We start from the raw sequence: 61,410 nt of genomic DNA on the forward strand, positions 1-61,410 counted from the left end.
CCCTAAGGTGAACAAAATCTTTGTCAACTTTCAGTGATCTATACCACTTATCGAACATAATTTCTTGTTCCCTAGCAAATTCAACATACGTCTGGCCTGATTGTCTTTGCATGTTCCTAAATTTATGTCTGTACGCTTCTGGTACCAACTCATATGCATTGAGAATTGTTTCTTTCGCTGTAGCATAGTCACATGATTGCATTTCAGAGAGCGAAGAATAGACTTTTGCAGCCTTTCCAACAAAAACGCTTTGGAAAAGAGTCCAGTATTCATCAGGCCAATTCAGTCTCTTGGCCACTTTTTCAAATGACACAAAATATGTATCAACTCCCTCTTCATCAAATTTTGGCACAAGGCGAATGTTTTTCGCCACATCAAAGCCTTGGGGAGATTTATCTTTAGCGGAGTTAGTATTAGTATTTGCATGAGCTAACTCCATTTCTTTCAACTTTAACTGGTACTCCAATCTCATTTTCTCCATTTCTATTTCCTTTTTAAGGCTTTCTTTGATTTTCTCTTTCTCAACATTATCTTTCATTTTCATTTCCATTTCAAACTTTGCCAGTTGAATCTGAGCATCATCTGAAATGATAACAGAAGTTTCAGACTCCTCTGTAAGCTTCATGTGACTAGCTAACAAGTCAATTATCTCTGCCTTCTTTAAACTTGTGGCTAGAGATACACCCAAATGATCACAAACTGTTATCAAATCATCTTTCTTCAGTGACTTCAAATGATCATATGACAATTCTGTCATTGCAAGAAATTCTTCAACATCAAATGTAGCCATAGTGGAATATACAGAAATACAAGCAAGTAATTACACAGTACAGTATATTCTAGAACTTGAAAAACTGGTTTTAGTTTCAGATTGGCTTGTTGTACAAATTTGGTTTTCGTTTCCCGGACAAGCCCCCAAAATTATTTGTTACAATACTGCAACAAAATATCAAGTAAAATAATTTGAAATTTAGATTTGATTTCCTCTTTTTTTTATTACAGGAAATATAACACTCAAAAACTAATAAAACATAAATAAATATATATTGGTCTTACATGTACATCTATTGAAGTGCTAGAGGGAAAATTCCGGAGTGATGATACTATATCCAAGTAATAATCCAAGTTGGTTGGATAAATGAAAGTTCACAATGTTGGCGATGATGAAACTGATGTTGAAGCGCAATGAATAACAAGAGTCACTGTGAAGAGTTGAAATGTCCGTGAAGACGATGTTGATGATGATTAACAGTCAATTTCGGCAATCCATGGGTTGAAAAGCGTTCATTAAACAGGTTGATGATGTTGATGATCTCGATGAGAACTGAGAATTCCTCTCTCAAAATAACTGCAAACAGTTCATTGATGGTGTGCAAATAATTCCACAGAAGATAAATATTCCAGGTGGAAATAAACTCTGCTCTGACATTAAGTCTGGCATGAAACTCTGAGTTCTGATCTGATATGATGAAGTGGTCTGATATGATGAAGTGATCTAATATGATGATGTTCTTGAAGAAACTACAGCTTATATACAAATTACAACTATTCTAGAGACTTCTAGTATTCACTATTATAGAAGGTTCTAGTATTGTTTTCAAAAAAACATTCTCCTTTCAGGAGCAGTCAAATTCCAGAAGACTCTTGAATGACCTCATTGAAATCAACAGTGTCAACAAAATAGCTAAGCCTATTGTTCATCTCCACTACCAATACATGTCTATTGTAAAGTAATCTCTATTCAGAAATAACAAAGAGTATTCAAAGATTAGTGTCCAACAAAGCTGTAGTGGAACATTCTTGATCATTCTATGCTAAATAAATGAATGTAATTGCTCTTACAATTCTTCTTATATATAACAGTATCCCTAATTGTGATGTTCCTTTGACTCAAATTTGCAGCTAATAATACAGAGAATAATTCAAATAATGACTAATACAATACAGTTCACTATGATGAGCAGTAAAAATGACATTTGGTTGCGACCAGTGCAAGCAAAATAATACCCTATATTATTTTAAAATGATCAGATAATTACGGTCTACATGTACTTTCAAGCAGGTGATGACTGGGTTGGTATTAAAGGACAAGTCCACCCCAGCAAAAAGTTGATTTAGATAAAAAGAGGAAAATCCCACAAGCAAAACACTGAAAATTTTATCAAAATCGGATGTAAAATAAGAAAGTCATGACATTTTTAAGTTTCGCTTAATTTCACAAAATAGTAATGCACATCCAGGTCGGTATGCAAATGAGGGAACTGATGACATCACTCAATCACATTTCTTTTGTATTTTATTATGTGAAATATGCAATATTCTTATTTTCTCCTCATTGTCCTGTGAAACAAAGTTGTATTTCTCCCTGAACATGTGAAATAACCATGATCGTTTAACATTTTATGGTTCAGTCAAGTTGGTCCTTATTGTCAAATCTGTAAAAATTTAAATATTGTATAACTCAAAGAATAAAAAACAAAAGAAATAGTGATTGAGGGACATCATCAATTATATCTTTTGCATGTGATTAAATTGTGCATACTTGTAGCTATTTTGTGAATAATAAGCAAACTTTAAAATGTCATAACTTTCTTCATATTTTACATCCGAATTTGATGAAATTTTCAGTATCACGCTTGTCTGATTTTTCTCTATTGATTTAAATCAACATTTTTCTGAGATGGACTTGTCCTTTAAAGCACAGTTGCAGTGATCTGAATGTACATAATATAATACATGTACATGGGGCTCATTACACAGCTAGGTTTGTAGATTGTAGCCAATCACTAATAGGAAAATTACCGGTTAGAACATTCATTCTTTGTTCATTTTCATCAAAACACAGGCCAGAAACTAATCAAAAGTACTTCTGTCATATTTGTTTATCAATCATAAACATTTGTGTTTAATACACAGCTTGATACGGTCAGTCGGTGGCTTGTTCAAGCATTGGCTGGCTGTTGTTGCAGTGTGTTGAAAAGCATGTTGTGAATTTGATTGACATGTGTTCATTGATAAGATTATTGATAATTCGTTTATGGAAAGGACAAGTCCATCCCTTAAATAATTTGATTTGTGTTATTCAGTAATATGCAAGTTTTCTTATCCCTCAATTTCTAAATTTGGATATACCTTTTTTATACTGTATACCTGTAGGTAGTAGATGATCTGATCAGTTTGTTTGATAGACCTACTTGAAAATCACTGTTTTCAAAAGAAACAAATGACTCCTCTTTCCATGCATATATTGGTGGGACAATAACCTGAGAAGATGTTTATTAAATTTCTGTTGTTTCTTTTTTCAGAAATGCATATCCGCAGTCAGCTCTCTGTGTATTTAGTTTGATGGAGATAGATGGTAACTTTACAAGTGGTAATTTCTTTGGGTCTGATGGTGATGTAACAAATGATTTATGGAGGGCTAATGATGGATCTACGGTTTCACCAAGACATGGAGCAGATGTAAGTAATCCATTTAAAGGAAAGTAGGTTTTTAGAAGGAAAAAAAAAGCACTTGAAGAAATAGCATTCAATTATAATAAAGTGTCAGAAATATGAGACAAATGTTTGCAGTAGGAGTATGATTTATTATGATGCTAGATTCAAAAGGTAAATGGTGTGTAAAGGAACACTTACCTCCCACCCCCATATTAGGCCAATTGGACTAGGGATGAGTCATAGCAACTGATCGATGCCGTTGGTCACCATTGCAATTTATTCAAGTCTGCTTGACTGCTCAAATTGCACATTAATAAGCTGAAATCTGACAGATAGCTGTTAAAATGAAAATAAAACACCCTCAAACTTGAATAAATGTTTCATTTTCATGTTATTGTTGTTTTTCATTATTGTTTAATCTATTGTTTTTTATGATATATCATTCATTTTCATTTTCCCTCCAGTTACATGTATGCAAATCATGCTATGATTCCTAACCTTATTGAAGACATAGATTTACCATCATCCTAACTTTAATTAATTGATATGTATTACCATAAACCCCTTGGTAATCAAATCTAGGTAAACATGAAAATTGGAAATGTCATAGTTTTCCCATGATAAAAAAAATGCAAGTGAAATGGTGGTTATCGACATTTCTGTTTCCATTATACTACTGTGTTGTGCATGTCACTATTTTGTGAAACTAATCATGTCTTTTAATATTCCTTACCTTTCTTTTTTTTACATGTACATCCATTTTTTGTCTCACCTGCAACGCAGTGTGAGACTATAGGCGCGGCTTTTCCGACGGCGGTGGCGTCAACACCAAATCTTAACTGAAGGTTAAGTTTTTGAAATGACAGCATAACTTAGAAAGTATATGGACCTAGTTCATGAAACTTGGCCATAAGGTTAATCAAGTATTACTAAATATCCTGCCTGAGTTTTCAGGTCACATGACCAAGGTCAATGGTCATTTGGGGTCAATGAACTTAGACCATGTTGGGGGAATCGACATCAAAATCTTAACCTAAGGTTAAGTTTTTGAAATGTCATCATAACTTGAAAAATATATGGACCTAGTTCATGAAACTTGGACATAAGGTTAATCAAGTATCACTAAACATCCTGCGTGAGTTTCATGTCACATGACCAAATTCAAAGGTCATTAAGGGTCAATGAACTTTGGCCGAATTGGGGGTATCTGTTGAATTCCCATCAGACCTTTGAAAGTTTATGGATCTGATTCATGAAACTTGGACAAAATAGTGATCAAGTATCACTGAACATTTTGTACAAGTTTCAGGTCACATGATTAAGGTCAAAGGTCATTTAGGGTTAATGAACTTTGGCCGAATAGGGAGTATCTGTTGAATTACCATCATAACTTTGAAAGTTTATTGGTCTAGTTCGTTAAACTTGGACATACATGTAAGAGTAAGCAAGTATCACTGAACAGCCTGTGCGCATTTCAGGTCACATGACTAAGGTCAAAGGTCATTGAACTTTGACCGAATCGGGTGTATCTGTTGAATTACCATCATAACTTTGAAAGTTTATGGATCTGATACATGAAACTTGGACATAAGAGTAATTTAAGTATCACTGAACATCCTGTGCAAGTTTCAGGTCACATGGTCATGTAAGGTCAACGAACTTTGGCCATGTTGGGGTTTTTGTCTCGCCTGCGTAGCAGAGCGAGACATAGGTATCACTATTTCTGGCATTGGCGTCGGTGTCGGCGTCGTCGTCGTCAACAATTGTGTTGTACACCCAATAACTTTCTGTAGCTTCGAGGTGGGATCACCAAATTCATACCAGAGGTCCATCTCCTGAAGGCATAGGTCAAGTTTGAATATGAGTCGAATGTGAATAAGCTCTAAGGTCAAAGGTCAATGAACTTTCCATGACTGGAACAATTGTGTTGTACACCCAATAACTTTCTATAGCTTCGAGATGGGATCACCAAATTCATACCAGAGGTCCATCTCCTGAAGGCATAGGTCAAGTTCAAATATGAGTTGAATTTGATTAAGGTCAAAGGTCAATGAACTTTCCATGACTGGCACTCTGCTATGTTGTACACATAATAACTTTTTATATCTTCGAGGTGGGATCACCAAATTCATACCAGAGGTCCATCTCCTGAAGGCACAGGTCAAATTCGAATATGAGTCGAATTTGAATAAGGTCAAAGGTCAATGAACTTTCCATGACTGGCACTGTGCTGTGTTTTACACCCAATAACTTTCTATATCTTCGAGGTAGGATTGTCAAATTCATACAAGAGGTCCATCTTTTGAAGGTGCAGGTCAAGGTTGAATGTGAGTTGAATTTGATTAAGGTCAAAGGTCAATGAACTTTCCATGACTGGCACTGAGCACTGTTCTACACATACTAACTTTTTATATCTTCAAGGTAGGATTGCCAAATTCATACAAGAGGTCCATCTCTTGAAGGTGCAGGCAAGTTCAAATGTGAGCCGAATTTGAATAAGGTCAAAGGTCAATGAACTTTCCATGACTGGCACTGTGCTGTGCTGTACACACAATAACTTCCTATATCTTTGAGGTAGGGTTGTCAAATTCAAACAAGAGGTCCATCTTTTGAAGGTGCAGGTCAAGTTCGAATGTGAGTTGAATTTGATTAAGGTCAAAGGTCAATGAACTTTCCATGACTGGCACTGAGCTCTGTTCTACACATACTAACTCTTTATATCTTCGAGGTAGGATTGCCAAATTCATACAAGAGGTCCATCTCTTGAAGGTGCAGGTCAAGTTCGAATGTGAGTTGAATTTGAATAAGGTCAAAGGTCAATGAACTTTCCATGACTGGCACTGTGCTGTGTTGTACACACAATAAATTTCTATAGCTTCGAAACAGGTATTAAAGATATCTGACTGGTACTGTATGTTCGGATGCTTTTTGTATCTGTTTGTTCCTCTAATGGCATGACCTTATCTGTTTTTTCTACTAATGACATGACCTATAGTTTTGACATGCAATATGCAGGCGAGACAACGCTTGGCGTTTGCCTTGTTTGTTGAATAATAATCATATCTCTGTAAGTTTATCGGTCTAGTTCATAAAACGTGGACATAAGAGTAACCAAGTATCACTGAACATCTTGTGCGAGTTGTAGTAGTTTTCAAAGTCAGCACTGCTGCTATATTGAATCGGGTGATGCAGGTGAGACGGCCAGAGGCATTCCACTTGTTTAAAAGAATTTTTCAAGGTGATATTTAATTTTTCTGAATTCATTCAAATATTTTTCTAGTTTGGTTGAACCTAGCTTATAATTGAAATGAATTTTGATTAACCATTTTGTAAAGACCATTTTTTGTATCTCCTGAGATCTTTTGAGACAGAATTAAGGCTTCCTTTCAAAAGATTACAACAGTTTTCATTTGAATATATATGAATATGTGTTTATTTTAATACAGTTTGCTAAACACAAAATAAAAGAATACGTATACCCATGGATAAACCTTCACAATCATAATGGGATCAAGGTAGCCCTGAGATTTTTCATGATGAATTCATAACTTCAAATAGTTGTGTTCGATCTTTTATTACTTTTTGCTCTTTAGCATCACACTACTGTTATGAGAAATTTGTGATGTACAGGTTCACATTCCAGAAAATAGTAATTTTTGTCTCGCCTGCATAGTAGATCGAGACTATGGGCGCTGCTTTTCTGACAGAGGCAGCCGCATCATCAACCTAAACTCTTAACCTATGATTTTTTAAATGACATCATGACTTAAAAAGTATATGGAATATACCGGTAGTTCATGAAACTTGGACATAAGTAACGTTGCAAAATTCCCGGGAATTTTCGCGGTGGAAACTTTCCATGGGAATAAACAGGAATTTATTGGGAATTTTCGGCAATTTTCGGCAATTTTCAAGAAATGTTGGGAATTTTCAAAAAGTAGCAATTTTCTGATACAGGAATTGAAAGGATTAACCTGGCAGATTATGCTTAATTATGCTTTGTCAGCAAGTTTCAAGCCAAATATTATGCTAAGACAGTCAGACAAGGCAGAATTTCAATGAATTTCATGTACACTGTAAAAGTTGATTTACTGTATTAGTGGCTGAATGGTATGTGCGATGGCAGTACATGTACACTGCGAATGCTTTACACAAGGAATGATGCCTATTGGATATTATGATCTTTTTACAGATCTGATGAAAATATTAATAATTATTATAACATTATTGTTGTTATTAGCATTACCATGATCACTATTTTATTATCATTCCTTTATTTCTGCATAGCAGAAGTGAGAACTTGGTGCTGTTTGCAGTGTTAATTTAATATTTTTCATTCCAGGACCTGATTTTTCCCATTTAAAGGACAAGTCCACCCCAACAAAAAGTTGATTTGAATAAGAAGAGAAAATTCAACAAGAATAACACTGAAAATTTCATCAAAATAGGATGTAAAATAAGAAAATTTTGACATTTTAAATTTTCGCTTAATTTCACAAAACAGTTATATGCACATCCTGGCTGGTATGCAAATGAGGAGACTATGATGTCATCCACTCACTATTTCTTTTGTATTTTATTATATGAAATATTCTAATTTTCTCCTCATTGTCAAGTGGTACAACGATTAATTCCTCCCTGAACATGTGAAATTAGCATTGTTTAATACTATATGGTTCAGTCAAGTTGGACCTTATTGTCAAATCTATAAAAAATGAAATATTTTATAATTCAAACAATAAAAAACAAAAGAAATAGTGAGTGATGGACATCATCGACTGAGTCACCTAGTTGTGCGTATCACTGTTTTGTGAAAAATAAGCGAAACTTAAAAATGAAAAATAGTGTAATGTAAAGTGTTACTTTTTTCATGTTGAAGCTTCATTTGTACATACACGTAATGCTACATCATGTATACATAATACATGTACCGGTATCGTACTATGTACAGTTTGATGAATGTTTTATACCCAGGGCAATTTAAAGAATGAAGAATAGTTTAAATACAAATGGAAAGAATAATATTTGAGGATATCAATGAATAATTTTGTATTTAAAAACAGAATTAATCACTTTTTGTGAAAAAATGATAATTCCCGAAACTTTCCATGGAAATTTGTCAAAATTTCTGGAAAGTTTCCAGCCCTTTGCAACCCTAGACACAAGGTCAATCAGTTATTTCTGAATATCCTGCCTGAGTTTCAGGTCACATGACCAAGGTCAAGGGTCATTTAGGGTCAATGAACTTTGGGCATTTTAGGGGTATTTGTTGAATTTCCATCGTAACTATGAATGTTTGTGGATCTAGTTCATTACACTTAGACGTAAGAGTAATCAGGTATCACTTAACATCCTGTGCAAGTTTCAGGTTACGTGATCAAGTTCAAATGCCATTTAGGGTCAATGAACTTTGGTCCTATTGGGGGTATTTGTTGATTTAATATTATAACTTTGAAAGTTTATGGATGTAGTTAATGAAATGTAGACATAGGGGTAATCCAGTATCAGTGCTCATCTTGCACAAGTTGTAAGTCACTTGATCAAGGACAAATGTCATTTAGGGTCAATTAACGTAGTAGTATATTATATGATTGGTGTTTTTGTGAATAATTATTTTATAGTCTTTTTGTCTCACCTGCATAGCAGAGTGAGACTATAGGCGCCGCTTTTCCGACGGCGGTGGCGGCGGCGGCGGCGGCGTCAACACCAAATCTTAACCTGAGGTTAAGTTTTTGAAATGACAGCATAACTTAGAAAGTATATGGACCTAGTTCATGAAACTTGGCCATAAGGTTAATCAAGTATTACTGAACATACTGCCTGAGTTTCATGTCACATGACTAAGGTCAAAGGTAATTTAGGGTCAATGAACTTAGACCATGTTGGGGGAATCAACATCAAAATCTTAACCTACATGTAAGGTTAAGTTTTTGAAATGTCATCATAACTTAGAAAATATATGGACCTAGTTCATGAAACTTATACATAAGATTAATCAAGTATCACTGAACATCCTGCATGAGTTTCACGTCACATGACCAAGGTCAAAGGTCATTTAGGGTCAATGAACTTTGACCGAATTGGGGGTATCTGTAGAAATACCATCATAACTTTAAAAGTTTATGGATCTGATTCATGAAACTTGGACATAATAGTAATCAAGTATTACTGAACATCCTGTGCAAGTTTCAGGTCACATAATCAAGGTCAAAGGTCAATGAACTTTGGTCAAATTGGGGTATTTGTTGAATTACCGTCATAACTTAGAAAATATATGGACCTAGTTCATGAAACTTATACATAAGGTTAATCAAGTATCACTGAACATCCTGCATGAGTTTCACGTCACATGGCCAAGGTCAAAGGTCATTTAGGGTCAATGAACTTTGGCCGAATTGGGGGTATCTGTAGAATTACCATCATAAAAAAGTTTATGGATCTAGTTTATAAAACGTGGAAATAAGAGTAACAAAGTATCACTGAATATCTTGTGCGAGTTATAGTAGTTTTCAAAATCAGCACTGCTGCTATATTGAATCGCGTGATGCAGGTGAGACGGCCAGAGGCATTCCACTTGTTTAAAAGTCAGCACTGCTGTTATATTGAATCGTGTAATGCAGGCGAGACTGCCAGCGGCGCTCCACTTGTTTCTTAAATGCATGTCAGACCCTGCATTGCTAAAAACACCATTTCAAATTCATGTACAAATCCAATAAAGATATATGTACACATTATTTTGATTTCTATGGATTAAAGTCCAGGTCCAGGTCGGGGAGGAAAGCCTGCGGCTACAGTAATTTATTTAACTTTTTCCTTTTCCAGGCAACCTGGACTTGTTCTGTAAACATCCCTTCTCACTTTGTAATTGTATATTCTCTTGTAAATTGATTGTAAACTGTTTTTGTTGAAATGCCGAATAAAATAATAATAATAGTAAATAAGATTAATTCTATGTTGTCAAAAATTATATGCCCAATTTAGAAACATCAAACACTTTGATATATTTTGATAAAAATTCTACAGAGTTATTTTGTAGATAGCACAAACTAACAGAAGAGCTTTGTTTTAACAGTTGATTACAGCAGTATCATGTCAATACATGTACATGTATTGGCATGATTCATAATTCAGATAATCTTACTTTCAGTTCTGAAGATTATGCATTGGTTTGGGTAGCATACACACCAATTTTACCTGAAATCACACAGTCAACAGCTGGGGTCTTGGTAGGGGGGTGGGTTTAGTCTTATAGTATTTTGTTGAGATCATTTATATGCTCTCATTAACTGTTCAATCTTTCAATCTATTATTAACCATCTTTTATTACCTTTTTTCATCCGTCAATAGTGCTCCAATCCAAACATCGCCGCAAACAACTTTTTACGTGACTACAACCTTATGGCAGACCCTGCAGTTCAGATATATGATCCTCCACTTACCATGGTTGGTGATCGATTCTCTAATCTTGAAATGACAGATGAGTCATTCATTATTTCATCAGGTACTGTTAATGACTTTTCTTCATAAAGGCATTTTCAGTAGGCCTTGGAGTTAAACTCATACACTCTATGCATTTACCAACAACCCGTCACCGAACACCAGGGGTAGTACTTTTTACACCAATCAAATATTTGCCAGACGTTGATTCCTTATTTATAACACATTCAGTTATCAAAGTGCATGGCTATAATCCTTGATATTTATCCTTGATGTCAAATGTAACTTACTTGTGATTTCCAATAATCCAGGTATCTCGATTGTTTGATTGTTTACCATGGCAAACAATTGAATTACAAGTAGGTTATTCGCCCCAGGCCATTTTTCACGAATCAATTCCTTTCAAATAATGTGCTGATGTGGATATACGAGTAATCATAGTTTTGTCAGGAGCCCATTGCTGAGTGATAACACCTAAAATATAGATTATGCATTTTTCTTTATACTGTACTATGTGAAACACAGCCTGGGTCTATTATTGGCGGTGTCAAACACCCCTGAATACTAATTTCTAAAGTAAAAATGGAAATCATTTATTCATTGATCTTTCCATCTTATATCTTACAGAAAGGGGATGTCTGTACAAGTTTGACATTTCTACTCTCAGTGGAGATCTAGGTAACCCTTGTCCTCTGAATGTAAGTTTATTTGGAGCTCTATCTTGTTTGATAATGGAGTCATTCAAGATGAATACATGGCATTATTTCTCTAAAGTCCCAGTTCACAAGATCACTCTATTTTCATGTTATATACAGTAGTGTTGAGGCTTGTTCAAAAAATTTTCATTGATTTTAGAGGAACTTGAAAAAAATGTCTTTCACTTGAGGGTCAAAGGGAAGATGCAAACGTTTTGTTATACAGCTGGTTGATCTTGAATACAGACCCTGTTTTATTCTCTTCCTGTTAATGTATACAATATAATTGAAAATTTTCATCATTATTTCTTTCTTCTTTTCCTTCTCTTTTCCCTCTCTGTTCCCTTTTATTCTTCTCCTCTTCCTCTTTTTCCTCTTCTTCAAATGTGTGTTTCCTTGTCAGCATCAAACCATAACCAATTTTCAGACTTGAAATGTTATAAATAGTAAGGGCTTATTTTATGTAACTTGGACATGAGGTTATCAAGTTGGATTTTAGGTCACATACAGTGTAATAAAAGGTTATTGGATTCAATAAAGTTTGACCATGTTCCGGTATCAACATAAAAACTTTAGCTTGTGTTAACTTGTTATTAAATCAAGGTCAAGGTAATTTGAGGTCAGTGATTTTTTTATTGATATTTTTTCCTCTTTGTTTTCTCATCCAATAAAATCACATATATATTTATATTACTCTTTGTCCCACTTGCATAGCAGAGCGCGACTAGAGGCGCCGCTTTTCTGACGGTGACCGCAGCATTGTCAACATTGAAATCTTAACCAAGGTTAAGTTTTTAAAATGTCATTGTAACTTAGAAAGTACATGTATATTGACCTAGTTCATGAAACTTGGACATAAGGGTAATCAAGTATCACTGGTTATCCTGCTTGAGTTTCAGGTCACATGACCCAGGTCATTTAGGGTCAATGAACTTAGACCATGTTTGGGGAATCAATATGGAAATCTTTACCAGCTTACAAAGTCTCTGAAATGTCATAACTTTGAAAGTACATGGACCTAGTTCATGAAATTTATACATGAGAGTCATCAAGAATCACTGATAATCTAGCATGAGTCTTTGGTCACATGGTCGAGGTCAAAGGTCATTTAGGGTCAATGATCCTATTATTTCATTAGCCCTTGGATTGTTAAATTCTATTATTCAAAGGTTAAAGTGAAAAAAAATACAAGTCATTGATATTTCAATATAAAAAGGTCATTACTGTAGCAGGGTGTTTCATAATGCTGTTCACTGAACATCCTGTGCAAGTTTCAGGTCATATGCTCAAGGTCAAAGGTCATGTAAGGTCAATGAACTTTGGCCACGTTGGGGGTATTTGTTGAATTACCATCATAACTTTGACAGTTTATGGATCTGACTCGTGAAACTTGGACATAAGAGTAATCAAGTATCGGGTGATTCCATACGTGTCGTACGGGACATTTAGAGAACATTTGACAGTTTTTTGACAAGAAAAACAAAAAATATTCCAGTAACTAAAGGTGATCATCAAGTACTACCAGAGTGTTAGAAACCAAGACTTAACATGACTTGAATTCACATCCTGTATTATACAGAATTAAAATAGTAATGTGTCGTACGGACGCAGAAAAAGTGGCTTTTTTCAAAACCTCAAGTTTGTCCACTAAAGTCTGTGAGTTGGATAGATAATTTTCATAGAAACTGAACTCAAATTGATATTCAATTACCCAAGAACAAACACATCTATGAAAGAAAGCAAAATAAACATTCATGAATAAATAAAGCAAATTACAATTTTCGAGAACATTGAGGCGTACGGGACACTCAAAATGTGTCGTATGGGACATCTCTAAATTGAAGCCTAACTTTCTTACTTTATGTCTCTTTGACTTCTTCAATCAATTTATTTGGCTGATGATAATGATAGTCCTATCAAACTAAAGACATTCATTATGTTAGAAACCGCAGTCGGCTGAATATTTCTGTTAATATATCATAAACAAAATAATGTGTCGTACGGGACACTTGTGTGTCGTACAGGACACTTGTGTGTCGTACGGGACACTTTTGTGTCGTACGGGACACTAGTATGTTGTACATGTACAGGCACTTGCGTGTTGTACTGGGCAGTCCAAATAAAACGATGAACTTTTATCAATCAGAAGGGGAGCATTGCCCCTAAATTCTACCTTTTTAATGAAAAGTCTTTTAATAAGTAGTCATTCAGGACAATATCATTAAGTAACCTCAATATATACAATCGGAAGCAATACATGTATGTTATCATTTTTTTCATGATGAGAAATGTACAAGGGTTCACAGCATTTTTACGAGCTGAAAAACTTGAGGTTTTGTGTGAAGTTATATTTTAGTGAATTAATTGATGATTTCCAATTCATTATTTAAACAATGAATGAATGAAACTGTTTGTGTAAATTATGGGGCTAAAATGTTATATTTTTTCATATAAAGTGTATATATACATGATATATGTCACAACTGTCACTTGTAATTCCACAAAATATTTTTTTTCTAAAGAAATGCGGTTCTACTTTTTCAAACCTTTCTGCATTTCATGAAACCATATAGTTTGTCTTTTTTTCCAGATTTTTTTTTTTACAACTTGAAAAAAGTAAGGAGTTTCAATACTGTATATAAAAAAATTAGTGATCATCAAGGGAAGTCCAAATAGTTGATTGATATGTAATTTTTAAATTTTTTTACATCATATAATAATTTCACATTAGCATGCAAGAGGAAGTCATCTTCCAGGCTGGGATGAATCATTTATAAAGGTTTTCTTTTCATGCTCAGTGACAAAGAAATTAACCTGCTCTGACCAGTGAAAATCACCAATTTAGCTGAAGGGATTCACAAAAGAATACACCTACATGAAAGCAATTAAAATGGTTAGAATCACCTATTTCATGTTTTATGGAGATAAAAAAGTATTTTTTCAGTTCATTTTATGTCAAATCAATTACTTGAATTAAAATAGGCCTACTATTTATAGTTTCTGAATCCAAATCCTGCAATTAAATGCATTATATATTGCGTGTCGTACAGGACATGCGACACACACTGTGTCGTCGTACGGGAAAACTTTTAATAGGACAATTATTGAAAAATGAAGGGCAGAGATTAGATCCTTATGGGATAAATCGATCACCCACGGGTCAAAGAAAGAGAAACTGATATTGTGAAATTGCATCATCAAAAATAAAATTGTAGGAAAAACTTTTGCATATATATGTGTCGTACGGGACATTGCCAAAAATGGGTTCGGAAAAATCATGGCTGTCCCTATTATGGATCATGAAAATGTTGTAAATATTATTGGGAACCATCAATGATACATTATTCCATTGACCTGCAATATTTACAATCTTCTTGTGCTTTACCAATAATCATTTCAGGCAGTGTTTGTACTTGACTATTTAATTAGCAAAATTATAGAAAATTGAAAATTCCATTGTTTCCCCCCCAAAAAACCATACCCGACTTCACTTTTGGTTATAACTCATAATTTTCATAAAATTTAGGTATCACAGTAAAATATTACACTACTTATGACTTATTGAAAGCAATTTGAAATTTATGATATTTTTGAAGTTCTAGTGTGGAATCGCCCTATCACTGAACATCCTGTACGAGTTTCAGGTCACATGATCAAGGTCAAAGGTCATGCAAGGTCAATGAACTCTGGCCATGTTGGGGGTACATGTATTTGTTGAATTACCATCATATCTCTGTAAGTGTATTGGTCTAGTTCATAAAACGTGGAAATAAGAGTAACCAAGTATCACTCAACATCTTGTGGGAGTTATAGTAGTTTTCAAAGTCAGCACTGCTGCCACATTGAATCGCGTGATGCAGGTGAGACTGCCAGAGGCATTCCACTTGTTTTACAATATTTGTTATATTTGAAAATTATTGTTGTTCCTTTCCTGTTAAACCCAATAATTTCTATGTTTAATTATCAACATTGGTTTCTTTTCATTTCTTTTTCTGATGTTCAGGGTACTATTGAAGAGTCTCCAATTAAGGATTTGGAGATCCACAATGATGGCTATATGGTCACCACAACTGATAGTGCTTATGAATTGAGCTCATGTATTCCATGTATGTCTCATTTTCTACTTTTCACTATGGAGAAGGGGTAGGGGGATGAGGGAGAGATGAGGGGATGGGGATGGGGATGACATGGCTGGAGTATGATTTGCTAAGTGATGCTCCATTTTAATTCAATACTGTAATAAATCTTTAAGGGAATGAATATAAAATCCTAATTGCCTTTTTAATATAATTTATGTTAAATCAATTTTCTATAGGCATATTAAAAATAACATTAGTGTAAGGAATGTTTTTGTAGTGTTGATTTATTCTAGGAGATAGGGGGCTTTATTCAGAATTTTTGGTGGGGAAGGTTTGACAGGCCTATCCAGGGTAAAATTGTGTGCTGATTCCAAAAATGTCACTCTTATCGATTGTACTCGTGCCATTCGGCCATTTTGGCCAATTTTTTACCCAAAATGACAATTTTGACCACTCTTTGGAAAATGGTCCCTCAACAGATTGCTTTTGTAGCCATATCCAATTAAAAGGGTCTATTCTAAGTAAAAATGCACCCAGATTCCAGATAAAGTGGTTTCATTTGCCAAATCACAATAGAATAGGTCATTTTGGCCAAGTTTTGACCAAAAATGACCTTTTTCATGATTTTTTGGTCCAAAAGGTGTTACAAATATTGTTCAGAACTACGATTGGATGTCTTTAGAAATCCACATTTATTTTTAAAATGTGCGCTGGATCAAAACAATCAACCTCATGTAATTTATTCCATTAGTTTGACCTATGAGGGTCATTATGGTTACTTTAGACATAACTGACCATTCGCGCAGTTTTGCATTATAAACTTTTCAAATATGCAGGAAATTGAGGTCTCCAGCATATTTCTTCTTCCCTTATTAAATGGGAATGCATTCATAGGTCTGTCTTGTGTAGAATTTTATGCTGATTCCAAATATATCAGTTTTAATGACCCTATTCAACAGCTTATGGTCATTTTGGCCACTTATGGCCCTCACAATGACCAATAACATGAGTTCAACTTATCCAAAAATACTTCATTGTGACCAGAATCGTTAGCGGGTGTGCTGTGACACCTAACATTGGTGTATCAATCCTTTAAATTGAACATCTCAAAAGTACTTTGACCTTATGTAATTTATTCCATCAGTTTTGACCTATGAGGGTAATTTTGGGTACTTTAGACATAACTGACCATTCGCGCAGTTTTGCAGACTATACTGTGAAAATTGCCAATTTGAGGTCTTCAGCGTGTTTTATCTTCTTCCCATATAATATGCGAATGCATTCAAAAGTCCATCTTGTGTAGATTTTATGCTGATTCCAAATATATCAGTCTTTAACAGCTTATGGTCATTTTGGCCACTTATGGCCCTCAAAATGACCAATAACATCAGTTTAATTTATCAAAAAATACTTCAATGTTACCAGAATCGTTACAAGGGTGTGCAGTGACACCTAAAATTGGTGTATATACTATTAATCCTTTAAATTGAACATCTCAAAAGTATTTTGACCTTATTATGTAATTTGTTCCATCAGTTTTTACCTACAGTATGAGGGTCATGTTGGGTACTTAAGACATAACTGACCTTTCGTGCAGTTTTTCATAATAAACTGAGCAAATAGGTAAGAATTTGAGGTCTTCAGTGTGTTTTATGCTCTTCCCTTATAAAATGGGAAATTATGCATTTAAAGGTCTATCTTGTGTAGAATTTATGCTGATTCCAAATATATCACTCTTAATGACCCTATTTTAAAGCTTATGTTAATTTTGGCCAATTTTCGGCCCCCAAAATGACCAATACCATGATATTTCAATTTATCCAAAAATACTTCAAATGTTACTAAATCGTTACAAGGTTGTGCTGTGACACCTACCTCTGGTGAATTAATCCTGAAAATTGGGCATCCCAAAAGTATTTTGACCACCTTGGTAATTTTGGCCACGTTGACCCCTGTCCAATGTGTATACCAATGCAGCCTATAGCGAATATAGTGAGCAGACAATTCAGGATTGCGTTAATATTAGCATCAATTATAATAAATGGCAAAAGTTTGAAAGCTTTTGGGTATAAATCAATGCAATGATTCCATTTAAACCAGTGGTATTGGCCTAACTATTGGACCCTTTGTTCATTTTGATCACTTTTTCCTCAATAATGACTAGTGACCACACATTATTATATTGAAAAAGTGCTCAAATGTTGCTTAATATCATTATCAGCGTGAGCTACGACACCAATAATCAAGAGTGTTGATAAATGTGATAAAAACCTTCACATCGAGTATACATGAGGTTCATTTTTGTTTGACCATGCACTTTTGTCATTTTCATATGATTTTAGGCACATTGACCCCTTTGTAAATGTTCATGGAAACTTCAAATATAGTGGGCAGCAAATTCAGGAATGAGATATTTTAGCAGCATTTAATATTAGAAAGGACATATTACAAAATTTTCTGAAGTAGATTAATAAAATGATTCCAAATATCATATATATGTGTCTTTTGGGGTCATTTGGTCACTTTTGGTCCCTACAATTACCAATGGCAATTGTATGTATCAAAAGGATTCCAATGTTGTTGCTCTGTATATTTTGTAAGATGTACATGTATTATATCAATCATAATAAGTGACAAATTGTTTAATTAATATGATATCACTGATAATACATATTCAAAATGTGACAATTTTGGTCATTTTGGCTACTTTGACTATGTATCCAATGTGTGAATTTTGAAATGAACATGACTGAGCAGCAATTGTAGGTCTATTGAAATGCGTTCAATCCCTTTTGATGGGAAATATTATTTTAAAGGCTCACCTTGAGTAAGAATTGTGACAAGTATCTTGTGACTGTCTACTGTGGCCCCTGTGATCACTGTATGATCCTAAATAGCCAGTATTATTTTCCTTCTTTAAAGTCAAATTAAACTGAGAATCATTACAAAGCAAAATTGGTCACAGTGTAATTCACTATTAAAGAGACCATCATTTATTTTGACCATCTAGACTTTTTTTGTACAATGCTTCACAAAACTCAAATGGGCATGATTGGTGAGAAGCAAATTTACCTTTAATTCTTTTGAAGAAGTACTGGGTAATAAAACACATTCTATATTAAATTATTGTTTGTGCCAATTTTTTTTGCCACTTTTTAACAATTTAGGGCAAGTTTTCCACTCTCAACTTGACCGATCATGCAATTGTGAGGTTTGTGAAACATTATACAAATAGCGAAGTTAGTAAAAATGCATGATGGTCAAATCTATTCGTGGTATTCACTTTGACCAATTGCTTTGTAATGACACACGTTTGAATTGAGGGTTAGTGCCTTCCTCCAGAACATAGCACTCTGTATAATATAAATTTTAAAAGGGGGGATGATTTCATGGCTATTTAAGGACCATGCAGTGACCAGTTAGGCCACATCAGACAGTGGTGAGGTACGTGGCACAATTCTTACTCCAGGTGAGCTTATAATATTCCCAATCGAAAAAGATTGAACGCATTTCCATAATTGCTCCTCAGTCATTTATAAAAGTCATGCATTTGATAAATGGTCAAAGTGGCCAAAATGGCCAAAAACTATCACAACATTTGTATTATGTACTATACATGTACATGTAAGTAATATTATATTGAAATCAATAAGTAATTTATCACTGATAATGATTGATATAATACATCTTATTAACATTACAGAGCGACAACATCATTTGAATCCTTTTTGATACATGCAAATGTCATTGGTAATTGTCAGGACCAAAAGTGACCAAAATTACCACTAAAGACTGATATATTTGGAATCATTGAATTAATCTACTTCAGAAAGTTAAGAAATAAGTATGTCCTAACATTGAATGATGCTAAAAATATCTCACTCCTGAATTTACTGCCCCATATAAGTGAAGTTTCCATAAACATTTACAATGTGGCTAAATCATGAAATTGACCTCAGTGCATGGTCAAACAACCTTATGTATGCTCGATGTAAAGGATTTTATCACATTTATCCACACTCTTCACCAATTATTGGTAGCTCAGGCTGATAAGGATACTGACCAACATTTGAGCCCTTTTGCATCATCAAAGCATATGTGGTCACTGGTCATTATTGAGCAAAAAGTTGTCAAAATGACCACAGGGTCCAATAGTTAGGCAAATACGGTAACACTGGTTCATGTGGAATTATTGCATTGCTTTTCACCAAAAAGCTTTCACAATTTCCCCATTCAACATGATTGATGTTAATATTAACGCAATCCTGAATGTCTCCTCACCATGTTCGCTATAGGCTGAATTAACATTGGGCAGGGGTCAAGGTGGCCAAAATGACCAAGGTAGTCAAGATACTTTGTGAATGCTCAATTTCAAGGATTCATACACCAGTGTTAGGTGTCACAGCACACCCTTGTAACGACTCTGGTAACATTTGAAGTATTTTGGGATAAATTGAACGGAGGTTGTTGGTCAGTTGGGGGCCAAGAAGTGGCCAAAAATGATCATAAGCTGTTGAATAGGGTCATTAAGACTGATATATTTGGAACAGCATAAAATTCTGCACAAGATGGACTTTTGAATGCATTCCCATTTCATAAGTGAACAAGATAAAACACGCTGAAGTCCTCAAATTCCTACCAATTTGCACAGTTTAGTAAGCAAAACTGCGCGAATGGTCAGCTATGTCTTAAGTACCCAAAATGACCTCATACATGTAGGTCAAAACTGATGGAATAAGTTACTTTAAAATGTTTAATTTAAATGATTAATACACCAATGTTAGATTTTACAGCACACCCTTGTAATGATTCTGGTAACATTGAAGTATTATTTGGATAAAATGAACTGATGTTATTGGTCATTTTGAGAGCCGTAGGTGGCCAAAATGACCATAAGCTGTTGAATACGGTCATTACGACTGATATATTTGGAATCAGCATAAAATTCTACACAAGATAGACCTTATAATGCATTTGCATTTGATAAGGGAAGAAGATGAAATATGCTGAAGACTTCAATGATCTTATATTTGAACAGTTTATAAAGCAAAACTGCGCGAATGGTCAGTTATGTCTAAAGTACCCAAAATGACCCTCATACATGTAGGTCAAAACTAATGGAACAAATTACATGAGGTTGATTGTTATGATCCAGCGCACATTTTAAAAATAAATGTGGACTTCTTAAGACATCCAATCATAGTTCTGAACAATATTTGTAACACCTTTCGGACCGAAAAATCATGAAAAAGGTCATTTTTGGTCAAAACTTGGCCAAAATGACATATTCTATTGTGATTTGGCAAATGAAACCACTTTATCTGGAATCTGGGTGCATTTTTACGTAGAATAGACCCTTTTAATTGGATGTGGCTACAAAAGCAATCTGTTGAGTGACCATTTTCCAAAGTGTGGTCAAAATTGTCATTTTTGGTAAAAAATTTGCCAAAATGGTCAAAATGGCGTGAGTATGGTCAATAAGAGTGACATTTTTGGAATCAGCACGCAATTTTACCCCGGATAAGCCTGTCAAACCTTCCCCACCAAAAATTCTGAATAAAGCCCCCTATCTCCTAGACTAATTGGGTTAAATCTGCTATTCTTTCTTAGCATGAACTTGTCATGTCTGACAAAGAAAATAATAATTGAAAATGGCGACGTAATGTGAAACTGTTTTTCCATTCATGAAAAAAAAATACAAATTACAAATACTAATTTAGCTCTCAAGATGTCCAATGCATAATCCTGCCATCACTTTTCTTTTTTCCAAACCATCTTGTCATCTCTTACAAAAAAAAGCACAATGCCTGTAATGTAAATTAGATTTCTATTCATCAAATTTACCCTAAGTTGACCACCCACTCAACAAATTTTGTCACTACGCCGTCACGCAAAACTTTTTGACCGTGCCACTCACTGAATCTTTACTATCAAGTCTTGCGCATCTTTTTTGCAACACCCAGCTATGCGCTTTTGAAATTACGTAACATTTTATATTATAGTGTATATCAGACCCAAAATTGCTCAAAAACGTGATTCCATGTACATGTACAAAGTCAATGCAATCGTGTTTTTCAACCAAACACCATAATTGTATGATTATTTCTTACTTTTGTTGATTTGAATAGATTTATTTTATGCTATTTATGATCATAAGAAGCTCCTCGGCAAAGTTCATTGAAAAAACAAAGAAATACATAAGAATTAACAATAAAATACATACATGTAGGAAATTAAGTGTTTTGGCAATTTTTTTGTTGGTAATTGTTACAGACGTAAACATTGATATTTTCACCACAAATCAGCATTCTATTAGTTATATAAAGTGAGTTAAAAGCAAAAACATACACAAAAAACAAATTTTATATACTTTTTGCATGATTAATTGATAAAAGAATATAAACAAATAATTCTTTTAAAATTTAACCATATAGTCTTGTAGTTAACATCCACCTCTATGCATGTGCAAATTTTTTTGTGGTGATCACGCAATCAATCAAATTGACCCCCCATCCCCCCCTCAGTATATAGTGGTTTGAAATAGCCGAGTTACATTAGGGTTAAGCTCTAAATTTACATGTACATGTATATGGATTTATATTAGACATCAAATTTATGTACATGAGTTTGCATCAATTTGTGATAATAAAACTCCTTAGTGGGTATCTCAGATATTAGACACATAAGAATATGTACTTGATATTAATGTGTGTCATTTTGTACATTGTATTGTAATTAGTAATTCTTTTCTTTTCATTACCATTTTTTTAAATCATATTGACTCACCAAGTGACCATTTCGGCTAAATCTGCAACGAGTCAGTTTTCTGATCAACTAACACGGGCATAGTGACTACTGTACAATTAATCCTGAATATGTATTGCATAGCTGTATTGAATTACCTATAATTGCTCTCATTATCTCTCCTGTTAGACTGTGTTACAGCAGTATTTCCACAACCTGGTGACTACGCTGTACGACCGAACTCTACCTTCAACATCTACGCTGAAAAAACATTCAACTCTATTACTATTACGAACATCACTAAAGGAGAGATCACTGATGGCAGTTATCTTCTCTTGAGAAATGAGACTTTGGATGCTGATGATTCACTTGTCCACTATCAGATCCTGATTTTAGATGAAACCAATGTGATGATGACAGGATGCAATGGGACGAAAGAATTCAACATTTCCTTGATTCAGTCTGGTATGTTAAAGATAAATGCCAGTTGTGGTAACGATTTCAAAATGAGTTCGTACAGAATCCAATGAAATGACCACTAAAGTGTCTGTTTGTATAAATAGAAAATATGTGCCAAAGGATTCTGGAAGAAATTGTGTAATTGCTGAGAAATTAGCAAATAAGCATGGGATTCGGATCAAACGTCGGGCCGACATTCAAAGCAATAATAATACACTGTCCCATGTGCGCTTATCTGTGTTGGTGATCTTCAGTGTGAACATTTTTCAGCGTAGATTTCAAGATTTCACAAATTTCAGTTTATGTTACTGTACCAGATCTAGATCCTCGATGATATAATGACAATTAAGCCTGGTTTTACAGACTTTCTCGTGAAATCAGTGTTTACTGCAACTACTTTCATTTATCTTTAATATCATTTTTTCTCTAAGAGGTTTTTGCATTTCCCGTTTTATTTACTTCAATAACTGGGATTCATATGCTTATTCATTCAGATGAATGCCTAAACCAAAGACAACACACACAAAATTCCTTGCGCGGTGATCCATATCCCTGACCCGAGCATTACGCCCAGTCGACCAATCACAGCCATGTCACTTCCTCTTTTCACTTCGTGTCTTCACCAGCTTAAGACATCCGAAGCTAAGTCTCTCTCCAACATTAGAATTTTAATGTTTGGAGACTTCTTTTATTGGCTTCTTGTTGTTTATATGGCTCATTTTTGTCTCACCTGCATAGCAGAGTGAGACTATAGGCGCGGCTTTTCCGACGGCGGCGGCGGCGTCAACACCAAATCTTAACCTGAGGTTAAGTTTTTGAAATGACAGCATAACTTAGAAAGTATATGGACCTAGTTCATGAAACTTGGCCATAAGGTTAATCAAGTATTACTGAACATCCTGCCTGAGTTTCATGTCACATGACCAAGGTCAAAGGTCATTTAGGGTCAATGAACTTAGACCATGTTGGGGGAATCAACATCAAAATCTTAACCTAAGGTTAAGTTTTTGAAATGTCATCATAACTTAGAAAATATATGGACCTAGTTCATGAAACTTATACATAAGGTTAATCAAGTATCACTGAACATCCTGCATGAGTTTCACGTCACATGACCAAGGTCAAAGGTCATTTAGGGTCAATGAACTTTGGCCGAATTGGGGGTATCTGTTGAATTACCATCATAACTTTGAAAGTTTATGGATCTGATTCATGAAACTTGGACATAATAGTAATCAAGTATTACTGAACATCCTGTGCAAGTTTCAGGTCACATGATCAAGGTCAAAGGTCATTTAGGGTCAATGAACTTTGGCCAAATTGGGGTATTTGTTGAATTACAGCCATAAATTTGAAAGTGTGTTGGTCTAGTTCATAAAACTTGGACATAATAGTAATCAAGTATCACTGAACATCCTGTGCGAGTTTCAGGTCACATGATCAAGGTCAAAGGTCATGTAAGGTCAAAGAACTTTGGCCACGTTGGGGGTATTTGTTGAATTGCCATCATATCTCTATAAGTGTATTGGTCTAGTTCATAAAACGTGGAAATAAGAGTAACCAAGTATCACTGAACATCTTGTGCGAGTTATAGTAGTTTTCAAAATCAGCACTGCTGCTATATTGAATCGCGTGATGCAGGTGAGACGGCCAGAGGCATTCCACTTGTTGTTGTATATCAATCTGAGTCTAGATTGAACACACTAGCGCAAGTTTTTGTGTATTTTTTTACCCTTTTTGGGCTTCTACTTTTGAGCTTGTTTTGCAGTCATACGTTGCTCGTATGGATGGAGAGCTCAATAGAGCTTCTCCCCCGTACCTCTCGCGTGCCTATTACCTTGCGTTGGTAATCCTTTGTGCTGGACTTGAAATTATTCTTGTTTGCCTTGAATTCTTTTTCTGCATCTTGTCTTGAATTAATTCTCGTTCTGATTTCTCCGTATTAAGGCAGAGTTGTCTTGCGTCGCCATTTTTATTATTATTGTTAGAAACTCTCGGTCTCTCTTCTGTAGAGTGACTATTGTTTTAACCCCCCTTTGTTTGCAATTAATTTATTTTGATTTTTTAAACTTTTAAATTAATCCATGTGATTGATTTTTTATTTTGTTTCCTGTCTCAGACGGTCTCTATTTTTCTTCGTTTGGCTTCATGTCTTGTCCTTGGACCTTTGTTCTTCAAAGCTACCTATTTAATTAATTAGCGATAATTATCTTGTCTTAATTAATTTCAAAAAAAAATTCAGGGCTTCATTGTCTCCGGACTCAATGTTTAAGAAGTTGGTCCTGTTTATTGATTACCTGAATTATTAATATCATAATTAATAATTTCGGAAAGGGACCTTGTTTCCTCTACCTTTCTTGCCCACCCCCCTCTGCCCTTCCTCTGTTCTCGCCGCTCTTTTTGTTCTTTCAGGTTAAGAACTTACATGTACCAGGTAGATGAGCTCTTTCGACTAATCTGTTGATGACTCCAAGTCTGCCACTGGGAAAGAACCTAAATGGTATTTTTGTTCCCGAAATCAGCGGCGGTGAGTATGAGGGCAAGAGAGTACGACCCACTCAGTAGGGCTCTATAAAGAGTGGAACCGTGGTTTGCGTCCACGTGCCCTGAGAAAGAATGGTGGAACCGTGGAACCGTGGAGTCGCACCCACGTGCCCTGGCATTTAGGGTGGAACCTATTTTTGGGGAGTGTTGTACTAGTAGAGAAAACCTCAACTCCTCCAGGGCTGTTTGACCCACTGGCTATCAGGTCCAACAAGTCTTGGTTTAGAGCATGGGACTCTTTTCCTGGCACAGACTAGGCTTGATGTTTGTCAGTCTCCATCAGGGAGCATCAGCAAAGGGCTACCAGTCCCTAGTCGCTAGAGACACGTGAGCTTGACCCGTCGAACTCACGATAATCTGATCAGGGTGGAACCGTGGAATTGCATCCACACGCCCAAGAATGTGGAATCGCGTCCATGTGCTTGAACGGCTTGATCAGATTCGGGTGACATTTCTCATGAGAGATATCACCTCCCCCCAGTCTCTTGTGCCCCCCCCCCCCCCTGCGGGGCCCGCAAAGAAGAGGAAGAAGATGAAAATCTAGGTTGTTAGCCCTGCTTCGCTGGCAGACTTTTCTTTTTGATTCTTAAACTGATGGCTATGCGTCATAACTTACATGTTACACCAGAACGCCTCCGAGCATCACAGATTTCTATCCTCATGCTCCCCGTCAGCTAAAACCGCCGTGTCAAGCGCCGGGCAGGTCAAGCAGACACTCGCCATCTCACACCTCGGAGAGTCGCCGGCTCACTCACTTGCAAGGGAAATCCCTGCTTATACGCAGGTGTTACCGACATACAGGCGTCGCCCTCATTATGTCACCAGACTCCCGATAACTGACGGTCAGGTGTCACAACTCTAATGTTGCTTCACACACCCACGAGCAGTGCGGGTTAGTTCCTCCATGTTCCCTGTCAGCTTCAGCCACCGTGCCAAGCACCAGGCGGTTCAAGCAGACACCTGCCATCTCCGGCCGATCCTTTATTGACTCGCTGGCCCGCTCACCTGCACAAGTGACCTCCGTTACTATGGAGGTGCTTCTGACATACGGCTCTCAGCCCCAACATGTCGGCAAGCTCTCGGTAACCGATTGCTGGGCGTTGCATCCTTACAGGTTGCATCAATTTACGTCCCTGAGCATGATTGGTCCTTTTCCTCATGTTCTCCGTCATTTTAGACCGCTGCTACATGACGACCGGGCTTATCAGCAGTGTCACGCCAGCCACTGGCTTTTTCTATGAAATTGCCAGCCCGTTCACCTGCACGGGTGATCTCTCGCAATGTACAGGTGCTACTGACATGTGGGTCTCATCCCCAGCAAGTCGGCAAGCCCCCGATTTTCGCGTGTTGGACATTGCGACCGCTTTTGTTGCTTTACCACGCCTGTGAGCAGAGCGGGCTTGTACCCCCATGCTTTCTATCAGTCTAATCGCTGGTGTCGGGCATTGAGTGGATTGAGATTTCTCTTGCCAGCCTGCACACTGGGGAGCCGTCGGCGATTCATCTGAATCTCCGGTCTGCTCACCTGCATAGATATCGCCAATTAATATGCAGGTGCTTGCGATTTTCTGGATTCGCCCCAGTCTACATCGAGCTCTCGAGTCTCGCCGGGCATTGATCATGGCGACGGCTCTTTCAGCGGTAACTCCCTCTAAGCTAGTCCCGGGCGGGCCCATTGATTTGAGGTAAGAATTTCTTACATACCGCATGAGATCCTTCTCTCGTGAGAATTTTGGGCTGCTTTCGAGAGGGCAACCTATCACGCCTGCGAACCCCCCCCCCCTGCCCAGGCGACTAGACCATCAGCTTTTGGCTTGAACCTCACTTTCTATATGGAAGTTGCGGCAGAGGCAGAAGTGGGCAGTTCGCCGCCAGACTGTCGGCTGAGCTCAAACAGCCTATCTGATAGACTGCCTTTTATGTGGATCAAGCTTGCAGGCATCTCCGTCGCTTCCTATTTGTGTGGGAGTGAGTTATGGTTAACGCATTCACCGTGCCCGTCGGGTGAGTTGTCTTATTTTAGAAGCTTGTCCACTCGGCACACCTGAGTCGCCTCGCAGGCCGCCTTCATCCTCCATCAATGCTACGATTGTGGCTATGGCCGCTGCCCGACCAGGGAGGATGGGATCGTGGAGATAATCAGGTTTTTTATATCTATACTCCGATTTATTTTTTATATCTATACTGTGACCCGCTATCTCTCGGGCCAACTGTGGATGAGTCCCTCCATGAAAGTGATTCACTTACCGGAGCTCTTCTTTTTAGAAGTTTAGATTCTCATCCCCTGTTGCTTGAGGCGTCAGTTTTGCTGCCCCCCGCGACTTTCGAAACACTTAATCTTTACTGTTATTGGACTTTTCCATTCATTCCACGACTGGCGCCGGGGTTGTTCACTCTTGAGATTACCATGATGGCAACCTACTGAAGTTACCAAGCCTCGTGGCTGTTTTTTTTTTTAAACAACTGTGTGCTCGTCGCGGACTTTGGGAAATATTGGTGTTTATTTTCCTCACGCCATACTACTCCTTCGCTCGTTTTTTCCGGCGAGGACATAGACACTCTTATCCAGTTTCCCGTCCCTAACCTTGATAGGACAGGGCCGTTTATTACCTCGCTCGATCCCGTAGGGAACGTAACTGTTGAGGTCTTGTGTCTGGCGACGACTGTTGGTTCACATGGTCTTCTTGACCGATATCTCTTAACCCTAAATAGACTGGGGGGGGGGCTGATTCAGCCCCCCCCCCCTATGATCTCGGCCGTCGACCGCGCGATCGCGACGAAAATTGGCACATTACCCATGGCATAATCTCCAAGACTGTAGGATCAAATTTTCCGAAAAATCTCATAATTCATTAATTATGCTAAATTATGCGTAAAATCAAAGATTTGCTCTAATTAAGTAAATAAGGCCTCAAAACTGCTAATTTTTTATTAACAGACTCTTTGAAGGATTTTGATCAAATGTACTTTAAAAAAAATTCAATATCACAATTCTTTTCTTATGTATTTCTTTGTTTTTCGACTTTTTGTTTTTTATTGTTTTTTCAATGGAAATCGTCCGCTACTTTATTCTGAACATAAACAAGATGAAATTAAATGAGTTTGATTAGTAAAATTGAAAATAATGATACATTTATGAATTTTGGCTAAAAGCACAATTTGCATTGGATTTGTACACAAATTCACGTTTTTGAGCAATTGCGGGTCGACATGCACTTACAAAATGTTGTGTAATTTCGGAACCACGTACCCGGGCGTCGCAAAATTTGGTCTAAAAAGTTGCGCAAGACTTGAAAGAAGAAAGTCATGGAACGGCGCGGCGCCAGCTATTCGCGTTACAGATTAATCGCGAAAAATGTTGAGGGGGGCTGAATCAGCCCCCCCCCCAGTCTTTTTAGGGTTAAATGTCGTTTTCACATGATGCAATGACAGAGGCATTTTTTGCCAGCTCATCTCTGGCATACACTCACTGCGGCTAGGGATTCCCCCGTCCGGCGACATCCATCGCAGCCTAGCCTTATGGGCCCACACGCCATGGGGATTCGGGTCAAGCCACCTCACACCTCTCCCTCTTCTGCCGCGGATGCTGCTCCCTCGGGCGGGTGCAATCTTAGTACAGGAGAGATGGGATCCGGGGTCGATTCTCGACCGCTCGCTCTATCACACATGTATATATTGAGATGCGAGCCATGTCTTATCTCCCTGACACTTCCAGTTGAGCTGTTTGACCAGACTGTACTATTCCGCATAGACAGCAGGTCCTTTGCTGTTATCTTATAGTGGCAGCATGGCACTCGGTCGTTTTTTCTTGACACGTTGACTGCCTTCCGAGTGGTTTTCTTCAACCTCTACTCTCTGTCGTTCCAAGTTCTTATTGGGCCACTGGAAACAGCCTGCCACAGCCCTTTATCAGAATCTGTAGGTGGTCTGTTCTCACGCATATGAGATAGAGAGCGGCTTCTGGGCGCCTGGGGGGGTGGGGCATCTGAGATGTCTCGCATTCCTTTAAGTTTGTGTTGATACGGCTTGGCTTAATTTATCCGTAAGCCGGTAAGTCTTGACTTTGGGCTTATATTAGCCCCGTCTTTGCCTTCTCGGATTGATTTAGCGATCGTCTACTGAGTGTTACAAGATTCAATCCTTCTGATCGCGATTCTTGTTGGATTTTTCGACAAAGTCGGATTGTTTTTTGATCATCGGCGAGTACCATTCCATCGGTTCCGGATGATTTAATACCCCCAATCCGATTCTTACAAGACTTTGAGTTTTTCTTCTCAAATGTCGAGCTTTTATGGGGCTAGTCCGTCATGGTACCTGTCGGTCGTTCTTGACACTTGACTAACTCCTTCTTGAGTCGGTATTTAGGGCATTTTTCATCTGTTTATCAGTCGAGATCTACTCTTTTTTCCATTTATCTGTAACCATATGCGTAGCTTTGCATACTCCCGGACATTTGACAGGATTGGCGTAGATCACGCGTTACTCCCACGTAATGTTGTAACCCGCAAGTGAAAACCCGAACCGTACCGTCCCGTATAATCCAATAATTTGCAAGCGGGACCCGCTGACCCGTCGGGTTTTAACCCGCAAGTCAATTTATCTTTGAAAAATGAAAAATATTATTTCTGCAATCCCCACACTATACAGGCTCAAATCAGGAAAATATATGCCAACTACTAACCTAGCCTAGAGTGAATTTACTTACAATTTGCAAATTCGCCTTTTATTCCGGAGAGAAAATGTTTCTTTAGGTGACTTTGTACCACGAAATGGGTCCGCTCTGATCTCGAAATTGAAAGCATTACGCAATTAACTCCTCTGATTGGAGCCGCTGCTCAGCGCGCGCTAGCTAGCCCAGGCTGCCCAGCAAAGATCGGCAATGTTGTTTTTCAGTCCAGGTCGGTCGACACGGCGACTCACAACAATCATAATTACAATATTCAATTCTATGGGACCTCGTCTGTAAAGTAATCAAATTGAAATAAATACCAGGATAATGATACAGTCAATTTTTTCTTCATGTATATCTCCATATTATTTCCTTCTGTTTTTGTATTTCTTCCAATTCTTTGTAAACTAATACAAACGTGCACGAGGGCGCCCATGAACTTACGTAAACAGCTCGTGTTACTAGTGCTTAGCTAGCTTAGCTAGTCTTTTATTTATTTTTTATCTCTCTCGATCGATAGGTCAAGAGAGAGGTATTTGCAAGTAACTTGCAATCCAATTTTACATCTTCAGAAATCTTAAAGACTTTCAATCAATTGTACATCGGAAAAATTAAGAGATCTGGGCATTCAGGGTGCGGGGGCTTCAGTTTTCATCAGAAAATGTATGAAATAACGAAAAGGAGGGTTAGTTAGCCTCTAGACTAGACCAGCTTAGCATGTCTTCAAAAAAATTACAAAAAAGGGCAGCTAACACTCTGACCTGACGGCACGCTCTATCAGTATCAGGTCATGACCTAATTTGGTAATCCAATAAGCAAACAACTGTCTCACTGCCGTGCACCGCAAATCCCTCGAGCTCAAACAGCGAGCGTTGCCGTGGAAACGGGCTAGACTCGCCCCACTCGTACTCCAAGTCATAAAGCAGTCCTTTCTCTACCACGTGGCCTATCACTCGCTCCTTGCCAGACATGATTACGCAATGTATTCTGGCTTCTGTCTACATTCTCCGAACACATCCCCTCCCCTCTCTCTCTCTCTCTCTCTCCCCCTCTCCCAGACGTAAAACATTCCTTTCTCTGACTGCGCTGCACTGGCGCTCCTTTGAAAGAGCAACTCGATGTATTTTATGTCGAACTGTCTCAGTCCTGTTCACTGTTCACAAGACAAAAATACGCCGGCATTTTTTAAAAGGAAATATCTACGTCTCTAAAAGAATCCGCCACGTAAGAAGCACATGATCCTTACTCAATTTTCATTGTTAATGTTTTTATTATGCGTCGTTACTTCTCCCTTTTTTTGGTATGACGGTCTGCGGGTTTGAGAATGAACTCGGCCCGGCCCGATAAAGGAAAACACACTGATGGGCTTACACAAATGAACAAGTCATCTCTGTCCAAGCAGGGAACTGTCCTTGGCAAAATCGTCACCCCAATCCAATCCGAAACACATAGGGTGAAAAATTTGCATACTGCGAACAAACATCTCACCAAACCTTGTACAACTGTAATTACCAGTAAAAGTAAATGGAACATTAAGTTCGCGCTTTGTGCTCGCATCAATTGTTCTTTTAGATACCCATCTTGATCATAGGTACCAAAAATGCTTAAGTCTAGATATCAAGCTTTCAGATCAGAATTTAAAGAAATATCAGCTCGCGCTTGCTTTATCTATTTGATGAGATACGCCTCATGAGTCACTAACAATCTGAAACAGGTACTCTTCCTGTTTTTAGGTCAGTATATTACAAATTTTAGCTTCTGCCTTCTGCTCGCAGTAATTGTTTACTTAGATACGCATATACAAAAATTACTATGAGAGCTAAAATTATTGTTCAGGTGTGAATGCATACAATATTTAAAAAAATTGATCTTGCCCTCGCATTATTTGTTTAAGCAGCTGATCGGGGAAAATGTAAGGAAATTCCCCCCCCCCCCCCCCCCCCCCCGCATTGGGGTAAGCTGGATCAGCCCCGGGAGGTAAAGGAACTGATCATGAACTACAAACTTAAGGGTTCACTCTTTCTTTTTTTTAATTCGAAACCCCCTCATAGAAAATCATGACTTCGGCCCTGATATGAACGAACACACTACACCCATACAGTATATGAGCATCCCTCATGCAACAGACACACACATATGCCTACTGTTTGGTGGATTTGAATTGAAATGCATTCCATTTTTAAATTTCACATGGATTATGATAAAAAGAACATTTAATTTTAAGCTGTTATAATTTTCATCGTCATTAACATTGTCAACACTAGGCGTAATGATCAATAACATTTTATAAACATTTATATTCTTTATTACCATTTTTATTATGATCATCGGTTGGACAATTACATGTATGATCATCATTATTATTTTTATTCTTATTACCAGCAGAAGCTGTTATTAAAAATGACATCCCTTCCAATACAAATCCTATTTTCTGGAGGTTACTCGCACGCGACCAACAAACTTAATCCCCTGCATCCTTAAGCCATTTTCTTAGGCAGCAATTGCTCAGATAAAATCAAAATTAAGCCTATGCTTGATCCGGGCGCCTATTCTTAATGCAATACATGCTTTGGTCACAACACACACATGTATCATCGATCGTTATTACTATTATTGCATAATATCGTTTTATCTTGTAATGACAACACCGTTTTTGTTACCAAAATGAATTACTTTGATTTTCGTAAATACGAACCTTATTTCGTTTTCGGACTAACGAACCTTCGGAATTACGAACCTCATTTCGTTTTCGGATTGACGAACCTTCGGAATAACGAACCTCATTTCATTTTCGGATTGACGAACCTTCGGAATTACAAACCTGACGAACCTTCGGAATTACGAACCTCATTTCGTTTTCGGATTGACGAACCTTCGGAATTACAAACCTTATTTCGTTTTCGGATTAACGAACCTTCGGATTTACGAACTTTCAGAATTACGAACGTTCGGAATAACCGAACCTTCGGAATAACGAAGCTTCGGAATTACGAATGTATGCGATTCATAACAACACCATCACAAACAATTAAAAATCACTCAACCATAAAACATTATTAATCATAAACACCATGACATTGTTTATGGTGAACGCTCAACATTATATATCAGACTGTACAGTATACAGAAAATCATTTAATACAAAAAAACCTGCAAAGGAACATAATGAAATATTCTGACATAAAATTAGTTACATGGCACCAAGTTAATTTCCCTGATTGAACACAAATATACCTGCAAATAAATATAACAAAAATAAAGCCATATAGAATCAATCGTGTTAATATTCATATATCTGTTAACACAGGAAATAGAGTCAGTCCTGCATGGCATTCCTACAAGTCTGCTTGCTCCTCACAATCATCTGGTAGAATTGGGAGTCCAATCACAGTAAAAACATTATGTTCACATCTGCAATGGTCACTATCCATCACATAGAGGTATGTCCCTGTTATTATCCTTTGGGAAGCTAGCCGAGCGGAAATGGACTTAAGTAACAAATGTCTCTGTACCACTGATAGCCAGGCGATGGCCTAAACCATGAAGCTCTTCCACTAGGAGAGACAGACCAGCAGAACCATGCCCTGGGTTAGCATGGGGCCGGTCTGATGGACGAGTGCGACAACCTCCAGGGACCAGTGCAGACAGACCAGCAGGACCATGCCAGAGATGCCAACCGTTACGGATTCGCCGTATTTGTTCCGATTTTATTCCTCCAATTACGGTGTTACGGCAACAATAAAAAGGTTACGGAAAAAACAACTACAATACATGTGTATTGTGTATTGCTTTGCTGTGCATGTGTATATATGCGTGTATTGTGTATTGTGCATGTATATGCGTGTATTGTGTATACATGTATCGTGCATGCAGCGTGTGTGTGGCCAACGGTAAACCAACGGGAGTTTCTCTACTGAGATTTCTATTGCAAGCGCCTCTGCTCGCTGCTGCTGAATACACAGCGAAGTGCGGAGTGCAAGCCGCGGTTCATGCATGCACAATGTCAATGGCGATTGGGTGGTTGAGCGTATAAACGATGCTACTTCGCGGGATGTTCCTGAGAAACTCCCATTTGTTCCTGACAAATATGGTAAATATTCCTGACAACCATCCCTTTAGGTTGGCATCTCTGCCATGCCCTTGACTAGCATGGGGCTGATCCGGCGGACGAGCATGACGACATCCCTCAGGGACAGACAGATCAGCAGGACCATGCCCTGGACTAGCATGGGGTTGACCTGGCGGACGAGCCTGTCTACATCCTTCAGGGGTGGACGACCGAAAGTTCTGCGAGATCAACCCATCCACGACACATGGTACCCGCGCCAGATGGATAGCTGGCGCAGTAGAGCTACTGCTGCTGACGTTAGCCGGGCACAGAGGCATAGCGGTTAACCCGGTGTTTGCTCTGTGGCTGTTACTCGTGTCGACGGGTAACACCAAATCGGCCGATGGTGTAACGGACACGGTATCAACACTTCCGGGAGTGTCAAACCTTCGATCACGAGGCAGCACGGTACCTCCACGGTCAATGAAACTGTTGCTACCAATGCAGCAATCCAGTAGCATATCAGGCGACATGTTAGGCAAAGTCAGGTTAGGCAATACCATCACGTCAGGCAAAGTCACGTTCGGCAAAATTGTCACATCAGGCAAAGTCAATGTAGGCGAAACTGTCACATCAGACAAAGTCAAGGTGCATGTAGGTGGAACTGTCACATCAGGCAAAGTGAAGTTAGACAAAACTGTCACATCAGACAGAGAGCAAGAACCATAGTTCAGACTAGGATCCAAATCAAGGGACTTTGTGAAACTGTAGATCACATTGGATTGGCAACAATCCCAAATTACCAAAGACTGAAAATCATCGGCAGAAAGTGGAGAGCAACTCGATCCACTCTGAGTAGTAAAGGTAACATTGCCATGCCAACAATCAATGCAATGGAGTGTAGAAGTTCTGAAATCACTGACAAGTGAACCCGGAGGAAAACATGAACTGCTTTCATGATTGTTTGTAACTGTACACTCTTGGAACAATGAGGGCTCTCTGGCCTTGGTATCATGACCAGTTACTTCACTGATATTAAATACTACATCATCTTTATTTGTTTCATTTGCATCTGTTATGTGATCAATAAGCACATAATCTCCATAAGTTTTATAACTGCACCAACATAAGCTTCATATCCATATTCCTCATTACATTGTTTCACATCACCTTGGTCACTTTCATACATCAGACTGTCACTAGCTGCATACTCAACCTTTTCATTCCATCCTTTCATGTCAGCACTGTTTGTTACATTTACCTCATCATCACTAGTCATGTATCCATCATCAGCATTACATTGTTTCACATCAACTATGTTAGAGTCATGACCCCCACCATCACTACTCTCGTATCCATCATCTACATTGCATGGTTTCATTTCACCTTTGTTAGTTTCAAGCACCTCACCATCACTAGTCGCATCTCTTCGGTCTTTATTCCGAGACGTACAATCGTTACTTTTATATTCATTCATCTCACTATCACTTGCCTCATATTCATCATCATCTTTGTGTATGTAAGTGTTTACTGGTGTGACCGTGATCCCTAATGTAACATGATTATCAATTCCATGACTAACATCCATTGTACTCTCATTTTTCTCACATTCCCGATCATTTAAAATGTAATTCGTAATTGAATATATGCCAGCGAGATCAACATCACGAAAACATGGCGGAGGTGCTTGAGATGACGAACCATAGCAGAAAGTTGCACTATCACCAAACATGATCAACCGCTTGGAGGGGCGAACAGAAATATCGTTCTGCTCCATGAACGGAGCCCCAGCAACAATACCACAAGAACCACTCAAGTAGCCATCCTGGACTACCACACCGTCAAACCAAAGCTCACATCCTGCATAAAATAATGTTAACTGGGTTAAACTGACCACCTAGGTCTGATCTACTAGACTAAGCATGGACACATCATCAACGAAACAATCACCAAAACCAAAATCATTAACAAGAATCTCAACACCAATATCATCTGCTACAGATTCAGTGATTAAATTGAGCTGTGATCCGCTCTTTAATTCAACATTAATCCGCGAATTATCAATCGTGCGGGCACAAAAACAAGGTTTATTCAACATCTGCCTGCTAGCAGAAAACTGGCGCCACCCTGGTTGCGACGACCTGCTAGCCGAACGCCAGCTCGATGCATCGTGAACGGCTGCCGCGGCGATCAACGCGACCCTGGCCATGGTATATGTGGGACTACACAAATTTATATTCGGGAAGAAACCCAACCTCTCGTCTACCACCGATAGAACACGGCGTGCCTAACCCCAAATTATAGGGTTAAATTAACTTGGGAAGGCTTATTTATACTCGATGGGTGGATAAATCCAGCTGCCACCACGCCATGGGTTAATAAGGGCCAACTTAATGTAAAAGAAGTAAATAAACTAGACAACTTTGAAGTTACGTGTTACTGTCTTTAATAACCATGGCCAAGAGACCAACACAAGGTGGCGCGCTTACACTTAGCGCAAGTAACATCGAATCATCACTATAATACTAAAACAACATACTGGCGGTGGATTCCCGTGTCGTAGCAACCCTTGTCCTTGTTTGCTAATCTTCAGTGCAGCGTCTCGCGGCTCTCTTCGTGCTGCCTTGGTTGCGTTTAGCTCATCAGGCGCAGTTCCGTTAGGAGGCCAAGGCCCGCGATACCACGAGTATCAGATCGTCAGGTCTCGAGATTTCTTCCTTGACGAATTGAAGGTCGCTTTTTGCACTCGTCCATCACTTCCTGTCGCTTCCTTGGAAGATTTTCATCTGAGGAGACGAGTCTCTCTCAGCTCTCATGTAGTCTACAAATGTAGACCCACATCTGCAATGTGTGTATCACAGCTGATTCAACGAGTCTGCATAGCAGACTAGGTCTACTGAGGCTGCAAATGGCTCGCTTCGCTCGCACTTTCAGGCTGGTTTGCTTTGCAAACCAGCAGATCCCACCTCACAAGCCATTCAGAGTCTGCATAGCAGACTAGCTCTCATGGTGGAGGCCTATGCATCCTCATCTCCCTGTTCCCTTGCTTTTCTTGTTCTAGACATGCCTCCCCACGTTTTTGAATCCGTGCTGGGCTAGCATAGTTAAAGGGATGTATCCCAGTTATTGAAATAAATCTTGAAAATACTTCGTTGATTTTCTTATTTAAGAGATAACTGTGGATACATCCCTTTAAACCCTCCCACCAGCCCCTCGCCATGCATGGCAACACGTCTCCTTGGTTCACACTCGGAAGAGGAAATGACGTGGCCGTGATTCATCAACTGGGCGTAATGCTCGGGTCAGCGAGATGGGTCACCGCGCAAGGAAATTTGTGTGTGTTGTCTTCATTTATCTGAATGAATAAGCATAGTGTAAAGGAATGTATCCAGTTATCTCCTAAATAAGAAATCAATGTATTTTCATGTTTTCTCTCATTTTTTTGCTTTTTCACATATTCAGACTCCAGAAGGGGGGGGGGGGGCACTCACATTTATTGGTAGTATGGGGATGTGCCGCTTTGATAACCCCCTTTCAGACCTAATTTTTTGTTCTCTAGATACTCCAAATGACAAAAATTTCGTTCAGAAGCCGCCCCGCCCTGCTTGCAAGTCCCCCGTTTCCGAAACATCTGAGTTCTCTTGCCCAGCCAAAATTGTCCAGCGCGAGAGCTGCACGTACAGCTTTCCATGCACCACTATCGCCCATTTATACATGCACAGCGCTAGCGTGCACCTACCTTCTATACCATAATCAAGTTCCGTAGACCCTGCTTTTCACACTGCCCACATATATTTAGTTCCCCCGTATTGAACCGTTGTGGTCAGTTCTTTAGACCCCCATTTCAGGGTTTCATAAGGCACACCCCCATCAAAAATAATTTGAGTGCCCCTCCCCACTGGCATTTAGACATCCCATCTCATACTTTTTTTGGTCGAAAAATGAAGCGGCCAACAGCAAAAAAGAAATTGAATATGATTTATATATTCTTATGCATTTTTTTAATTAAGCCATTTTACTTTGATAAGCTTTAGGTCTGGATTGCAGCCTGTAATTGTCTTTTAATGCCCTTGTTATTTTGGAAAACTATGATATATGAGCCTGTCTGTACATGTACATGATTTGGTTAGCCAGCAGGTAATGAGTACTAACCTCCACAAAGCACTGGTTTGACAAATCCATAATATTCTATCCAATATTACTATCCGATTGGAAGGTCTTGACTTTGACATGGCAGAATATCTTATTTTTATAATGTTTGAGAAATGAATAGAAAACCCCTGGATGAATTTTTTTTTCTCTCTGGGAAAAACAAATTGTAGTCATTTTCCGTAATCATCGAGGGACACGTTCTTGTCACCGCTGTGATGATATCTTAATAACTACAGATAACTTTGCCTGAGTTGAATATATTAGTACAAAATAGATTTGACGTAAAACTTGAACCTGGAAGAGTAATCACTTTCAGCAGCTTCAAAGCTATCCCAGGATGAAAACATTCTGTGTATCAGTGCGAGGTGCCATGGTGAGGTAAAATAATGGGGAAAAAAAACATTTGCCGCAGTGGCAACTCCCATTTTCAGCGTCAAATCTGTGTTTCAGTGGCAAATCTAAAAACAGCGTCAAGTTTGCATTTCATGAAACATTGACACAGAAAGTCAAAAGTTTTATGAAACGAGGCCCCTGATCTATTATGCTTTTAGTTGGGAGAATATTTGACTATATGATGAAAGTTTACCTGTATATTGTAATCCAATTTTTTTTCTTTGGCATACTTCCTTTAATATTTTTCTTGATTTTTTTTGGTAAATTTGCATAACATTGTTTGGTGATATATCATTTGTTAGTCAGATATATCTCTCAGAGAGTTGCTTGTTTTATTTCTTTTCCAGGTAATTACACAGTGAAAGAATTGGAAAGAAGATGTTGTGAGTGGGAGATGGCTAAGAATGCAGCAGATGAGTTAAACCACTGTGTAAGTTCATATGATGTATTTAATATTTCTTTCTTAGGATTACCCACCCCTTGTTGTTTGCAGATTTTCACACATGTTCTGAAAAAAAATAAGTGATGTATTTCTGCTTGTTTATCATCATTTCCTTGTAATGTAAATGTTACAACAACTATAAATGACGCAATTGTAAGAAAACCCTACCCAGCTTGAGTATCATTGGTAGTTACATGTGCTGAAAAGTGCTGCCCCAAAGTCATTTTTATTATGAATGTTATTCCACTGACAATATAATCTGTTTCATCCCTCAAATTATGTTCACAAGGTCTTCATCTTCTTTTAATACATGTCAGTGATATACAATGCTTATCCACATTAATCTGGAAGGTTGGTATATGATGAAAAAAAGAAATAATTACATTATTTTATTGAGTTAAATTTACCTGGAAATATAAATATAAAATTTCTTGTGTTTTCATATTACTCAAATTATTCACAACACAAATGGCTGATAAAATCTTGAAGACATTAAGCATACATTCTATTCACTTCAAAAGTTTTTTTCATTAATCATCAGTAACTTTCAATTTAATGCCCATATCGAAAAATGGTTGATAGGAAATAAATCATCAAATTTATTAGATGTACAAATGTAAACTTTGAAAATTATAGTTTTCCTTGGAAATTTACAGACTTGTTGATAGTAAGAATTCTTGATGCTCTTATTTTAAGGTAAAATGCAGTAATGAAATTAATATCATCATGTTGCCAATATAGATTAAGAAAGCTTATTGAAAAAGAAGAACTGGAATGGTATTCTGGAGACTGTTGTATAAATCTTGATTTTTTTAATCCTTTCTCAAATATATAAAAAATAAAGTGTTCTGGAAGGTACAGTACATACCGATTTATGACACTCTAAGCTGTGTCTTACCTGACAGAGTTATGGAAAAAAGATAGGTCAGGCATATATCTCTTCAGCTGAGGGTATCTTTATGAACAAAAATGTACATCAATTTTCTGATGTTATTTTAAGGATTTGTATACATTTCAACCAGTATCAGAGGCTGAAAGATTGTTTGCTATGATTCCTTCGAATAAAGTAAGGATATTTACACCACAAGAAAGTGAGGTTTTAGAAGGGGATATACGTTATTCAGAAATACTTGATGCAGTTAAAGTATACATCCAAAGAATCAAAAGTATTTTATAATGACTTTATGTGGTCATCATTGTAAAGGGGAAGTATTACTAATCAGATATATAACTTCACTTTTCAAAATAGTGATCAGAGATTGCAGAAATCAGCTCTCAAAAATGATTTATTTTCATGCCATATTTCTGCCTTCCACCGGTCCTCTTGCGAGCTCCAGCTGAGTGACGTCACACAATGAGCAGTGAGCAGCTGAGCTGACAGCAGCCCATTGGAGACGATCTTTCCAATCAGCGTTTTTTGCTCTTAGAATTGTTTATTCCTCTTAAGATTGGTCTTGTTATATAGATAAAAGTTTGAATTTACTGAACAGTGAAAAAAAGTGCACATTTAACGTATTTTGGTGACCGATATTTAGCTTAGAATTTTTTTTTTTTTTCAAGAAATATAGGTGAATAAACAAAGCATATTTTCACGTAGAAATCACACTTGCGTCACATTAATGTTATAGTCAATATAAAGCATAGACATTCTTCTTTATGACTGAACAAAAATTATGAAATTTCATTAAGTAGCAAAGTCAGGAATCACAAAAAAAACACGGCAATATCCATTCGGAAATGACTGAAATTGCAGTTGAATTGCCGAAGCATTATTAGGAAACAGCGGCGAGCGGACTTTCTTTCATATATCTTAAAAATGCCTTCCTGTTAGGGCGATGGTCTGTGGCCAAATGCGTTGGCCATTGTTTTGTCATGTGCGAGGACCCTGGTTCGAAACTCGGATTTTTTTTTTCTGGGTATTTTTTTTTTATTCCTTCCCCGTCCCTACCCATCTTTTTTTTCTCTTTTTATTTTCTTGTGAAATTCTATTCAGACCTGTATTTATCAAATCTTGCTTCTTAATTGCTGCTTTTGATTTTCAAGTTCTTGATTAGATTATTTCTACTCTTATTTGGGATGGGAGGGGTAGAGTTAAAAGTCAAGTCCACATCAACTAAAAATTATTTGAATAGAGTGATTTCCCTTGTTGTTTTTACTCAAAACAGTCATATACACAAAACAATGATATGCAAATTAGAGTTGTCACTCACATCACATTCGTTTCTATTTTTTGTGGCATTTTGTTTTTTATTCTTTGCAGATTTGACGATAGGAAACTCTTCATCTGATCACAATAGGTTATATTTACGGAACTGTTAAAATAGTAATTATATAAATTTGAATCAAAGTTTTTATGAAATTTCCTGCAATATCTTGTTATTTTTCTTTAAATTCAAATGAATTTTTGATTGCGTGGACTTCTCCTTTACTCTTAATGTAGGGAATGCATAGCAAAATTTATCCAGAAACAAAATTGTCTTAGAATATGCAAATCAGTAATTGGACACATGTTCACTTTTCTTTCATCCAGGCCACTTCCTCACATCCACCAGGCTTTCAGTCTGATGATGAACCATCACACAACATTCACAGTGCTTCACAATAAATATTTCACTTCTGTTCATACATGCAATAAATATTGTGGAAAACAAATAAAAGGCGTACCCATATTCAAATACCGTTTAAAAGGACAAATATATTATACCTTTCGAGAAAAATCAGCACGTTAAATATCTGATAACAAAACATAATTATGGGGCACTGCAAGAAACTTATGTTCAATTGCAAATCAAGCGTAAGTCTTAAATTCAAATTCAAGCGTAATAAGGTCGAGTTGCAATCGCAATTCAACTACATGTTTAATCAAAGGACTTTCCCTTGATTTGGGACGTGTGATTGAGTATAACATTTCTCGCAAAATGCCCTAGTAACATTAAAATTGTTCTTTCGTTTTAAATTGTGTGTTATTATTTTTGACAAGCTGTATTCCTGTCCGAGTAAAATTTCTTAGTTCTCTCCAAAACTGTGCTCAAAATTGTTTCCAAGATTGATAAAGAAATTTTTTCTTTTGTATCATTATCATTCCACAACTTGCAAACCGTAGGTCCTGGAAAGAGTGAAGAAAAAAATGGCTATATCCAAATCATAGTAAAAGGACATGATGGAATCTCCCAGATTGAGGTAGCAAGCAGAGACCAGAAGTCACCAGAGTTAGAAATTGTGCAGATCTGTGTGTAGAAGAGAGAAAAAAAGAAATAGTTTAAATAATCAAATCAAAGTATGAATTTAATTATCGTGATGATTGATGACGTGCGGTGGCATGTAATTCCCGGTCAACAACAAATGATAGTAGGTTTAGACACCTGAAAAGTTCCACTCAGAACACTGGTGCTCTACCTCAAGTGATGTTTGTGTAGGCCCCACTCCACTTCACTACCGCTACACTACCGTACATGTACGCCACACCTACCCGGGTAAGTGTGTAGCGTAGTGTAGGCTGTAGCAGTACTCCAGTAGTGAAGTGGAGACTACACGAACATCACTTGAGGTACGGTGCTCTCTGAGTCTCTGTGTCATTACAAAGATTGCATTTATCTTCATTGTTGAAGGCATTACGCATACATATATGCAGCAACACTCTAATCAGAAAGAAACACCAGACTCTAATTTTGGCCCACCCAAGGGTTCATTACATGCCGCCGCACACAGAAAATTCAAGCAATAGAAGTCGTGGACCCAAGAAGTGAGATCCCAGCACGCGCAACCCACTAGTTAGAAATCCACTGCCAAACGCGGTTCGTGGTTAGTATACTAATACTAACCTCGCAATACGTACTAGTAGTATACTAATACTAACCTCGCAATACGTGTGAGTGATTTTGGCCAGGAATCAGGGTAATCACTGCTGAAAATTTGTCTGGCTTCATGACATCGGCATCATGGTGATATAATTCTGTGTATAATAAAAACTTAAACATTCCTCTGAAACAGCAGATTTTCAGCCATGGTCCATACCACTCAGTGCTCCTAAATAATTTAATTGCCTGCCTGAGTCCTGACCAGTTTTAGAAATCTGAAGAAAAAATCTGCTGGAATTGTGCCACTCACACGTATTAAGTATACTAACCCCGCACCACGAACCGCGTTTGGCAGTGGATTTCTAACTAGTGGGTCGCGCGTGCTTAGCCTGGAGGCGTCTGGGATCTCACTTCTTGGGTCCACAACACACGACTTCTATGGCTTGATTTTTCTGTGCGTGGCGGCATGTAATGAACCCTTGCCTTGGGTGGAATTGTACAAAAACATTATTTCTAAAATAAAAACTTTTTAATTTTAATAGTAGTTATGCCAAAATGCCTGATTCTAAACTTATATCAGATCTGTATCTGTCATCTGACCTGAATGCATCGTCAGAACAAGTACAGTTTCCAAACATGCTTACCTTGACTTTTGACTGGATCAAACAGCGTAGCCTGCAACATGCATCGGGAGCAAGTGAATGGGACCGTGCAGCTTGGAGTTTTTCAATAGTTAGTAGAGCAACACAACGAAGACTGTCGAGTGGACAAAATCGATCTTTCCAGTTCACAATTCAATAAAAAACGGGCAAAATAACACAGTTCTGGTTCCCTTATAGTCTGAAGTTGTCGAAAACAGAATTCGGATGTCACATTACATGAAGAAAACGGTAAATTCGGAAGATATTGAAGAGGTCAGTAAGGTGATTCAGTGTATTATGCACAGAGGGCCGATGAGCTCGATTATTGTGTGACGTCATTATTCTCGACTGTTTTCACTGCGTGAACTGTCGGTCTGGGGGGCGGCTGGGGGGCTTAGAATGGTCTCTAATAATTTCATTTCTTGCATTTCCACGACATCGATAAGACTTTTTAGTGACATATTTGTGTATAAAAAGACAAGACCTTTCCATTCATATATAATTTGTCTATAATCATCACTTTCGTGAATTTTCTTTGTGTGTATACTTTAAACAGATTAAAATTGGTAAAGCGCCCGGTCAAGACGACTTTACAGCTGAATTTTTAAAGTATTTTATTAATGATATAGGAATTTATTTGTGGTGAAGTGTCAAAAATGCTTATTTGACTGGTGAATTATCTCCTTCACAAAACTTAGGTCTTATAACTTTAATCCCTAAAGGTAATAAGCCCCGTCATTTTATTGTCTCACCTGCATAGCAGAGTGAGACTATAGGCGCCGCTTTTGCGACGGCGGCGTCGGTGTCAACACCAAATCTTAACCTAAGGTTAAGTTTTTTAAATGACAGCATAACTTAGAAAGTATATGGACCTAGTTCACGAAACTTGGCCATAAGGTTAATCAAGTATTACTGAACATCCTGCCTGAGTTTCATGTCACATGACCAAGGTAAAAGGTCGTTTAGGGTAAATGAACTTAGACCATGTTGGGGGAATCAACATCAAAATCTTAACCTAAGGTTAAGTTTTTGAAATGTCATCATAACTTAGAAAATATATGGACCTAGTTCATGAAACTTGGACATAAGGTTAATCAAGTATCACTGAACATCATGCATGAGTTTCACGTCACATGACAAAGGTCATTTAGGGTCAATGAACTTTGGCCGAATTGGGGGTATCTGTTGAATTACATGTACCATCATAACTTTGAAAGTTTATGGATCTGATTCATGAAACTTGGACATAATAGTAATCAAGTATCACTGAACATCCTGCATGAGTTTCACGTCACATGACCAAGGTCAAAGGTCATTTAGGGTCAATGAACTTTGGCTGAATTGGGGGTATCTGTTGAAGTACCATCATAACTTTGAAAGTTTATGGATTTGATTCATGAAACTTGGACATAATAGTAATTAAGTATTACTGAACATCCTGTGCAAGTTTCAGCTCACATGATCAAGGTCAAAGGTCATTTAGGGTCAATGAACTTTGGCCAAATTGTGGGTATTTGTTGAATTACCATCATAACTGAAAGTTTATGGATCAGACTCGTGAAACTTGGACATAAGAGTAATCAAGTATCACTGAACATCCTGTGCGAGTTTCAGGTCACATGATCAAGGTCAAAGGTCATGTAAGGTCAATGAACTTTGGCCACGATGGGGGTATTTGTTGAATTACCATCATATCTAGCTGTAAGTGTATTGGTCTAGTTCATAAAACGTGGAAATAAGAGTAACCAAGTATCACTGAACATCTTGTGCGAGTTATAGTAGTTTTCAAAGTCAGCACTTTTGCAATATTGAATCGCGTGATGCAGGTGAGACCGGCAGAGGCATTCCACTTGTTAAAAATTGGAGGCCGATATCTCTTCTTAATGTTGTATACAAAATTTTATCTACATGTCTTGCAAATAGGTTAGGAAAAGTATTATCAGTAGTCATTCACACAGATCAGAAAGGATTTTTACCTGGTCGTTTTATTGGGGAAAATATTAGAATAATATACGATATCATTGCTTTAGCGGAAAAACAACATTTATCTTGTACTTTAGTGCTATTAGATTTCGAAAAGGCGTTCGATAGTATTTCCCATGGATTCATTCAAAAGGTTCTTTCGTTTTTTTTGGGGGGACCATCATTTCAGAGATGGGTGGATGTCTTGCACAGTAATGCTTACTCAAGCGTTATTGTTAATTCTCAATTGTCACACAGATTTAATATCCAAAGGGGCTGTAAACAAGGGGATCCAATTTCTCCTTACCTTTTCATTATGTATGTGGAAATTCTTGCATTATGGATATGAAATTCAAACCAATGTGAGGGAATCAGCGTAAACAAAAGAGAATTCAAAATACTTCAATATGCCGATGATACGGCTTTATTTATTTCTGGCTCAAATAAGTCTTTTAAAAAAGTGTTGGAGATGATTTCTTTTTTCACTCAATTTACTGGACTTAAACTCAATTCACAAAAGACGCAAATTATTTTTTGGGGTAACCTGAAAAAGACAAGTTTAGACATTGAATTAGAAGTAAACTGATAAAGGATACTTATTTCCGCTATCTTGGTACAGATTTTCATGTGAATATTAAAAAGATCCCAGATTTCAATTACGATAGGATTTTTGATAAATTGAAAAGACAGATGATTTCATGGTCGAAGAGAAATATTACACCTTTGGGTAGAATTACAGTGGCTAAATCCCTTTTACTGAGCACTTTTAGAAATGTACGTCGACATAGTGGACTGGTACGAGATGACATCATTTTTTGGCCTGCCATATGCCTCAGGTCCTCACACACGTCCACTATCAAAATCGAGAACCTCGCCACATCCATTTTGCGGTTCTCCTAAATCATAGACGACGTGCACGTGAGTGACGTCATTTTAACCGTTCAAGCCCAGCTTGAAGATCAACCTTTCCCTTTTAAAACACAGTTTTCAGTGACTTTTCACAAAATTAGTTGTACTAATGTACGATGCATTATGTTTATCATATTTGAAATTGCTTTCTGATCTCCAAAATATACATCGATATATATCCTAACTCGCGTAAAAAGGAATCAAAGCAAGTGAAAGGGCACATGTGCACACGTTGCACCTTCGCATCACCCGACCGGGTCGCCAGGCGATGGTGCGCCAGATCTTCCGGGTCGGGCAGTGTGTCATGACCCGCTGCTTATCGCGCTGTTTCATGTGGACGTACGTACACGTACAAGTCGAGTGAAATCTAAAGTATTCGCATCTGTAGTGAACAAGGGCAGATGACGACGTTGACTCGAATGATCAGATGACTGCTACGTCGTTCACGTTAACTGCTCCTAAAACTCTCTATTGCCTCAATTCAATCACCTTTTTCTTTCAATCCCCAGTCCATCGGCTCAACTAATGAAAAATATTAAAGTTAAATTTTTTCAATCTGTATGGAATGGAAAACCAGACAAAATTAGTAGGGAACACATACTTGGTTCATACGAAGAAGGGGGATTGAAAATGATCGATATAGATTGTTTTAACAAAGCATTAAAATTGACATGGTTGAGAAGAATTCTATTGAGAAAATCTGATGACGTAGAAAGTCTATTAGGATTTTCTTTAGGACAGCCTTTCCATCTGTTTTATGGAGATGAATATTTTTATAGCATATCGGAAAAGATTAGTAATCCATTTTGGAAAGAGTTTTTTGCCATGCTATTTTCGATATTCAAAAAATCTGAAAATATCAATTGGTTAGCTCAACCTTTATGGAAAAATAGTAAAATACAAATAGATGGAAAGTCTGTTTATTTTAAATACTGGCAAGAAAAGGTTATAAGATTTATTAATGATTTAATAGATCGAGAAGGAAATAATATATCTTTAACTGAATGTGAATCTAAGTTTGGTTTAAAAGTCAATGTTTTGGAATATTTTTCAATTTCTCAGGCTCTAAGATGTGTGTTTAATCGAAAATTTCAAAACCTAGACCATAGAATATGTGAACCATTTGTTATGCCTTATATTTCTCCTATAATGAGTGATAAAAAGGGGTGTAAAAGTATATACAAACTTTTGATAGGAAATAAAGATTCAGCCAAAACTTTTGCAGCAAATGGGGAAAAAATTCAGATATTCTTTTGGATCACACTAAAATACCGGAATTTAATAGGATGATTTTCAGATTTACAACTCACATACGGATAAGGTATTTCCAATACAAAGTTTTCAATAGAATTGTGTTTTTAAATGATATTTTATTCAAACTAAAGATCACCAATACTGAGTGCTGTACATTTTGTTATACTGTAAAGGAAACAATTGAACACTTTTTTTACTTCTATAATTTTAGTAGAAATATTTGGAGTAAAATAGAAATGTGGATATCATCTCCTATGTTTATTCTTAAATTTACTCCACAGAATATTTTGTTTGGATATAAAGAAAAACAAAATGATGCCCTGAATTGTATTATCATTTTAGTAAAACAACAATTATATTTCTCGAGGTTGAACAAGACTGTACCTGATTTTAAGAAGATTAAGAAGGTAATACAAACTTAGTATTTAGATGAACGTTACATTTATGATTTGAATGGAAAAAGGAAAGATTTTAATTTGAAATGAAGTATGTTGAAACATTTGTTTGAATAATGTATATGATTTGACTTCTGTAAACGTGTTCATTTTTTGTAAATAAACTTGCCCATTGGGGCATTTTCTGATGATTTTTTTTATCTATTTCTTTTTTAATACAGGCAAGTGGTTCTTCCTCTACATTTAAATCTGCAGTTTTGATTGACAATAATCAAGTCAAAGATTGTAATAACTGTGCTTACAATGACTGTACATCTGACTGCTGTTCATGCTAAAACTTCATTGAACAAAGTGTAATACGATGAATAAAGCATGGGGTGATAATCTAATTGGAGCTTTCATCAGTAGCGTGAGTGATATCAAGATGTGTATCTCAAATCTGTAAGTTTGTTTTCATTGAAAACTCTTTGAAACACAGGCTAAGAATTCAGTGGGTTTTTTTTGTTTTTTTTTGGGGGGGGTCAATTTTCAAAAAACTTATTGATTTCTATGGGAGATGATTATATTTCAATTCAAGTTACAATAGGCAGGGGTGTGAGTGGTCACAAATGAAAGATCTGAAAAAAGCTGAAGAGTGTAGAAAAAGTCTGAAATGGAAAGAGCTCTCAGACTTTTTGTACAGAGGAAAGCCAAAAATAAGCAAAAAATCTTAACTCTCACGCCCCTGAATAGAGTACCGAAGCATTGACTTCAGTTGTCATGGCTGCCTGGTTCTACACAAATGAACCCGCTGAATGAAAGCGTGCATTTCTCATAGGAGAAAATGGCGTCACACTTCGGTACTCTATACAGGTCACTGTCTGGTGTATTTTCATACTATACTGTCTTATTGTTATTATTATTAGTAGTAATTATGGTAGATTCTCATCAGTTGTTATTATCATTATTTTTTTTTCTTGTGCATAGCAGAGCGAGACTATAGGCGCCGCTTTTCCGACGTCTGCGGCGTCAACATCAAATCTTAACCGAAGGTTATTTGAAATGTCATTATAACTTAAAAAGTATATGGACCTAGTTAATTAAACTAGGACATAAGGGTAATTGAGTATTACTAAACATCCTGCTTGAGTTTCGGTCACATGACCAAGGTCATTTAGGGTCAATGAACTTAGACCATTTTGGGGGAATCAATATCGAAATCTTAAGCAAGGTTAAGTTTTTGAAATGTCATCATAACTTAGAAAGTATATGGACCTAGTTAATTAAACTAGGACATAAGGGTAATTAAGTATTACTAAACATCCTGCTTGAGTTTCGGTCACATGACCAAGGTCAAAGGTCATTAAGGGTAATGAACTTAGACCATTTTGGGGGAATCAATATCGAAATCTTAACCAAGGTTAAGTTTTGAAATGTTGTCATAACTTAAAAAGTATTTGGATATAGTTCATGAAACTTAGACAGAATGGTAATAGTGTATCCTTGCAGGCCCTGCCTGAGTTTCACGTCACTTGACCAAGGTAAAAGGTCATTTAGGGTCAACAAACTTTGACCATGTTGGAGGTATTTGTGGAATTGTCATCAAAACTTTAAAAGTTTATGGAACTAGTTTATGAAATTTGGAAATAAGAGTAACCATGTATCCCTGAATATCTTTCCTGCATTTCAGGTCACCTGACCAAGATCAAATGACCACAATCAATCGTCATTTAAGGTCAATGAACTTTGGGGGTATTTGTTGAATTGGCATCACAACTTAGAGAGTTTATGGATCTACACATGTAGTTCATGAAACATAGACATAAGGGTTATCACGTATGGTTTGCACACGTCTTTCGTTACATGATTATGGTCAAAGGTCATGTTGGGTCAATGGACATAGTATTTTATTGTCATATGAATTGTGAGTGTTTTCTTTTGTGAATAATTATTCCATAGCTGTTTTCAAAGTCTGCACTGTTGCTAAATTGAATTTTGTAATGCAGGCGAGACTGCCAGAGGCGTTCCACTTGTTATGAAATATTCAGATTGTTATCAATATTACTACTGCTACTACTATTATTATTATTATACCCCGCTTTGAAGGGGTATATACATGTACTGTAGGAATCAGCGCAGGTCGGTCAGTCCGTTGCAAATCTTGGGCATCGAACTACTTCCTCAGTTTTTAATCAATTTTCATGAAATTTTGAACACATACATGTATTGGTGTTGGAGTGAAGATGTGCAAGACACACTTTTCGCATGTTTCGGAAATGGTGTTGCCATGGTAACGACTTATGACAAAAATTGGGTAAATAACTTTCAACCAATTCTCATGAAATTTGGCTCACACATTACTTTCAAGGTAAAATATAATCAGTACATATTTTTGCATGTGTTTGAAATCATGTTGCCATGGTAACAATATGTTATATGGCAAGAATTAGGCAAAAATCTTGGGGTTTGAACTACTTCATCAATATTTAACAAATTCTCATGATATTTTGCTCACACCTCTCGGGGTAAAGATGGGCAAGACATATTTTTTCCATGTGTTGGAAACTGTTGCCATGGTAACAGTGTAGGTTGAGGTATCAATCACCTTCAGTGATAGTTCTAGTTATTATTATCATCATCATCGTACTTAATCATTAGTCTTTGTAAAAAAAGTAAGTTTCAATTTGATTGAGAGGAGCCAGAAAAACTATATTAAAGACAGATATATGCATATTCCAGTTGTACCATGTGAACAGGTGTCAAATCAACTTTCATATTGGGCAACAAAATGATCAACACCATTTCTCTCAAGTCAACTGACCAAATCATGGTCCTTTGAGAACATTACAGACTATCAAACAAACAAGAAATCAGAGATCGACAATTTTATGAATGTCTCACATATAGGGGGTCGGACGTACATTATTTATGGAATTGCCCTATTGAAATAATGCAATAAAAGTTAAACGTTTTTAGCATTCCTTCATTATGAACTGTTTGCAAAAATTCTGTAAATCAAAATGAATGAAAACTCTCTTTAGATATAGAATATGTGCATGGTCTTAGTAAATAAAGTGCTAAGCATTCTTTTACTATTGGGTTATACATATGATTACTCCTAATTATGTTGTGTTGTTTAATCTTATTTTGTGTGTATAGGCTCATGTATTCTGGAAAGAAAAATATACCTTTCTTTTGAATTATAGTCATGATATTCTTTTATTCATATTTACCATGATTAAGTTTGATATTTTATTGATGACAATCAGGAGGATGTTCATTTTAAATGAGAATTGTTAGTTTCATTTATCTTACAATATCTTGAAGGTAAGCATGGTGGGGGAGGCGTCCAAATTGGTGTAAAGATATCACAATGGTTTGTAGTCCATTGTTGGCAGTTACATGTATATGTATCTACCATCTCTGAGCACAAGTGTGCTTTAGAAGGACATTAAAAGTGATATTTGCTTGTCTCCTTAGAGATATTATAGTGATCATCATGGGACTGAATACTCCATATATTGTAGAGAGGAGTACAGTACATGTATATATACATTCACATTCAATTCCTGCATTTTGCAAGCATGAAGTTTTGCTTTTATTAAAGAGCTTAGGGATATGTTAAGGTCAAAATTAATTTTAGTAAATTAAGTAGTCAATAGGTTAATTGAGATGTAAGTAATGATTGTCTTTATGGTAGATATGTTTGATGAGTCTTCAGAGCCTTGTTGGATCTTCGTGCCTTGGATAATTCAGCCAACCATTTCATTCTTGATATCACTTTACAAGCATCACTATATATATTCAATTTGTGTTAAGTTTTATACTGTTGTAAATGTACAGAGGTGAGCATAATTTTAATGGGCCATTGTATTGTATGATTATAATCAATGGTAAATTGTATATTTAGATATTTGTTTTTCTATAATCAAAGTATGGCATATTAAAACCCTAATGTGTGTTGGTGTGCCCTTAGGATGGCAGTGGTTTCTTGTTTGAAGCTTGTCATTAGCATAACAAAATAAAAGTCAATCCTAGCATTGGTCAAAAAGTAATATTTGTCTGCTCACCTGTGCATGACTTGCACAGAACTTGATAAAAAAAAAAGAAACTGTATGAACAAGGATTTCTACCAAATTATTTTGCTCATGCCTTTAAAAGTGTTTATTTTTTATTATTTGTTTTTAATTTTTTTTTTTTTTTTTTTTTTGGGGGGGGGGAATCATTTTCAATGGTACATGTATTTTTTACAACTGCTGATACTGAAAGTGGTAGTATAAAGAAACTATAACTTTGATTTCACGAATTGCTGTTGTATTTCATTGAATGTGGATAATGAAATATCAGAAGATTACTGAAAAATATAATACATTTTTGCAGAACTGGGTTAGAAACCAGCTAGCTGCTCATTGTTTGAAATTAGGTCTTTAAAAAAGTCATACAGTGTAGTTAACATGTTTTTTGAAATTATAATTTGATTTGCGTTTGTTACCTATATTATACTTATGCTGGTATAGGAGTTAACATAATTGCCCATTACTTACACAGGCTAGTGATTAGAGTAGGCCTAGGGAGCACGTAAGTCTGTTTGACAAGTGCAAGTCAAGATTATTCAGATATCCCATACTGGTCTTGGTCTTGCATGTAATACTCAGAATATTCCAGTCAATAATGGAAATATATATATTAAAGTTGAAACATATGAACAGTGACATGTCTGTGTGCTGTTGGTTGTAAATATTCTTGAATCAGTCATTATAACAGCATGCATGTGTACTTTATCAATTTTTAGATTGATTATTCTAGGTGTCTTTCACAGATATCAAATTATTTCCAGCTTGCCATAAAGAAAAATGTTTAAGAATTAATATGTAGTTGGTAGCATTTTGATGTCATTAAATGATTTGCTTTAGTAATCAAAAAGATGTTTGTAATCAAAACTAACTGAAATAAATGTGACAATGAGTGAATGAGAAATTGGCCAGATTAACCCTAACTAGGCTGGGTTAGGGTCTCATAATCCCCCCCCCCCCTCCCTCAAAGTTTAGTGTGAATTAATTCTACCTTTCTAAAAACCATAGGGTTAGGGTTTCTAACCATCATATTAGGATGTTTATGTATGGATTTAGATCACCCCCCCCCCCCCGATTTCACAATATTACATTGATATAATAGTATCAATTTAAAAAAAAAGGAAATGTAGAGTTTTGTAGCTTATGCTATGGGCAAAATGTGTGCTGATCCTTTCAAAAAGCCAATTGTGTGGTAATCATTATAATGTACCAAATAGCTGGGCTTTATTAGGGTTAAACTTTGCCACTTTCTCTTTTTTTATTTGGTGAAACAGATGAGAAAATTAATCTATGATCAGGACAAAATATTCAGTGTTTTTGTAAATTATGTTATATAGCATGAAATGCAAGATGGTGTTTGTAACAAATGTGTTGTATTGTAATTGGTAGTGTGTCAAATTGATGAAAATATAGGGGAATTACAGGGAGGCTCTTGGCTGAACATAGTTACATCTTAATACAGTAAAATTCACTGGGCAAAATGCTGAAAATTTCATCAAAATCTGATCACAAATAATGAAATGTAAAGTTTAGCAAAACAGTTTAATGCCCATTGTCATGAATATTCGTTAGGTGGACTGGCCACAATACACTTTAGCTTTTATGTTACATGTATTAAATGAAATCACAATTATTTCATTTTTTCATACATGTGTTGATGTCTCTGTTGTATCAATAATATGTTACTGCTGTGAATATCTAATTCAGTTTTCAGTCCATTTTAATAAGCGTAATTTCATGTAGTACAATACAAAAGCACAAGTAGGAATTTGACATCAGTTTGCTCATTGAATATTCATGAATACATGCCTAGAACTGTTTCATCAAAATAATGCAAATCTTTAAAATGCTGTAACAGTGCTATGCTTTGTCCAGTTTTGATGTCATTTTCAGTGTTTTGTTTGTCTGATTTATATTATTTTCAGCCAGAAGTACCCCTTTAAAACAATCTGATGTAGTGAACAGAGGATAAAATACATATATTTTGACATGTTGACATGTTTTTCTTTTATTGCAATTTTTGCGTGGAATTAGAAAAATTTGCTGTGATATCTTGGCATAAAGCATCTCTTTGGTGAAAAAAATTACATAGCAGCTGGAAATCATTATATTTCTATTTTAAGGACTTTTGTATATAATGAGGTTTATGAGGAATTGTCTACGTGGTCTGTTTTAATTTTTTTTATGTCAATGTTAATCATATTCTTAAGTAGAAAATAATTTGAGTACTTTGGAAATACTTTTAACCTGTTTTTATCAGCTGTATACAACATCACAAACCTATATGATGCAGACTTGTTTTAACTTAAGATAAAAAGTTTATTGTGTAACAATTCAAACAATTGATGGTATTCCAGAATACAAAATGTTTTAAAAAGCTTAAAAGGAATGGAATTGTTATTACTTTAACCATTATTGTATCGTTGCACAAATCAATTGATTGGTCATTTTCCAAAGTACAACAAAGTATTTTTTTGGGTATAATTGATTTATCATCAAGTTTATTTTTTAAAGTTTCAAATCGCTATTACAGGTATGTATTTATACATTAATATTTCTATAATCATTCTGCTGCATTTGAAATGAAAAAAAACTATAGCAATGCAGACCTCTCAACATTTCTGAAAGAAAAGTAGGGAGGATTTTTCTGTAAAAAAGAAGAAGTTATATTATCCTGAAAAAAAATTGTATTAAAAGGAAGTGAGAATCATATTAACGTGTATCCAATATGCAGTGTGGTCAAGGTACCAATTTTCATCAGAAAATGGGGATATGTGGATCCTTATCATATGATTGGCTGAACTCAATCACATGACCAACCATTTATTCTAATATCTAACAGGAAAATGATCTGATTGGATCCAATGACTAGTTCGTATAACGGTCATGGTTTTGAGATGAGGATGGTTTTTATCAAATAACAAAAATCAAACAGCACTGCATTAACAAAATACACATTGTTTTGCTTGGGGTTTAGAATGATAACACACACTTGTTACCTTTGAATCAGTCCAAATGCCCTCGGCTATGCTTCGGGCGTGTTAGAACTGCTCCAAAGGTACCTCATGCGTTTGATTCTTACTAATGATCTTGATGATGTGTATTTTATGTATATCATTAGCCTGGTTCCATGATATTCACTCCGGCGACAATTTCTCCGCTATAAAATCCACAAACAACTAGAATGGCCGACTTCAATCCTGGATTTAACACTATATCCTATCCCAAACCTAACATAGAACCCTATTGCAACCCTTACCCTATATTTCAGACAAAATAAAGCCCAGAGCAATTGTCGCCAGAGCAACTGTCGCGTTACCTATTAGCCTCGCATAAGAACGGATGCCATCCAAGTACCATCGCACCTGTTGCATTTCAAGTATACTACACTGGTCAAAATAAACCTTATGCATACTATGTCATAATCTCAAAGCGCCCTCCCTCAGAGGATATAGTAATACATGTAAACAGAGTTGTCAGATATGCGCCAGCTTTAGATCACCAATGCATGCAGGACAATGGCTTCAGCCTCTAAGATAGTGGCGCAATGATGTCAGTGCATAAAAGATCTATTAGAATTCTATTTTCTGAATTCAGAATGGTTGAAAGGTCTGTGAAGCCTAGTATGATGTTTCTTGATGTTTGTCTAATTTCACATTTTTTAGATTTAAGATCACCACACAATATTCAGTGTCTTGGATGTTCTTGACTTGCAACTATCATTGTAATCAACATCCATGGTAGTAAACCTGAAATATAATTTTAATGTGTTAGCCGTACAATTAGCAGTGTTACTAAGTTACTCAGGCAAGCTTCTTGTAAACATAAGATTTGCACTGGCAACGTTGGATGCAAGATTATACTCCATACAGGGCCATTCAGAAAGTGCCGGCTGTTTTCTTCAGTTTTCTGATGTGCAAATTGGAACAATTCCAATATTTGGCAAAATGGGGGTGTGCCTCCCCCCCCCCCTCAATTCATGCATTTTCTGTAAAAGTTAACTACCCATGTTATTTGTATATTGAAACTTTTTTTTTAAATATCGGTGATGTAAACCGATTTGTGACTACCACTCAACAACCAACAAACCGGTGCCTTGAAGTTTCTTCGTCAATAGCCAAAATAGTAATTTGGACAAACTAAATATGAATTAGTTTATCTCATAGAGTACTCTTTCTTTGACACCATTTTTTCTGGACTACATGTATGTGCACATATCATGCTCCAGTGAGCCCTAAACTGCAAACTTCATTTTCAGATGTTTTGAAGCCTCTCACTGAATTAGTCCTGCTTTAATCAAGTACTTTCTGGGTGATGTTGATCAATTTTGACAAGAAATATAATTATACACTGTATAATTTCAAGGCTTATGAAGTGCTTTTACTAGATCAATAAATATCTCAAAATTCATTTCGGGTGACTTATTGTTGGTTTAGGGGTGGCAGGTCACAAAGCAGCCACTAAAAAAAAATAATTCACAACAATTACACAGAATATTGTTTAAACGTAATTCAAGGCATTCATATCTTTGCCAGAAATGGTTAAATTTGATGAACCATCAGCTTGTGCAGAATCAATTAATTCATCAGCTCAACTTCTATATTTTTCATGAAGCATACTACTCAGACAATGTAATCTTATGTGTTTTCTTTCAATTAAAATATTAATTCACTAGATGTACTTAAATTTGTCTTGTTTAATAAGTCTGCCTACATCGAGTTTTGATGGAATTTCAATTTGTGTGTGTGTGCGTGTGTACGTTGTCATGGGGTCATTTACTCAAAATCCAAAGCCGATGAATGTAATGCAATGGTCACAAATACCTTTACTAATGCCATACAAACAATTTTCGTCTCGCATGAACAAAGTTTGGCAGAGATCTGTTGATCACTTTTCCGGTCAGTCTGTTGATTTGTTAAAAAATTTTAGTTTTTGTTCAACTTGCTCTCATTTCTGCATCAATAAAGATCATTCTTGGAAAATATGATCCTTGGGTAATACCACATGTGAGACAATGAGAATGATGGGATCAAAAGTCAACAGGGTCAAATGATACGAGGTCATGCCCATCATTTTTCAAGTTTTTTGTTTTACATGTACATATAGTCCGGGTTATAATTGAGCAAGGTGCCACACGGAAAAGGAGAAATTTTCATATAGTGCTTCTTGACCAGTTTTTTACGCTGAATATGAATATATGAGGTAACCAGGCTGTATCCTGAAAATTAACCCGTGAGGGCGCTTTTTTCAAAATGGCCGCCAAATTTTCAGAACATTTGAATTTTCGTACATAGATTTTGACATAAACATTCCATTGCCACAAAATTAGTGTCATATAAAAGACAAATAAATTTCCTACAATTTGGTACCATTTATAGGGGATAAGTAGGTCATTTGGCTGAGATTTTAAGTAGAAAACTGAATTTTTTGTCATTTTTTCCCCAAAATTGAAATTTTCAAATACATGATTTTACATAATTCTAAGAAAAATGAATCAATTACCTTGAAATGTTCCAGAAAACTTTATCGATATACTATTATCATGTGGATGAAATTCCAACTCAGTGTCATTCTTCTTAGCAAATTTATTAGGTATCAAACTTGAATACTTCAATTTCAGAAATGTTGCTTTTTGTATGCATTTCCATAGACTAATACGTATAACATGTTTAATGTATAGGTAAAAATTAAATGCAATTATCTCCTCTCGTTAATCACTTGGATAGTTAAGAGTAGGCTTTTCTCTATCAGCTACATAAAACAAAATGTTGGCACATCAAGGCCTAACACTCTCATGGGGTGGGGGTGTCGAAGCCCCCCCCCCCCCCCCCCCCGCCTTTGGCTATATCATGTTGTTGTTTATTGCCTATTTATTGGAAAATCACAATTTTTTGAAGCACCCATTGAGGCAAAAGGCATTTCTGCTATACAGTACAGCCACTTTAATTACTATGAAACCACTTGGAGAGGAAAAGAGTAAGCTTTGTTCTACCAGCTATATCAAAAGAAGTGGCACGTACATCGAAGCCAACCCCTCTCGGGGGGGGGGGGGGCTGGGGAAGTCACCCCTCCCCCTTTTGCTTATTGCCAATTTATTTGGAAATTTGTTTGTGCTTTATAGTATTTTATTGCTTTGAGAGAGTAGAGTTCATTCTACCAGCTACATAAATAAGCGCTAGCACATCGAACCTTTGCCCTCTCAGGGGCTGTCTAAGTCACCCCCTCCTCTATATCATGTATATTGCCTATTTATTGAAAATTTCACTATTGCTCACCCATTGAGGACTAAGGGCGTTTCTATATCATACAACCAATTTTATTTTCTTGCAATTACTTGGAGAGAAAAGCGTAGGCTTTGCTCTATCAGCTACATATTATTAAAGGTCAAGTCCACCCCAGAAAAATGTTGATTTGAATAAATAGAGAAAAATAAAACTACATGTAGCAAAACGCTGAAAATTTCATCAATATCGGATGTAAAATAAGAAAGTTATGACACTTTAAATAAAGTTTTGCTTATTTTTCACAAAGCAGTGATATGCACAACTCAAATGAGAAAGTTGATGATGTCCCTCACTATTTCTTTTGTTTTTTATTGCTTGAATTATACAATATTTCATTTTTTAATAGATTTGACAATAAGGACCAACTTGACTGAATCATATAGTATTAAACAATGCTCATTCCACATGTTCAAGGAGGAATTAATTGTTTCACTTGACAATGAGGAGAAAAATAGAATATTCCCTATTTCATATAATAAAATACAAAAGAAATAGTGAGTGGATGACGTCATCAGTCTCCTCATTTGCATACCCACCAGGATGTGCATATAACAGTTTTGTGAAATTAAGCAAAACTTTAAAATGTCATAACTTTCTTATTTTACATCCAATTTTGATGAAATTTTCAGTGTTATGCTTGTTGTATTTATCTCTTTTTATTCAAATAAACTTTTGTTGGGGTGGACTTGTCCTTTAAGAAGCGCTGGCACATCGAAACCTATCCCTCTCAGGGGCTGTCTAAGTCAACCCCTCCCCCTGTATATCATCAGCGGCGTAACAGGGGTCGGTGGCCAGGGGGGGCAAGAGCCAAAAATTTCCCGGTCATATCATGGAACAGGCAATGGCGTCATAAGGCAAAAATTTGGAGGGGGCGATATGGCGTATCGGGCAAATATATATATAGGCGAGCGAGCGAGAATTTTTTTTTGACATTTCTATTGCAAAAATTCAATTTTGTGATAGATTTTGACATAATGTTAAAAAGATGATATCATATTTCACCCTCTCCTTTTTTCTCTCTTTTTTTGTACGCCACGGTGAACAGGATTTTTGTTATGATTGTGAGCATCAGGGCAAAGCTCTATATCAGGGATTCTCAAATGGTGGCGCGCGCGCCACTTGTGGCGCACCGAGCCTTCCGGAGTGGCGCGTGGGAGCCGGTATAGAAAAAGAAAAAACATTAGAAAATAAAAGGTTGATCTACTATTAATCTGGAATTGAGGTTTGATCATTTAATTACAAAAGGAAAATAAAAACTCGGCTCTTTTTAAATCTAAATGCTATTTGATTTCCTCTGATTTTGTGTAATCTAGCATTCGATAACCCCTATTATGGATGATCTATTTAATATATTCATTTACGATTGGTACAAAGACTATGTACATAATATGTGAACATATATTTGTGAACAGTGCTTTTAATAATAACAATAATAATCATAATTACGTTTTATTTACTCAGGGTAGCCATTTCGGTTAGGGAACTGCAGCGGGCCCTGTATTTCCATGTATGTTATTACTACCCTTCTCCAATCTAAATGCTGAGCGCCAAGCAAGAAGGCAGAAGGTCCCATTCCTATATATATTTTTGTATGACTCTGTTGGGGATCGAACCCACGGCCTCCCGTTCATGAGGCTGACGCTCTACCACTGATCAACACACCCGGTTTGCTTTTTAAACACGACCCTCATCAAGAACAAACTTTAATACAGCAACATAATAATTAACACTAATTTGAGCAAGTCACTTATCATTTTTTTTTCAAATAAATTGTGTAGTATATTGGTATTTTTATATCTTCTGTTGATTGAGAATCCCTCTCTGCCATTTAAAAGGTTTTCTGCTCTTCAGGTGGTCCTGCATCCCCCCATACCACAATATTTCGCTCTTCGCGTATTGGATAGTGGAGCAGTCCAGATTCTCAACAAGAAATTTGGCGCTTCAACAAAATTAATTGAGAATGGCTGCTCTATATGCTTGAGGGGGCCGAGTATGGCGCTACTAGCAAGAAGTAGCTTAATATAGATCCTGAGCGAGCGAAGCGAGCGAGATAAAAAAATCACCTTTCATGAGAATCTAACATGAAGATAGATTTTAACGTGATATTCAGAAAATAATAATACACTTTCCTTTCTTTCCTCATTTTTTTTTGTTTGGTTGTAGAACTTTTGGGGGCCATGGTCCAAACTCATCCATATAACAGTGCTTTATGGGTGGGGTCCAGGGCAGAGCCCCGGAACCTCTTGATATCAAAGCCATTTTAAACAGATGGCCACTTATTTTAATCAAATTGCGTGTATATTTATATAGCTTTAACACAACACATAAATTCAATGCAGTTGTGTATCGTAATCATCCAAATTGTGAGGGGCACACCATAGAAAATGTGGGGAAATTTGTTAAAAGTCGCAAGCGAGCGAAGCGAGCCAGAAAAAAAATGGCCTGTTAAAATGAAATTCTAATTATGTGATAGATATTTACATCATTATAGCAAATATCATGTCATATTTTTTTCATTAATCTCATTTCGCTGCCTCCTTTATTTTCTTTTATTTCTCCTTGGCTGTGGAACCAACCCCCGGTACGTAAAGCTTAATGCAGGAAGGGTCCATATAGGGGCCCGTTATAGAACCCATTAAAGGTTACAGATGAAGAGCCCCCACTGCACGGGGTCTTAACTCTTGGACAGAGCCTTTGGAGATTTAGCAAGTTTATGATAGACTTTCATACAACATTATATGCTATAATACCATCCATTTTTCTTCCCGCTCGTTATCTCAATCCTCGGCAGCCCGATAGTGTATGTTATCTAATTGTCCCTATTCTTTATTTTCCAATTTAGATTTTGGCTAATTCCATTCTGCCTTTATTTCCCGCTTTTGTTTGCCTTTTTGTCATCTTAACTTTATTTCCCTGTCTTACTAATCATGCTAATGTATTTGTTTATCGGGGCGAAAATTATTGTTCTTTCTCACTTGTTTTTTTCTTCCTTTTCCCCGTTATCTTTCCGTTTTCC

At 36.8% G+C, this 61,410-nt stretch overlaps 1 protein-coding gene and 1 long non-coding RNA gene across 2 annotated transcripts; both read left to right on the plus strand.

Annotated features, from left to right (window-relative positions):
* The first annotated feature begins 3,310 nt into the window (after positions 1–3,310).
* On the plus strand, positions 3,311–25,912 carry LOC129261223 (uncharacterized). Its single transcript, XM_054899282.2, has 5 exons — positions 3,311–3,462; positions 10,786–10,939; positions 11,503–11,573; positions 15,574–15,676; positions 22,583–25,912. The coding sequence occupies exons 1-5, from the start codon at positions 3,346–3,348 to the stop codon at positions 22,921–22,923; spliced, it is 786 nt and encodes a 261-aa protein (XP_054755257.2). The 5' UTR covers positions 3,311–3,345; the 3' UTR covers positions 22,924–25,912.
* An 8,856-nt stretch (positions 25,913–34,768) lies between these two features.
* On the plus strand, positions 34,769–56,790 carry LOC135157686 (uncharacterized). Its single transcript, XR_010296645.1, has 2 exons — positions 34,769–39,088; positions 48,280–56,790. It is a non-coding gene; the product is annotated as an uncharacterized LOC135157686 (long non-coding RNA).
* The last annotated feature ends 4,620 nt before the right edge of the window (positions 56,791–61,410 follow it).

The sequence above is a fragment of the Lytechinus pictus genome, unplaced genomic scaffold (assembly GCF_037042905.1).
Source record: "Lytechinus pictus isolate F3 Inbred unplaced genomic scaffold, Lp3.0 scaffold_19, whole genome shotgun sequence".
NCBI classification, from domain to species: Eukaryota; Metazoa; Echinodermata; class Echinoidea; order Temnopleuroida; family Toxopneustidae; genus Lytechinus; species Lytechinus pictus.

What these genes read in the sequence shown, in the direction of transcription:
- LOC129261223 (XM_054899282.2), top strand. Translation starts at nt 3,346, where the DNA reads ATGGAGATAGATGGTAACTTTACAAGTGGTAATTTCTTTGGGTCTGAT. An exon ending in CACCAAGACATGGAGCAGAT is followed by an intron (nt 3,463 to 10,785) that starts GTAAGTAATCCA and finishes ATCCGTCAATAG; the next exon opens with TGCTCCAATCCAAACATCGC. An exon ending in GTAACCCTTGTCCTCTGAAT is followed by an intron (nt 11,574 to 15,573) that starts GTAAGTTTATTT and finishes TCTGATGTTCAG; the next exon opens with GGTACTATTGAAGAGTCTCC.